Here is a 72089-nt window from a genome sequence, read left to right as displayed (position 1 = left end):
TGCAGGTATAATGTGATGCAAGGGTTTACAAAGTGGCGCAATGCAAGCATTGTGCCACGTTGTAAATATGGTGCAGCGTTTTTTGCCACACTATTGCCACACTAGCTGAACAAACAATTACGCTAATGTGGCTATAGTTGCACTAGGCCCTTCATAAATTAGGCCCTAGTGTCTAAATTTCACTATGTGAAACCATAAACTTGGGAATAATTGCAGCTTCTCCACTTAACCAAATTGTGCGATCCTAGGCACATGTATTATTTCACATTTCCTGCTTTTTGTTCATTTTCACAAAATACATGACTTCAGGATGTGCAGAAAACCGTCTTGTGTTTTCTTTATAAGCAATAATGTTCAAATATAATAGAAACCCAGGCCATACTGATATACTCTGGTGTACTAAGGTGAAACGGTTCTGCGTGTTAATAAAATACACTTTTTGAATTTTGAATAGGATTGATCATGCCTTTACACTTCTGTTGCAAATATGTCTTTGAGATGAAGGGTTTTCTAAAGTTAAGATGTGCAGGACACCCTAGTTACTTCCTTTATTTAAGTTAAATTCACCTTAAATTAATGCCTGCCTGTTCATTTAACATCTTTTTGGTGTCAGTGCTGAGTGGAGTAAACAGCAGCCAAGTGCTGCTGTTAACCAGGGGGCTGCATGTAAAGGTCAGGAGGGCCACATGAGGCCCCTGGGCCATACTATGAGTATTGCTGTCCTAAGGTGTTTCTCAATGGTCTCAGTGGTTAACCTCACAAGGTTAACCACTGATGAAATGACCAGGATGGAGGAAATATATTAAAAATTATATCTCTAACATAGAAGATGAAAATGAGGAGGAATTCTCAGCACTTTTAAGGGAAAAAAATCATTTTTCACACTTTAGGTCCCAAGGATTGAGAACTCACAATCAGATGGAAAAGAAAGCCAGCTTAAATAAGGAAAGGGATGTTTACAAAAATGCATTGGAAGACTTGGCAACTACGTTTCACCCTTAGCATGTGTAGCTATTGATTGCTACAATTTTTTTTTCAGAGGAAACAAAGCAAGAACGAACCTGTAGAACGTCTCACATTCAGAAAAACATGTGGGTGTATAGTTATTCCCTTCTTAAGGATGTCATTGCTTTAGTTAAAAATTCAGAGTTATACAAGAGATGATTCCAATTTGCAAATGCTAACTCTTCAGGAATTTGACAAGTATATGAGGTAGTCAAGAGGAACACATACCCTCAACAAAAATACACCATCTCTAGAATGGTTCGAAAGAAACCAAGGATGTTAAACCTAAAGCAAGGGAATGTTGTTGTTGTGAAAGCACAGAATACCTTGTATATGACTGTCGTGGGTTGTATTGCAAAAGAATGGGTAACCAGACTAGTTAGGGTTACGGTTGTTTTCTTTGTTTGCTTTTTTTTTAGTCATTTGTCACTTTACTGTCTTTAGTGTATTTCCTTGTCTGTGTATTCTTCTGAATGTAGTCACTAATTCTCTCCCTTCATCTATTTTCTTAGGTTCGACTACATACTCTGGTGTGCCTGCTGTATTGCTGCCAGCCCACCTCGGAAGAAGAGTGAGAGAAAACAAGGAACCTCGAACAGGTAGGTGTTTAATTGTTGGAGATATTGGGATGGATGATGGGGAGTGCTCGTGAGGGAAGAGTGGGGTCTCAAACCTATAGTTGTTTTTATTATTTTTTAAAACATGCGCTTTCACCTTGTCACTGACCTGTATAGTGTCTCAGCCATAATAACCCCAAAGTACCCCGGAGGGTATACAAACTCTTCCCTCTCTCCTTCACCACCCTCCATTGCCCTCTTTAGATGTGCCCTTCTTCCAAAAAGACCGTACCTTGTCCAGCCACACTTCTTCCAGGAACGTGTCTTGTTCGAATGGTCCTGACACCTCCTCCTTCTGCTCTACAGGCCATCTCTGGTTCCCCGTCCACGCACACATCTCGGCTTCGGCCACCCCGGGTCCTTTGTCTTCTTCGCCGCCTATCCCTGCCTCCCACATCTGGAGTCCCACGTCTCCTTTGCTGCGTCTCTCCTTCCAACGTCTCGGGTCCTGAGTCTATTTGGCCGCGTCTCTCTGCTTCCAAGGTTTCTTCCCCGTGTCTCATCCAGTCACCGTTTTCCTCTCATCCTGTCTCAGTCTGCTTGTCCTTTTCACCTCCTAGGCTCCGGAAGCAGTTCTCGCTTCTGTCATACATACTCTTCAATGTTCCAGTGAGGCACTGAGAAGAGTTGCGATGTACCAGGCCGGTTCGCGTCTGTATCTACTCTCCAACTCTTTTACATGACTCCCCTTTTCGGCATGGCCAATTGGGCCATAAGGGACCCAGTGTTCAAGACAGGTAGTCCGATGTGATTTGTTTCCTCCCAGGAGATGGATTGCCTAAAGGGAAAAGTGTTGCAATGTTAGAAACAAGCGTAAAATTCTGGAATTAGTGTCTTTGTGACATGAAAAACCATGTCAAAGGTGCGTGGTCAGTGAGTACAGTAAAGGATCATCCCAACAAATAATATTGAAGAGCTTTGATTGCCCATTTGATGCATAAACATTCCTTCTCTATGGTCAGGTAACTCTGTTCATGGGGTAACAGTTTACGACTTATATATACTACTGGGTGTAGTTCATTTTGGTTGTCCCGTTATAGTAGAACAGCTTCCAGTCCTAGACTAAAAGCGTCGGTCTGTAGTATAAAGGGTTTTAGAAAAATCCAGACAGCGTGGTACCAGATTGGCACAAAGAATGACCTTAAAAATGCTTAAACTCTTCATTTGTTGGGATGTTAGGGATAATATTTTTATTGGGGCTTTTGGCTGCAATAGATTTGTAAGAGGGGCCGCCTTATCAGAAAAGTGAGGGATGAACTTCTGGTAGTATCCAACTAAACCTAAAAAGGACCGAATCTGTCTTTTTGTGGTAGGGTACGGAAATTCCTAAATGGCCTTTACTTTATCCACTTGGGGTCTGATAGAACCTCATCTGATATTGTAACGCAAGTATTGTACGGACTCCTTGACCATCTGACACTTACTGGGGTTCACAGTCAGCCTGCTTCACTGAGGGTCACTAAAACCACCTCCAGGTGTATTAGATGGGAGGTCCATGAAATACTAAAAATGACAATATCTTTGAGATAAGCGGCGGCATGGGTTTTATGGTTCCTAAGAAGATTGTCCATCGATCTCTGGAATGAAGCGAGGGCTGCGTGTAACCCGAAAGGCATCACTTGAATAGATAAAGACCAGACGGGGTGGATTTTTTTGCAGTCTTCCAGGGACAAAGGTATCTGCCAATATCTCTTCATGAGATCTAAGGTGGTGAGGTACTTTGCCGATCCTAATTATTCAATCATTTCATCCACCCTAGGCATGGGATAGGTATCGAAGGTGGATATGGAATTTAGTTGACGAAAGTCTATACATAACTGGATAGAGCCATCCGGCTTTGGGACCAGTACAATGGGGGAACACCATGGACTTAAGAATGGTTCTATAATATCAGCTTCAAACATTTTGTTTACCACATCCTCTACTGCCTTTCGGTGAGCCTCTGGGATTCAATAGGGTTTTAAGTGAATATGTATTCTGGGTTCTATGTGAATACAATGGTGAGCGAGTTGGGTTCACCCTAGGATGTAGAAAAGACATCTCTATGGTGATCTATCAAGTGTAATACTTGTTTCCTTTGTTTCTCTGTAAGTTTTTATTTACATCGGGTAAGAGTACCTTTGCTTCTAGAATTGATGGGGGTAGTTGTATTTCAATGGAGTGACTGTTGGTTACTAGGGACACAAGAGAGGGTACATAAGGGGTTGTCCTGATTCCTTCCATTGTAGCAAATGGATGTGGTATATCTGTTCATTTTTCTGTACAAGGGGTACTGCTACTTTGTAAGTGATAGGGGACACTCTTTCTGTCACTATATAGGGTCCCTGCCATTTTGCAAGATGTTTATTATCTGAGGAGGGGAGTAGTATGAGTACTTTATTAACTATTCAGAGTTCTCGTAATTTACTGCTCTGGTCATAAAAGCGTTTTTGTCTCTCTTGGGTTCTTTCCATTTGACTTCGTACATCTGCCCATAAAGAATGTATACTCTCTTTAAGGTTATGGGCGTATTCTAGTAGGTTCTTGCCCTCATCTTCTTCCTCTTCCCACTATTCTGCAGCCATACCTAAGAGAGTTCTAGGTTGCCATCCGAAGACCAGTTCAAAATGACTGTACCCGCTGGAAGACTGAGCATGTGTGCGAATAGCAAAAAGGGCGAGAGGTAGTTTTCTGTCCCAATCACGACCTGCATCAGAATTAGTCTCCTTTTAAAGCGATTTAATTGTTCAGGTATATCTTTCTACAAGGCCATTTGTCTGGGGATGATATACAGATGATTTTAATTGTTTATTACCTAGCAGGCTACATATTTGTCTCATTAGTTTTGACATGAAGGGGGTACCTTGATCGGTCAGTAATTCCTTAGGAAATCCGACTCTCGAAAAGAATTCAATCATGGCTTATGTTTTTCAGCGGTATAGCCTCAGGATATCTAGTTGCATAATCAACGAGTACTATAATATATCGGTACCCCCGGGAAGAAGGAAGGAATGGACCTACCAGATCCTTACCTACCGTAGGAAATGGGATGTCAATAATTGGTAAGGGACACAATGGGGCTTTAAGGAGCTGGGAAGTGTTAGTAAGTTGACACCGAATGCAAGAGGCACCAAATCTTTGGATATCGGAATAGAGCCCTGGCCAATAAAAACGTCTCTGCCTTTTACCGGCCATAATGTCCCACCCCCCCATTTGGCTGTGTGCTAGGTGTAGGAGTTGGTATTACTAGTTGGGATTGGGAGTTATAAGAAAGTTTTATATTCTTGTACAGCAACCCCCTTTTGATCGTAAAGAATATTCCTACCTGGTCAGGGATCTCTCCGACGACCTGCACCCAGGCATTTTGGAGAGTGAAAATCTTCCCTCCGACATGTCTGAAAACTCCCAGGGGAATTTTCTCCAGTGGGTACTGTGGAATAGAAGGAAAGATCATGAAGTAGAGTAAAAGTAATGTATTTCTTCCTATTTTCCCTTTTCTCCCTACAACTTATTTCCCTCCTTTCCTTACTGTTCTCTAGCTCTTACCCATGAAATGGAGCCTTGGATAGGCAGCTTGAGGCACTCTTATGACTGACTGATTGCTTTATTTAACAGGAGTCAGAAGTCGTTATAATCTGTCCCATAAAAAGGTATTCGATTATGTCAGGTATACCTCCTATGTTAAGGAACTCCATATGTTCTCTCCACTCCACCCCTACCTGGGCTATGGGGTATTTTCTGGTTTCCTCATGCACAAAAGTCATGGCTGTTTTTTCATCCTTCCTCCACTGCTGAGGAAACACCCTCTCTGCCTTGATAACGGACTGTCGACCCTGTGAATCTATCAGGACCTGGGTGGGTTGCCCATTTATTTTCATTACGAGAACATATTTAGAGGCTCTACTGGTGGTACATAGCACTTTCCCTTCTGACAGTCCTACTTTCATTGGTTCGGACTCTGGGGTTACGGGGACAATTCAGAGTTATGTGTCCCCACTCCACGCAATTGAAACACTGTGGTTGTTATACTGGTTCTCTTCCCTGATGTCGTGGAAGCTTTGGGGTCTCTAGGAGTCCTCTCTGAGGTGTTTTCCGGGTGATGCTTCTTTCTCAGGGTGAAGGAGCAAGGGTTTCTCGTGGCAGATATCCTCTACTCTCGGTTGTCTGATGAAAGGCGCTAGCTAACTCAATAACATCCGGCACCATGATATTTGTATGTTGTTGAATCCAATGTCGGGTGGAGCTAGGGAGAGCCTCCAAATACTGTTCCAATAATATCTTGTTTATCAGCTCCTCCTGTGTGGATTCCTCAGGCTTTAACCACCGTAGGCCGAAGTCTTGGATTCTGAAAAACAGCACCCTTAAATTATCGTGACTGCCCCATTTCTCCCTTCGGAATTTCAATCGATAATGCTCACATCAAAACAAAGTCTTTCTAATATCATCAGTTTTATATCATCATAGGGAGTGGTCCCTCCTGGATTGGTGGTTTGATAGGCTGTCTGCATTTCTCCTGTTAGCAGAGGTGCTATATATTGACCCCACAGTTCCTTAGGCCAAGTAGCCAAAGAGGCTACCCTCTCAAAGTTAGTGAAGAAAAAATCTGGATCTTCCCCTGTCTTCTGTAGTACAGAGCTTGGTACGTTAGGGTGAACCTTGGAACTTACAATGGTCTCAGTTCACCTCTGAAGCACAGTTTTGTGAACCAATTGGTTATTAACTATTATGGTAGCCTGACATTTTAGGGCTTACTGTAATTGTTCTCTATCTCTTTGTGCCATATTCGCTTGGTCTTCTTGCACCAGCTTAAAGTGCATCTGTTCCTCTGCCAATTGGTGTATATTCTTGTCCATTGTAGTGTCTGATTCCATAGGGATGGCTGATAAGGGTTTCGGGGTGCTTCAAAATCCCACTTCTGGCACTACTTGTCATGGGTTGTATCACAAAAGAATGGGTAACCAGACTAGTTACGCTTACGGTTGTTTTCTTTATTTGTTTTTCTTTTAGTCATTTGTCACTTTACTGTCTTTATTGTATTTCCTTGTCTGTGTATTCTTCTGAATGTAGTAACTAATTCTCTCAGTTCGTCTATTCTCTTAGGTTCAACGCCATACTCTGGTGTTCCCACTGTACAGCCACCAGCCCACCTCAGAGGAAGGGTGAGAGAAAACAAGGATCCTGGATCAGGTAGGTATTTAATTGTTGGAGATCTCAGGAGGGGTAATGTGGAGTGCTCATGAGGGAAGAGTGAGGTCTCAAGCCATTAGTGGGTTTTCTTTTTTTTTTTTAAAACATGTGCTTACACCTTGTCTCTGACCTGCATATTGTCTCAGCCATAATAACCCAAAAGTGTCCCAGAGTGTATACAAACCCTTCTCTCTCCCATCACCACCCTCCCTTATCCTCTTTAGATGTGCCCTTTTTCCAAAAGGCCTGTACCTTTGCTCAGTCATGATTCTCCAGGAACGTGGTTTGGTTGGCTGGATCTGACACCTCCTCCTTCTGCTCTCCAGGCCGTCTCTTGTTCTCCCTCCTTGGTACACATACCAGCCTACAGCCACCTTGGGTCCTGTGGCTTCTTCGTCGCCTCTCCCTGCTTCCCACTTCTCAGGTCCATGTCTTCTTTGCCGCGTCTCTCTCCTTCCAACATCTCGGGTCCCATGTCTTCTTGTCCACGTCTTTCTGCTTTCAACGTTTTGGGTTCCGCATCTTCTTCCCCATGTCTCGTCCAGTCACCATCTTCCTCTTGCACTGTCTCAGTCTGCTTGCCCTTTTCACCTCCTGGGACCCGAAAACAGTTCTTGCTTCGGTCATATCTATTCTTCAATGCACTGAGAAGAGTTGTGATGTACGAGGCCGGTTCTTGTCTGTATCTCCTCTGCAACCCTGTTATACTGACAAAAAGTGCCCAGATGCAAAGCAGAAATGCTCCCATTGTGGAATTATGGGTCACTTTGATAGAGTGTGCAAAAAGAAATTGACTACAGTTAAGATCAGGTAATGTGAGAGGACTCAGAGCCAGAGCTTTCTACTCATGATGGGAAGCCAACTGTTGTGCTTTATTTGTGTTTATTATTAAGATAGTATCCCAAGAAGTTATCTCTGGCGAGGTGAGTGAACTAGCAGGATTTTCACACTGGATTGTTTTAAAAAATGTGCTGCCAGTTTCACATAAAGTGAGGAACATACATTTTTCCATCAGGGATGAAGTTGAAAAGGAACTCAACACATTGGAAGAGGACAAAATAATAGAACATATTTAGTCCTCAGAATGGATAACCCCATTGATGGTTGCAAGAAGTCAAACTGGTAAGATTAGGTTATGTATCGATTTTAGAGACATACAAAAAAAAACCATACAAATTGATACATTTTCTCTACCACGAAAAAGGATAATTACTAGCATTAACCAAAGAAGTAAAATGGTTTACTATGATTAATTTGAAGTCTGCATACCACTGGGTTTCACTCCATCCCAAAAGTAGACCACTGACTGCAATCATCACACCATTTGGTAGCTATCAATTTCTTAGAATGTGCTTAGGGTTTGCATCAGTTACAGCAGTATTTCAGCATCTCATGTACAAAATATTGACGGGAATTGAGAGCTTTACATTTTTCCAAGATTACATTTTGATCATGTGGAATACTAGGAAAAAGCATGACGCTAGAATCAGGAATGCGCTGGGATTCTTGAAGGAAGAGGTTTAACAGCTGAATTTTCAAAAAGAAAATTTGCTCGAGTCCTTAACCTACTCAGGACATGTGGTGTATGCCAACGACATTCTACCTACACCAGAACTTGAAGAAGCAATCACTAATTTGCTCTCTCTAGCTAATAAATAGGATAGCAGGTCTTTTTTAGGTTTGGCATCATTTTACACAAAATTTGTTCTAACTTTTGTGGAATGATCTTACAGAGGCAGACAACTTTTGAAAAAAAATGCCATGTGTGAATGGAACAGTGATTTACAATTAGATGTAGACACCGTCAAGTCAGACATTGTAGGAGGATGGCCTGGTTTGTTATGGGTACCCTACATACTTACACGTTAGATCACGACCAGTTATCCCTTATTAGTGAAATGTAGGCAGTGTTCAAGCAGCTTAGTCTGTCTAGAGGTAATTGTAGCAGAGCAGCTTAGGCTGAACTGGGAGACATGCAAAGCTCCTGCAATACCACTATAGTTACTCAGTACTTATACACAATAAAAGACAGTACTCAGTGTTACCAAAAATAAAGGTACTTTATTTTAGTGACACAAGGCTAAAAATATCTTAGAGGCAATACTCCTTCTGGAGGTAAGTATTATACACAATTTATACAATAGTGACCAAAATCAGATCAGTAAATAGTCATAGAATAGTGCAAACAGTAGAAAAGACAACAGAATGGAATAGACCTAGGGGCAACACTAAGAAAGTGGAATGCGAATCACAAATTCCCCCCTAGGCAAGTGTGGTGTGTAGAGGGGTGCTGGGAGTGTAAGAAAACACCAAAGGTAAGTAAAATACCCCATCCCAGAGCCCAGGAAAGTAGGAGTGCAAGTTTCCTCAGAAAACACTAAAAGTCGTGATAAGAGTTATTGCAAGAACCAAGCAAGACTGCAAGCAACAAATGATGGATTCCTGGACCTGAAGACCTGTGAAGAGAGGAGATCAAGTCCAGAAGTCGCAGAAGATTCCAGCAAGGTCAGGAGCTCCTGAAGACCTAGAAGATAGTGCAAAAGAGGATTCTCCGGTTAGAAGAAGTCTGCAGAAGAGCACCAAAGAAAATGGCTGCGGGTTCCTGTGTGGTGTAGGAGATGTCCCATGGTGATAAGTTGGATGCAGGCAGTTTGCATCGCTGTATGAGTCGTCCAACAAGCCTTGGTTCAAGCAAGGTCGCGTTTTGCTTCAAAATGGCACTGCCTAGACCCAGGAGGGACCTGGGGGCCTCAACTAGGACTGAGGAGGCAGAGGGGGCTCCCAACACTGGAGGGAGGCCACAGATGACCAGGCAGCACCCATGGGATTCCCAGGACATGGGGACAAAGCAGGTGCAAATTGCAGTTGGTGCAGCACAACAAATGAAGGTCCCACGCCACCAGAGAGCAAATCAGCAAGTTGTGCGTCGAAGAATGGAGAGCTGGGGACCTAGGCTACACTGTGCATGAAGGATTCTTGGAAAAAGTACACAGAAGCCCAAGGAGGTAGAGATGATGTGGCGCACAGGGGTATTTTTGCAAACTGGGAAGGCAAGGTCTTACCTCCTCCAGATTTGGACAGTAGGACCTTAGGACAGACAGGGTCAGATGTGTTCACCACCTGTTTTCCAGGGAGCAGGCTCGTGGCCAGGAAAGGAGTCCCAGAGAACTGGTCGTCATCTTGGAAGGTGCCTGCAGGAGCAGGGAAGTGACTCAATCATTCCGCAGGAGATTCCTTTGGTTCTTCTGGTGCAGGGTTAAGGCAGGGAGTCCTCAGAGCGTGCACACCTTGGAAACCGTTGCAGTTGCTGGCTGGAGCTGAAGTTGCAGGGTCACAGTAGAATTTCTGGATACTTTGTTGCAGTTACAGTTGTTTCTGGAGCAGTCTGCGGTTGATCCGACGGTCAGAAGCTGAAGCAGAGGATGCAGAGGATTCCTGAAGGAAACTTGCAAGCTGAATCTGAAGAGGAACCCAAGGGAGGGACCCTAAATAGACCTGAGATGGGGATTGGCTACCTACCCAGGTATGGACCTATCAGGAGGGTCTCTGACATCACATGCTGGCACTGGCCACTCAGAGGTCTCCAGAGTGCCCCCACTCCTTAGAAACTGAGATGGCTAACACAAGGGACAAACTGGAGGAGCTCTAGGCACCACCCCTGGGGTGGTGATTGACAGGGGAGTAGTCACTCCCCTTTCCTTTGTCCAGTTTTGCACCAGAGCAGGGACTGGGGGTCCCTGAACCGGTGTAGACTGGCTTCTGCAAGGAAGGCACCATTTGTGCCCTTCAAAGCATTTCCAGAGGCTCTGGGAGGCTACCCCTCCCAAGCCTGTAACACCACTTTCCAAAGGGTGAGGGTGTAACACCCTCCTCCCAAAGGAAATGCTTTGTTCTGCCTTCCTGGGACTGATCTGCTCAGACTCCATGAGGGCAGAACCCTGTCTGTGAGGTGGCAGCAGCTGTAGCTGCAGTGCAAGCCCCAGACAGCTGGTTTGGCAGTACTGGAGTTCCATGGTGGAGCCTCCAGGATGCATGGGATTGGCCCCCCAGTACCAAATTTGGAATGGAGGGACAATTCCATTTTCTTAGAAACCTTACATGGCCCTATTCGGAGTTACCATTGTGAAGCTACAGATAGGTATTGACCTATATGTAGTGCACACGTGTGATGGTATCCCCGCACTCACAAAGTCTGGGGAATTGGCAGTGGACAGTGTGAAGGCACCTTTGCTAATGCAAGGGTGCCCTCACACTTAGTAACTTTCCACTGAGTGTAGGAGGCTGGCCTGGTTTGTAGTGGGTACCTTGGGTACTTACACCTTATACAAGGTCCAGTTATACCTTGTTAGTGAAGTAGAAGTGTTCTAGCAGCTTAGGCTGAGAGAGGTAGCTATAGCAGAGCAGCTTAGGCTGAACTAGGAGACATACAAAGCTCATGCAATACCACTTACAGTTACACAGTACTTATATACAAGTAAAGATAATACTCAGTGTTACCAAAAATAAAGGTAGTTTATTTGGGTGACACAGTACCAAAACTATCTTAGAGACAATACTCCTTCTGGAGGTAAGTATTATACACAATATATACACTAGACACCAAAATTAGACAAGTAATTAGTCATAGAATGATGCAAACAATAGGAAATACTATAGAATGCAATGGAAGAAAATAGGTCTCGGGGCAACACAAACCATATACTAAGAAAGTGGAATGCGAATCACAAATTCCCCCCTAGACAAGTGTAGTGTGTACAGAATCGCCGGAGGAGTAAGAATACAGTAAAGGTAAGTAAATTACCCCACCCCAGAGCCCAGAAAAGCAGGAGTAAAGTGCCGCAAGATTCCTTAGGACACACTACACCTCATGATAGGGATTTTTTAGTAGCCATCCAAGTCTGCATAGAACAACTGCTGGATTCCTGGAACTGAAGACCTGCAAAGGAAGAGAACCAAGTCCTGAAGTCGAAAAAGTTCCAGGAAGGACAGGAGCCCCTGCCAACCCAGAAGAGGGTGCAAAAGAAGAGTCCCCGGTTAATCGAAGACTACAGGAATGCACGCTAGAAAGATGCCAGCGGGTTCCTGCATAATGCAAAGGATGTCTCACGATGTGAAGATCGTTGGAGACATGATTTAGTGTTGGAAGTCGCCAAAAAGCCTTGGCTACGACAAAAGTGCATTGCGCATCAAAATGGAGCTGGATGGACTCAGAAGGGACCTGGGGGGCTCAACTCTATGTGAGGAGGAAGAGGGGGCTCTCAGCACTTTAGCGAGACCTCAGAATGCCAGCCAGCACCCCCAGGAGTATCAGGATCCAGGGACAAAGGAGGTGGAAAATGCGGTTGATGCAGCACAACGAAAGAAGGTCCCATGCCGCCGGAGAACAACTCAGCGAGTTGAGCATCGCAGGATGGAGTGCTGGGGACCTGGGCCAGGCTGTGCATGAAGGAATTTTGCAAATAGTGCACAGAGGCCTCAAGAGGATAAAAAGACGCAATACACAGGGGTACCGCCGCTCTCTGGGCAGGCAAGGTCTTACCTCCTCTAAATTGTGTCAGCAGGACCTCAGTACAGTATATGTCAATGATGTCTACCCTCTGTGTCCTTAGGAGCACGCTCGTCGCTGTGAGAGGAGTCCAAGAGTACCAGCCGTCATCTTGGAAGGTGCCTGCTGGAGCAGGGGAGTGACTCCGTCACCCCAAGAGAGATTTCTTCAGTCCTTCTGGTGCAGGATGAAGACAGGGAGCCCTCAGAGCATGCACACCATGGAAACTGTTGCAGCTGCTGACTTGGAGCTGAGGTTGCAGAAGAAAAGTATCTCTTGAGGATGCTTTGTTGCAGTTGCAGCGTTTCTTGAGCAGGCTGCGTTTGATCTGTGGTCAGAGGATGCTGAAGTAGTTGCAGAGAATTCCTGAAGGAAATTTGCAAGCAGAATCTGATGAGAACCCACACGAGAGACCCTAAATAGCCCTCAGAGGGGGATTGGCTACCTTATCAGGTATGAACCTATCAGGAGGGGTCTCTGATGTCACCTGCTGGCACTGGCCACTCAGAGCCCTCCAGAGTGCCCCCACACCTTGCAAATCAAGATGGCTGAAGTCTGGGACACACTGGAGGAGTTCTGGGCACCACCCCTGGGGTGGTGATGGACAGAAGATTGGTAACTTCCCTTTCCGTTGTCCAGTTTCGCACCAGAGCAGGGGACAAGGAATCCCTGAACCGGTGTAGACTGGTTTATGCAAGGAGGGCACCATCTGTGCCCTTCAAAGCATTTCCAGAGGCTGTGGGAGGCTACCCCTCCCAGCCTGTAATACCTATTTCCAAAGGGAGAGGGCGTAACACACTGCTCTTGGAGGAAATGCTTTGTTCTGCCTTCCTCGGACTGGGCTGCCCAGACCCCAGGAGAGCAGAACCCTGTCTGTGAGGTGGCAGCAGCTGTAGCTGCAGTGCAAGCCTCAGAGAGCTGGTTTGGCAGTACTGGGGGTCCATGGTGGAGCCTCCAAGATGCATGGAATTGGCTTCCCAATAGCAGATTTGGAATGGGGGACAATCCCATTATCTTAGACATGTTACATGGCCATATTCTGTGTTACCATTGTGAAGCTACATATAGGTATTGACCTATATGTAGTGCACGCGTGTAATGGCATCCCTGCACTCACAAAGTCCGGGGAAATGGCCCTGAACTATGTGGGGGCACCTTTTCTAGTGCAAGGGTGCCCTCACACTTAGTAACTATGCACCTAACCTTTAGCAAGTAAAGGATAGACATATAGGTGACTTATACGTTATTTAAGTGCAGTAAAAATGGCTGTGAAATAGTGTGTGCTCTATTTCACACAGGCTGCAATGGCAGTCATGTTAAAGGGTTTGTCTGAACTCCCTATGGGTGGCAAAAGAAATGCTGTATCCCAAAAGGATCTCCTGGAACCCCAATGTCCTGGGTATCTAGGTTTCATATACTATGGACTTATAAGGGGGTCCAGTGTGCCAATTGAAATTGGTAAATGAAATTACTAGCCCACAGTGACAAACTTAAAAGCAGAGAGAGCATAAACACCGAGATTCTGATTAGCAGAGCCTCAGTGACACAGTTAAGCACTACACAGACACACACATTAGGCCATCAACTATGAGCACTGGGGTCCTGACAGGCAAAAACATACTGACAGACAGGTAAACATGGGGTTAACATGCCAAGGAAGATGGTACTTTCCTACACAACCCCTCACCCAAACGAGGGACAATAAGGCTAACCTTGCCCAGATGAGTCTTCATTGTCTAAGTTGAAATATCTGGAGAGTCCATCTGCATTGGAGTAGGTACTCTCAGGTGTATGCTCCACTGTATAGTCCATCCCCTGTAGGGAAAAGGACCACCTCAAAAATGTAGGGTTTTCACCTTTCATTTGTTTAAGCCATAATAGAGGTGTGTTGTCTGTCTGAACAATGAAGTGATTCCCAAACAAGTAGGATCTCAGCTTCTTCAATGCCCAGACCACTACAAAGGCCTCCCTCTCTATGGCAGACCAACAATTTTCTGTAGGGGTCAACCTCCTGCTAATAAAAGCAACAGGTTGATCCTGACCCTCTGAGTTAAGGTGTGATAGTATAGCCACTACACCTAATTCAGAAGCATCTGTTTGGACAGTTAATTTTTTAGAGTAGTTTGGGCTTTTTAAGACAGGTGCAGAGCACATTGCCTTCTTAAGCTCCTCAAAAGCTTTTTGACAGCTAGCCGTCCACAATACCTTTTTAGGCATTTTCTTGCTGGTGGGGTCATTAAGAGGGGCTGCAATGAGCCATAGTTCATAATCAACCTCCTGTAATACCCAGTTAGATCTAAGAAGGCTCTGACCTGGGTCTGAGTTGTAGGGGGAGCCCAGTCCATAATGGTCTGAATCTTCCCCTGAAGTGGTGCAATCTGTTCTACACCTACCAGGTGGCCCAGATAAACCACTTTCCCCTGCCCTGTATGGCACTTTGAAGCCTTGATAGGTAGGCCTGCCTTTTGCAGGGCCTCCAAAACTTTCCAGAGGTGGACCAGGTGATCATCCCTGGTGGAGCTAAAGACAACAATATCGTCCAAATATGCTGCACAAAAAGCTTCCAAACCTTGGAGGACTGTATTCACGACCCTCTGAAAAGTGCAGGTGCATTTTGCAAACCAAGGGAATCACTGTGAAGTGATAATGCCCTCCTATGGTAGAAAAAGCAGTTTTTGCTCTAGCATCTTATGGCATTTTGATCTGCCAATACCCTGCAGTCAAGTCAAAAGTGCTTAGATACTTGGCAAATGCCAGCGTATCTATTAGCCCATCTGCCCTGGGTATAGGGTGAGCATCTGTTTTGGTTACTGTATTGAGACCCCTATAGTCCACAAAAAATGCATTTCTCTCTTTCCTTCTCTGCTATGCGGATTAGGGACAAACACCACTTGGCTAGCCCAGGGGCTATGAGAAGGCTCAATAACTCCAAGGTCTAACATTTATAGGAAAGTACTATCTTGCCTGACATATTACCCCCATTTTTACATGTATGTAAGTTTGTTTTTGCCTGTCTCACTGGGATCCTGCTAGCCAGGACCTCATAGTTTGTGGCCTGAATGTGTGTACCTGGGTAGTGACTAACTGTGTCACTGAGGCTCTAGTAACCAGAGCCTCATTGCTTATGCTCTCTCTCCATATAAAATTCTCACAATAGGCTAGTGACCATTTTCACCAATTCTAATTGGCACACTTGAACACTCTTATAATTCCCTAGTATATGGTACCTAGGTACCCAGGGTATTGGGGTTCCAGGAGATCCTGTAGGATCATGCCTCTGAATGTTGGAATGTTGTGTGAGAGGAATCCTGGGGTGCTGGGATTCTGGAGTGTGAAAAAGGAGAGAGGAACTGTAAGAAGGAGGAGGAGGCTTGATTTAGTGCTGGGGGTTATATAGTTTGCTGTACTGTTTAATCCTGGAATAAAATATGGAGAAAGGGAACCGGACCTCCGGGTGATTGCTACATAAAATTACTCTTAACCCCCAACCCCTGGATATAACAAAATACTTCAAATACTTGAAGAAAGGAGAAGAGAAGATACATGGACTTAAGCAATAAATGAAGTCAGCAAGCCATCCTCCAAGTAAGTTTTATTTTTAGCACTTGGGTGTAGAAATTTGGAATTATTCAAGATATTCGTCGACAAGGACTTCCTTAATAGAATTTATACATTCGGATTGCGGTGTGTGTTAGGAGAATTTTTAACCTAAATCTGAAAAGAGCAGCTTTTTGTAATTGTTCAATTGTTATAGTGCGGAGACTTGAAAATAATCAACGGACCCGAACGAACAACACGCCTCGAGCTGCTTCTCTCGAGCGAAGCGTTCGACGTGAACGAACAACACGTCTCGAGCTGCTTCTCTCAAGTGAGATGCAGCAGCTTGATGCGCGTGTACTCTACACGCGCAACTAACAGCACGCATTGAGCAGCTGGGTGTGTGTACACACCAAGCGCATGAACAACGCGTCTACTTACCGAAGAAATGAACGGTGCAACACCTCTTCCGCTCCTGGGCATTGATTTTTCCCTTCATATGACTTCGCTGTAGAGTACAGGAGTTAAAGTGGAAACTAAGTAAGGACTACAACACAGAAAGAAAAAAAAGGAAAAGGAAAGGAGAAGAAAGACTATTGCTTACATACAAACACAGAAGGGAAATCTACACCAAGCATATATTTAATTGTTATTTTAGATTGTTATTTTGGATTGTTACTTTAATTTATTACTTTAATTTTTTATTTTAATATATTATTGTAGTTTGTTATTTTCTCTTTCTTACAGTATGGCTGAACAAAATATGGCTTCACCACCATGTTTCCTACCAATACCTGGTGAACCGACTATATCATGGAAACGATGGAGGAATATGTTTTCCACATACTTATTGGCAATTGCTGAAGATAGGTATACCCCTTTGAGGAAACAGGCAATATTACTTCATCATCTTGGTGCAGAAGGGAGAAGAATTTATGATGACCTTCCTGAAATACCAGTGGGTACGGGAGATGGTCATCCTATTAATGTATATGAAATGTCGTTATTAATGTTAGAGAAACATTTAACTCCAAAATTAAACATTGTATTTGAGTGTCATAAATTTTTCTCCCGTGTTCAAGGCCAGGATGAAGATATTATGTCATTTGTTGCAACCTTAAGAGGATTAGCTGTTACATGTGATTTTCGTGACTTATCTGATTCCTTGATTCGTGACCAGATTGTACGTTGCACAAATAACAAGAAAGTGAAAGAGAAACTATTATCAATGGATCCTACATTGGAGGAAAGCATACAAGTAGCAAGAAGTATGGAACATACAGCTACCTGGATGAAAGAAATAGAGAAGTCAAGTGGACAAATAAGAGAAATTGATGAGAAATCAACAATAGAAGTGAAAGAAGTAAAAATGAAAAAACAAGAATGGACTGTTGAAAATGCAGAAAGGAAAATGAGCGAGAAAAATAATTTTAATGTTATATGTTTTAGATGTGGATGTTTAGGTCACATTGCATCTAATCCTAAGTGTACTGCACGGAATTTGGTATGTAGATCCTGTGGAAGGAAGGGACATCTAGCTAAGGTTTGCAGGTCTAAAGGCAAAATATCTAACAGTGTGAAATCCATAGATGATTTGGATTACGACCAGCAAGAGATTGTATTACCTATCCATGAAAGTGTTGAAATCAACCAATTGGTTGTAAGACCTAAATGTATGGGAAAATGGAAGAATGAAAGCTCTTATAAATTAGAAAAACCACATTGTCATGTACTCATGGATTCGATAGTAGTGAAAGTATTGGTAGATTCAGGTAGTCTACTTACATTGATCTCAAGGAAAACTTTCGAGGTTACTCTAAAAGGAAAAATTGCTAATTTATTGAATACTGATGTAAAAGCAGTCGGTTATGGAGGAAGGAGGATAGAAATTATAGGTATGGTACGGATAGATATCGTGTTTGAAGGTAATGGAGTTCATGGTAAAGTTTATATTACGAATGGAGGGTCAGATCTTCTAGGGTGGAGACACCAAAAAGATTTGAATATCGTGCTCGATCCAAACGCTGCGACTCCGGTCATGGTTATGGATCAAGCAGCTGCTATAGATGAAGTGGTTCCTAGTGAACAGTGGACTGAAAATCTAATGTCTAGGATTTCAAAAGTTTTTACTGATAGACTTGGGAAGCTGAAGGGATTCACACATCGCATTGTCTTAAAAGGCAATGCGATTCCGATAGTACACAAGGTGAGACCAGTTCCATTTTTAATGCGAGAACCATTACGACATGAATTAGATAAGCTTCTTCAGCTGAAAATTATAGAGCCTATCGAATCTTCCGAATGGTTGGCACCAATAGTTCTTGCACCTAAGGATGGTAATAAAGTTAGATTATGTATTGATCTAAGAGATCTTAATAAGAACATTTGGGTAGATAGACACCTCTACCGAATATTAACGAAATGTTGAGTGTGATGAGCGGGAAATTAATTAAGTGTACTAGACATGTCTGCTGCATACCACCAAGTCAATTTACATCATGAATCTAGACCACTCACTTCCTTTGTGACACCTCTTGGAGCATATAGATATTGCAGGATGCCTTTCGGTTTGGCGTCAGCTTCTGCTGTTTTCCAGCGAATAATGCAAAACAAATCAGGAATTTAGAGAATGTCCTATGCTTCCAAGATGACATAATTGTGATAGGGAATTCGTATGAACATCATGATGAGTTACTAGTAACAGTGTTGAAAAGTATAGAAGATCATGGCTTGACGGTTAAGAAAGAGAAGTGCCAATTAAGAAAGAAGTCCGTGACTTATTTAGGACATGAGGTTTCAAGTGAAGGTATTAGACCAAAGAAGAGTGTAGTGGAAGCAATTAGAGATGCCCCGTGTCCTACCAATAAGGATCAGTTAAAGTCATTCTTAGGGTTAGCAGAGTATTGCTCGAAATTTGTATGCAATTTTGCAGAACTTGTAGAACCCATGAGGATTTTACTAAAAAAAGGAGTAATGTTTGAATGGAACGAGGATTGTATGAGGGCATTTGAACAGATTAAGGTATCCATTGCGGAGGCTCCAACTCTAGGTCACTTTGATATTACGAAGAAAACAATCCTTCTTACTGATGCCAGTAGTGTGGGATTAGGGGCAGTACTTATTCAAAGGAGGAACGGTGATGAAAGAATTGTTGGCTTTGCCTCACGCAGATTACAAGGGGCAGAACGTACTTATTCTGCCATAGAGAAAGAGGCATTGGCTTGCTGTTGGGGTATAAACCATTTCAGGTACTATTTGTGGGGGCTACCCTTCACACTGAGAACAGACCACAAACCCTTGTTGCAGATTTTTAAATGTGGTCGGGGGTTGAAAGGTGGCTTAACCCCCCGAATCTCCAGGTGGTTATTATCTGTTATTGAATTTAATTTCACAGTAGAATATGTGAAGGGTGAAAAAAATATTATTGCGGATTGCCTGTCACGATTGCCTATAGAGAGTAGTGGGAATGGGAATGATGAGATGTGTGACGTGCAGATAGAGGCATCTTTGGTTGATGGAGAACTTGCGATAAGTGAGGAAGAGTGGAACAAAGCTGTAAAAGATGACTTGGAATACGGTAAATTGAGGAATCTCGTGCTTGATCATAATTTTGTCGAGATGGAGGATGATCTGAGAAAAATTTTGGTGGTGAAGGATGAGCTGAGTATTCTGGGAGAAAAAATTTGGAGAAGGAACAGAGTAATTCCACTATTGAGATTGAGGAGAAGATTGGTAGCTATTGTCCACGAAGGACATTTGGGCAAAAGTGCAACTAAAAGGAGGTTACGGAAATTCTACTGGTGGCCTGGGATGGACAGTGATGTGGAAAGGGTGGTGGAAGAGTGTCAGGCTTGTAGGAACAGCGACAAGTCAAAAGCGGTGAGGGAACCTCCTTTAGGTCAAGTGCAATTTACAAAGGCACCGTGGGAGAAGCTTGCTTTTGATCTTGTAGGGCCAATAGAGAGGCTAGGAAAAGGTAGTCGCTTTGTAATGGTATTAGTGGATTATTATAGTAAATGGTTCCGCATTAGATGCACTGAACAAATTACGACGGACAAAGTAATTGAATTCCTTAGGGAATCGTTTCTGGAAGAAGGGGTTCCGAAAGTTTTGGTCACGGACAATGGTGTGCAATTAGTTTCAGCTGCCATGACCAAGTTTTTAAATGAATTGAGGATAAAACATGAAAGAGTTGCATTATTCCGGCCTCAGGCTAATGGCCTGGTAGAAAGGGTGAACAGAATCATTATGGAAAATATTCAATTGTCCTTGGCAAATGGATTGAATTGGCGACATGAGCTGTTCAAAATGTTGTGGGCGCATAGAATAACAACACATTCTGTGACGGGTGTGTCACCCTTTGTTGCCCTTCGAGGGAGAGAGCCAGGTACTAAGGAATTTCCTTGGAGGATTAGTGAGAAAAAACTGCTAAGTGTTGACCAGGAGAAGTTGCAAGCGAGGGTCATGCATTTCCAAAACACGAACAAGGTGGATTATGATAAAAGGAAAAGTGTTAAGTTTACTGAAGTGAAACGTGGGGATCTTGTGGCGGTCAAGAAGGTGGGAATTGTAAGAAAAGGTGGCAGCAAATTCTATGCACCACAAAAAGTAATTTCTGTAAAGAATTCAGTAGTGAAATTGGAAGATGGGAGAGAGTGGAGTACAGGCAACTTGTGCATAATTAAAAGAAGGCAGTAACTAAGATTACCAAGGAAACATATGGTTGCCCAAATGGATGAGGAAAGAAAAAAGAGGGGGAGAAAATTTCACGTGTTGTTGTTGATTAGGAATGTATTATATGCCAACTTATTTTATCTTCTCAATCAATTTCAGTTATTTGTTTATTTATTTTTGTTTTAGTTATGTATTGTAATTATAATTAAATTGTAACCAATGTGGTTCATAAGGGGGAAGATGTGTAGGATCATGCCTCTGAATGTTGGAATGTTGTGTGAGAGGAATCCTGGGGTGCTGGGATTCTGGAGTGTGGAAAAGGAGAGAGGAACTGTAAGAAGGAGGAGGAGGCTTGATTTACTGCTGGGGGTTATATAGTTTGCTGTACTGTTTAATCCTGGAATAAAATATGGAGAAACGGAACCGGACCTCCGGGTGATTGCTACAGATCCCTATGGGCTGCAGCATTTCTTTTGCCACCCATAGGGAGCTCAGAGAAATCATACACAGGACTGCCAATGCAGCCTGAGTGAAATAACGCACATGTTATCTCACAACCATTTTACACTGCACTTAAGTAACTTATAAGTCACCTATATGTCTAACCCTCACTTAGTGTAGGTTAGGTGCAAAGTTACTAAGTGTGAGGGCATCCTGGCACTAGCCAAGGGGCCCCCACATAGTTCAGGGCAATTTCCCTGGACTTTGTGAGTGCAGGGACACCATTACACGCGTGCATTACATATAGGTCAATACTTATATGTAGCTTCACAAGGGTAACTCTGAATATGGCCATGTAACATGTTTAAGATCATGGAATTGTCCCCCCATGCCAAATCTGTTATTGGGGTGTAATCCCATGCACCCCCGTGGCTCCATAATGGACCCCGGGTACAGCCAAACCAGCTCTCTGGGGTTTTCTCTGCAGCTACAGCTGCAGCCAACCCACAGACATGGTTCTGACCTCCTGGGGTCTGGGCAACCCAGTCCCAGGAAGGCAGAACAAAGCATTTCCTCTGAGAGGGGGTGTTACACCCTCTTCCTTTCTTTTTGCCATCCTTGTCACCCCCTGTATGAGCTTTTCTGCTCATCCTTGTTCTGACCCATTTGTCTGCCTTCTTTCCCAATTATTGGGGAGAGGTCAGATCTGAGTCCACAAGATACTGATGTAACAAGTCAGACACACAATTATTCAAGATATGCTCTCTCAGAATCAAGTTATATAGGCTTTCATAATCAGTCACCTTACTGCCATTTAACCAACCTTCTAGAGCCTTCACAGAACAGTTCACAAAGTCTGTCCAATCCTGTGATGACTCCTTTCTGGTCTCTCTGAACGTTATCCTGTATTGTTTAGTGGTTACGCCCAGACCATTTAAGAGTGCACTGTTGAGTATATGGTAGTTATCAACATCATCCTTCCTGACAAGGTGTCTGTCTCTCCCCTTGCCAGTGAAAGATAGCCACAGGATAGCAGCCCACTGATCTTGAGGGACCCTCTGAACTTTACAGGCCCTCTCAAGTGCAGCAAACCCCTTGCATATGTCATCTCCATTCTTGTAGGGACAACCTTATGCGGATTTCTTGAATCAAATGTAGGTTCCCTAACATTAAAATTCCTGAAACTGCTGCCACCATGGGGCACTAACCCTAACCCCTGCCTTTCCTTTTCCACAGCCAGGGATTCCCTGTCTAAGGCCAACTGCTGCTGCTGTAGCCTCAGTCTGGCCTCTTCTAACCTCAACTTTCTGAATTCCCTAGCTAGGGACTGGTCCTCAGGTTTAGAAGTGTGGGATGCCTCTGAAACAGAAGTAACATTGGAATTTACAGAGGCTGATCTTTCCCTAACTTGAGCCACCCTAGTGACCTGGCCTCTAGGTGTGAAGGGAATCCTACTAGTGTGTGAACCCTTCCCACTCCCAGTTACACTAGGGGGTTTGTTGACAGAAAGATCAGTGGAAGGACCCTCCCCAGGATTATCAGTGTGCTCCTCTGAGCCTGCCTGGTTGGAATCTTCCTCAACTTCCCCATCTGGCTGATCCTGACTAGTGCTGAGTCCCTGGTCATTCTTCAGGAGAAGATTTAAAAGGAATTCCTTGTTGGAGTTCTTCACAATCCCTAAACTCCTTTCAGTGCAGAGACCCCTCAAACTTTTAAAGTTAAGATTCTCATATGTTGTTTTCACAACTCAAGGGGTTGTCTCTACACCAGATATGTTGAAAGAAAAAGAGTTTAGGAAAGTGAGTAAAAAGTTAGTAGACTAGCAGGCCTAACTTTTTTAGAGAAAAGAAGAAAGTTTTCAGAAACTTTGTAAAACCTTTGCAAAGTTAAAATAACTTTTTAGAAAGTTAGAAATTACTTCTAGGTACAATTATGTATAGCTCTAAGTATTGGGGCAAGCTTTTCATGTGAAAGCACTAGTAACAAAGTGATAAAGCAATTGCAAGTACTTATCCCACCGCTGCCACACCAATGTAGGAGGCTGGCCTGGTTTGTAGTGGGTACCTTGGGTACTTACACCTTATACCAGGTCCAGTAATCCCTTATTAGTCAAATGTAGTAGTGTTCTAGCAGCTTAGGCTGATAGAGGTAGCTGTGGCAGAGCAGCTTAGGCTGAACTAGGGGACATTCAAATCTCCTGCAATACCACTTATAGCTACACAGTACTTATACACAAGTAAAGACAATACTCAGTGTTACCAAAAATAAAGGCAAAAATATCTTAGAGGCAATACTCCTTCTGGAGGTAAGTATTATACATAATTTATACAACAGACACTAAAATAAGGTATGTAATTAGACATAGGATAGCGCAAACAATAGGAAATGCTATAGGATGCAATGGGAGAAAATAGGTCTAGGGGCTACACAAACCATATACTAAGAAAGTGGAATGCGAATCCCGAATTCCCCCCAGACAAGTGTAGTGTGTTGAGAATCGCTGGGAGAGTAGGAAAACCACACAGGTCAGCAAAATACCCCACCCCTGAGCCCAGGAAAGTAGGAGTAAAGTACTGCAAGTTTCCTTAGGACACACTAAAATCGTGATTAGAGTTATTGCAAGAACCAAGCAAGACTGCAAACAACAAATGGTGGATTCCTGGACCTGAAGACCTGAAAAGGAAGGAGACCAAGTCCAGAAGACGAAAGAAGCTCCAGGAAGGAAAGGAGCCCCTGCTAACCTAGAACAGGGTGCAAAAGAAGAGTCCCTGGTTGGACGAAGACTGCTGAAATGCACCTAAGGAAGATGTCAGCGGGTTCCTGCATGATGCAATGGATGTCCCATGAAGAGATGCTGGATGCAGATGAGTTTCGGTGCTGGATTCATCAAACAAGTTTGGGTTCAAGCCTTGGTTCAAGCAAAGTTGCGTTTTGCATCAAAGTGGCCCTGCTTGGACCCATGAGGGACCTGGGGGATTCAAATTGCAAATTGCGGTTGGTGCAGCACTACAAAAGAGGGTCCCACGCCTCCCAAGGTCAACTCAGTGAGTTGAGCATCACAGACTAGACTGCTGGGGCCCTGGGATGGATTTTCCATGAAGGATTCTTGCAAATAGTGCACAGAGGCCTCAGGAGGTAAAGATGACGCAATGCACAGGGGTACTGTCGCTAACGGGGAAGGCAAGCTCTTACTGCCTCCAAATTTGGACAGCAGGACATCAGGACAGTCTGTGTCGAAGGGGTCCACCACCTGTGTTCCAAGGAGCATGCTCGCTGCCAGGAGAGAAGTCCAAGAGAACCGGTAGTTGACTTAGAAGGTGCCTGCAAGAGCAGGGAAGTGACTCTGTCACTCCACTGGAGATTTCTTCGGTCCTTCTGGTGCAGGGTGAAGACAGGGAGTCCCCAGAGGGTGCACACTGTGAATAATGTTGCAGTTGCTGGCTGGGGCTGAAGTTGCAGAGGAAAAGTAGCCCTTCTAGCATACTTTGTTGCTGTTACAGTGGTTTCTGGAGCAGTCTGCAGACGATCCGAGATCAGAGGATGAAGTAGTAGTTGCAGAGGATTCCTGCTGGAAACATGCAAGTAAAATCTGAAGACAATCCCGCAGGAGAGACCCTTAAAGGGGGACTGGCTACCTTATCAGGTATGGACCTATCACAAGGGGTCTCTGACGTCACCTGCTGACACTGGCCATTCAGAGGCCTCCAGAGTCTTCCCACACCTTGGAAAACAAGATGGCTAAAGTCTGGAACCCACTGGAGGAGCTCTGGGTACCACCCCTAGGGTGGTGATGGACAGGGGAGTGGTCACTCCCCTTTCCTTTGTCCAGTTTAGCGCCAGAGTAGGGACTGGGTGCGGGAAAGTACCATCTTGCATTGCATGTTACCCCCATTTTTACTTGTGTTTCAGTTTGTTTTTGCCTGTCTCAATGGGATCCTGCTAGCCAGTGTCACTGAGGCTCTGCTAATCCATCAGCCCCACCCTCTTCAACATTTACATGACCCCACTCGCCAGCATCCTCTGCCCACACAGAATCACCATCATATCCTACGCAGACGACACCCAGCTTGTCATCTCCCTCACCAGGAACCCCACCACCGCATAGACAAACCTCCACGCTGGACTCCTCGCCACCGCCAACTGGATGACAGCAGGCCATCTCAAACTTAACTCCAACAAAACCGAAATCATCATCTTCGGACCCAACAGGACAGTATGGGACGACTCCTGGTGGCCCACCGCCCTAGGAACACCCCCATCACCATCCACCCACAAACGCAACCTCTGCATCATCCTAAACTCCTCTCTCTCCATGACCCAGCAAATCAACTCTATAACTTCTTCATGTTTCAACACCCTCTGCATGCTGCGTAAGACCTTCAAATGGATCCCCATAGAAACCAGGAAAACCGTCACCCATGCACTCATCAGCAGCAGACTTGACTAGGGAAATGCCCTGTACGCTGGCACCACAGTCAGGCTCCAACAGAAACTCCAGAGGATCCAGAATGCAGCCGCCCGACTCATCTTCAACCTCCCAAGCCATGAACACATCTCCGCCCACCTCAGACTCCTTCACTGGCTACCCATCAGCAAAAGGATCTCCTTCAAAATCCTCATCCACAAACCCCTCCACAACACTGCATCAGTCTACCTCAACGAAGAAGTGAACTGCCACACACCCACTCGTCTCCTCCGTTCGGCTAACCTCGCACTAGCCACAGTCCCCCGCATCCGTCACACCACATCCAGAGGGAGATCCTTCTCCTACCTTGCCACCAAGATCTGGAACTCCCTCCCCTCCAAACTACGCAAGACCCAGGACCCCCTGACCTTCAGAAAACATCTCAAGATATGGCTTTTTGAACAGTAACTCATCACCTCTCCCGCTCCCCCCCAAGTGCCTTGAGACCTTTCCGGGTGAGTAGCGCACCTAATAAATTTGTTGATTGATTAATCAGAACCTTGGTGCCTATACTCTGTCTGTCTTTAAAATAGTCACTGCAGGCTAGTGACCATTTTATACCAATTCTGATTTGCACACTGGAACACCCTTATAATTCCCTAGTATATGGTACCTAGGTACCCATTGGTGTTCCAGGAGATCCCTAAGCGCTGCAGCATTTCTTTTGCCAACCATAGGGAGCTCAGACAATTCTTACACAGGACTGCCGCTGCAGCCTGAGTGAAATAACGTCCACGTTATTTCACAGCCATTTTACACTGCACTTAAGTAACTTACAAGTCACCTATATGTCTAACCCTCACTTAGTGAAGGTTAGGTGCAAAGTTACTAAGTGTGAGGGCACCCTGGCACTAGCCAAGGTGCCCCCACATAGTTCAGGGCAAGTTCCCCGGACTTTGTGAGTGCGGACACGCCATTACACACGTGCACTACATATAGGTCAATACCTGTATGTAGCTTCACAATGGTAACTCCGAACATGGCCATGTAACATGTCTAAGATGGTGGAATTGTCACCCATGCGAAATCTGATATTGGGGTGTCAATCCCATGCATCCCCGGGGCCCCAGCATGGACCCCGGGTACTGCCAAACTAGCTCTCTGGAGTTTTCACTGCAGCTACCGCTGCTGCCAACCCACAGACAGGCTTCTGCCCTCCTGGGGTCTGGGTAGCCCAGTCCCAGGAAGGCAGAACAAAGGATTTCCTCTGAGAGAGGGTGTTACACTCTCTCCCTTTGGAAATAGGTGTTAAGGGCCTGAGTCGAGTAGCCTCTCCTGGCCTCTGGGAATACTTTGAAGGGCACAGATGGTGCCCTCCTTGCATAAACCAGTCTACACCAATTCAGGGATCCCCCAGCCCCTGCTCGGGTGCGAAACTGGACAAAGGAAAGGGGAGTGACCACTCCCCTGTCCATCACCACCCCAGGGGTGGTGCCCAGAGCTCCTCCAGTGTGTCCCAGACCTCTGCCATCTTGAATGCAGAGGTGGGAGGGCACAATGGAGGCCTCTGAGTGGCCAGTGCCAGGAGGTGACGTCAGAGACCCCTCCGGATAGGCACTTACCTGGTTAGGTGGCCAATCCTCCTCTGAGGGCTATTTAGGGTCTCTCCTGTGGGTTTCTCTTCAGATAACGAATGCAAGAGCTCACCAGAGTTCCTCTGCATCTCCCTCTTCGACTTCTGCCAAGGATCGACCGCTGACTGCTCCAAGACGCCTGCAAAACTGCAACAAAGTAGCAAGAAGACTACCAGCAACACTGTAGCACCTTATCCTGCCGGCTTTCTCAACTGTTTCCTGGTGGTGCATGCTCTGAGGGCTGTCTGCCTTCACCCTGCACTGGAAGCCAAGAAGAAATCTCCCGTGGGTCAACGGAATCTTCCCCCTGCTAACGCAGGCACCAAACCTTTGCTTCACCGGTCCTCTGGGTCTCCTCTCATCTCGACGAGCATGGTCCCTGGAACACAGGAGCTGGATACAAGTGACCCCGACAGTCCAGTGGTACTTCTGTCCAAATTTGGTGGAGGTAAGTCCTTGCCTTCCCACACCAGATAGCAATCCTGTGTACTGCATGAACTGCAGCTGCTAGGGCTTCTGTGCATGTTTGCAAGGAATCCTTCATGCACAGCATAGCCCAAGTCCCCAGCACTCCGTCCTGCATTGCTCAACTCGCTGAGTTGACCATCAGCTTCGTGGGACCCTCCTTTGTAGTGTTGAGATGACAGTCATGCTCAGATTTATTGAATGCATGTTCAGGTGCTTCTGCGGGTGCTTCCTACTTTTGCATGGGCTCTCTGTGCTGCTGAGCGCCCCTTCAGTCTCCTCCAAGGGGCGACCTCCTGGTCTTTCCTGGGCCCAGGCAGCATCAATTTTCTTCAAACACGACCTTTGCAGCTAGCAAGGCTTGTTTGCAGTCTTTCTGCGTGGAAACAACTCTGCGTACTCCAGCACACCGTGGGACATCTTCTGTGCAATTGAGAAGTTCCTGGCATCTTCCGTTGTTGTAGAATCTTCAGCTTCTTCCACCCAGAGGCAGCCATTTTGCACCTTCATCCAGGGTTTAGTGGGCTCCTGTCCCCCTGGACACTTTCGTGACTCTTGGACATGGTCCTCTTCCTTTGCAGGTCCTCAGGTCCATGAATCCGTCTTCATGCTCTGCAGTCAGTTGTTGTCTTTGCAGAATCTCCTATCACAACTTTAGTGTGTTTCTGGGGAAGTAGGGTAACTTTACTCCTATGTTTCAGGGTCTTGGGATGGGGTATCTTGGACACCCATAGTGTTTTCTGATACTCCCAGCAACCCTCTCACATTACACTAGGCCTGGGGTCCCTAAGTGGTTCGCATTTCGCTTTCTTAGTATATGGTTTGTGTTTCCCCTAGGCCTATTGCATCCTATTGTATTCTACAGTGTTTGCACTACTTTTCTAACTGTTTACTTACCTGATTTTGGTTTGTGTGTATATTTTATGTATTTTACTTACCTCCTAAGGGAGTATATCCTCTGAGATATTTTTGGCACCTGTCACTAAAATTAAGTACCTTTATTTTTAGTAACTCTGAGTATTGTGATTCTTATCATATAGTGCTATATGATATAAGTGTTACAGTAGGAACTTTGCATGTCTCCTAGTTCAGCCTAAGCTGCTCTGCTATAGCTACCTCTATCAGCCTAAGCTGCTACAACACTACTAATCTACTAATAATGCATAACTGGACCTGGCACAAGGTGTAAGTACCATCAGGTACCCACTATAAGCCAGGCCAGCCTCCTACATTTGTGGTGCAGCGGTGGGATAAGTACTTGTAACTGATTTACCACTTTGTCATTGGTGCTTTTCATAAGAAAAACATATACCAAATACTTAAAAATATACACAGTTAACCTAAACAGTTTAACTTTCTTTATACAAACTTTCTAAAAGGTTTCAGAAAAGTTTTCAAAAGTTTTGAAAAGCTTGAAAAAGTTTTTCTCTTTTCTCTAAAAGTTTCTAAACTTTTGTCTCTCCGTCTTAAACCCTTTCTAACAATCATGTCTGCAGTATAACTTACTCCCACAGTTGTCCAGGCAACCTATGGTAGTTTAAACTTTAAAAGTTTGATGGGTCTCTGCATAGAAAGAGGTTTAAGCATTGGTAAGAACCTTACCAAAGATCTTCTCCTTAGCCTTCTCCTAGAAAGTGACCAGAACCAGTCTGGCCCATTCCAGGATCGGGAGGTAGAGGAGGGGGTACAAAGCAATACTCAGAGGAGTCCCCTGAGGATGATGGGGAGGGTTCATACAAAGACCTGCCAGCTAACAGGCCTCCGAGTGACACTGGTAGTGGGAGGGGGTCACACACTAGTAGGGCACCTTTCACTCCAAAAGGCCAGGTTAAAAGAGCCCAGCCAGTTAGAGACAGGTCTCACTCTGCCAATTTCAACATTTGTTCTGTGTCTCAGAATTCCCAAGCCGCCCACCCTGAGGATAACACTATGGAAAGGGAACTCAGAAAGATGAGGTTGGAAGAGGCCAGACTGAAGCTAAGAAGCAACAGTCGGCCTTAGACAGTGAATCTCTAGAAGTAGAGAGGGAAAGGCAGAGGTTGGGGTTAGTGCCCCATGGTGCCAGCAGCAGTGTTTTTGATAGCAATCCTATAAGAGAACAAGATTCCAGAAACCTGCATAGGATAGTCCCCCCTTACAAGGAGGGGGATGACATTAACAAGTGGTTTGCTGCACTTGAGAGGGCTTGTATGGTACAGTTGGTACTTCAAAGGCAGTAGGCTGTTATCCTGTTGCTATCTTTCACTGGTAAGGGTAGGGATAGGCTCCTCACTGTAGGAGGCTGGCCTGGCTTGTAGTGGGTACAACCTCTCCTTTTGGAAAGAGGTGTGAAGAGCCTGAAAGGAGAAGACCCTCCTGGCCTCTGGAAATGCTTTGAAGGGCACAGATGGTGCCCTCCTTGCATAAGCCAGTCTACACCAGTTCAGGGATCCCCCAAGCCCTGCTCTGATGCAAAATTGGACAAAGGAAAGGGGAGGGACTGTAAGAGGCTGGCCTGGCTTGTAGTGGTACTTACACCTTGTGCCAGGTCCAGTTATCCCTTATTAGTGTAGAAAAGGTGTTTCTAGCAGCTTAGGCTGATAGAAGGTAGCTATGGCAAAGCAGCTTAGGATGAACTAGGAGACATGTAAAGCTCCTACTATACCACTGGAGTCATATGCACAATATCATAAGAAAACACAATACACAGAAGTACTAAAAATAATTGTACTTTATTTTTATGACAATATGCCAAAGTATCTCAGTGAGTACCCTCAGTATAAGGATAAGTTTTATACACAAGATATATGTACACAAACCAAAATTATGTAGATAATAGCAAGAAAAGTAATGCAAGCAGTGTAAAATTACAGTAGATTGCAACAGGAGCACATAGGTATAGGGGCAACACAAACCATATACTCCAAAAGTGGAATGCGACCCACGAATGGACCCCAAACCTATGTGAGCTTGTAAAGGGTCGCTGGGACCGCAAGAAAACAGTGAGGGTTAGAAAAATAGCCCACCCCAAGACCGTGAAAGGTAGGTGTAAAGTGCACCTACTACCCCCAGAGAGCACAGAAGTCGTGATAGGGGGATTCTGCAGGAAGAACAAACACCAGCAATGCAACAACAGTGGATTTCAAGACCTGAGTCCCTTTAAGACAAGGGGACCAAGTCCAATAGTCGCGACAGTGTCGAGAGTGGGCAGGAGCCCAGCAAATGCCAGCTGAGGGTGCAAGGAAGCTGCCACCGGATAGAAGACGCTTAGAGTTCTGCAAGAAAGAAGAGGACTAGGAACTTCCTCTTTGGAGGATGGGTGTCCCACATCGCAATGAAGCTTGCAGAGGTATTCCCACGCAGAAAGACCGCAAACAAGCCTTGCTAGCTGCAAGGGTTGTCGTGGAGGTTTTTGGGTGCTGCTGTAGCCCAGGAGGGACCAGGATGTTGCCACTTGGAGGAGGAGACAGAGGGGGTGCCCAGCAACTCTGGAAGCCCTCACGGAAGCAAGCAGCACCCACAGAAGTACCTGAACAGGCACTTGGATAAAAGTGAACTGGAGTCCACCCGAAGTCACAAAAGGGAGTCCCATAACACCGGAGGACAACTCAGAAGGTTGTGCACTGCAGGAAGGAGTGTTGGGGACCCAGGCTTGGCTGTGCATGAAGGAAATCCTGGAAGAGTGCACAGGAGCCGAAGCAGCTGCAAATCACGCTGTGCCCAGCAATGCAGTCTAGCTTGGGGAGGCAAGGACTTACCTCCACCAAACTTGGAGTGAAGGATCACTGGACTGTGGGAGTCACTTGGACACAGTTGCTGAGTTCCAGGGACCACGCTCGTCCTGCTGAGAAGGGACCCAGAGGACCAGTGATGCAGTCTTTTGGTGCCTGTGGTTGCAGGGAGGAGATTCCGTCGACCCATGGGAGATTTCTTTAGAGCTCCTGGTGCAGGGAGGAGGCAGGCTATCCCCAGAGCATGCACCACCTGGAAACAGTCGAGAAAGCCGGCAGGATGAAGCGATACAAGGTTGCTAGTAGTCGTTTTGCTACTTTGTTGCGGTTTTGCAGGCATCCTGAGCAGTCAGCGGTCGATCCTTTGGCAGAAGGTGAAGAGGGAGATGCAGAGGAACTCTTGTGAGCTCTTGCATTCGTTATCTGGTGAGATCCCCAAAGCAGAGACCCTAAATAGCCAGAAAAGGAGGTTTGGCTACCTAGGAAGGAGGATTGGCTACCAAGAGAGGTAAGAGTCTATCAGAAGGAGCCGCTGACGTCACCTGCTGGCACCGGCCACTCAGAGCAGTCCAGTGTGCCACAGACACCTCTGTTTCCAAGATGGCAGAGGTCTGGGACACACTGGAGGAGCACTGGGCACCTCCCCTGGGAGGTGCAGGTCAGGGGAGTAGTCACTCCCCTTTCCTTTGTCCAGTTTCGTGCCAGAGCAGGGCTGGGGGATCCCTGAACTGGTGTAGACTGGCTTATGCAGAGATGGGAACCATCTGTGCCCATCAAAGCATTTCCAGAGGCTGGGGAGGCTACTCCTCCCCAGCCTTCACACCTATTTCCAAAGGGAGAGAGTGTTACACCCTCTCTCAGAGGAAGTCCTATGTTCTGCCTTCCTGGGCCAGGGCTGCCTGGACCCCAGGAGGGCAGAAACCTGTCTGAGGGGTAGGCAGCAGCTGCAGTGGAGACCCCGGAAAGGCAGTTTGTCAGTACCCGGGTTCTGTGCTAGAGACCCGGGGGATCATGGAATTGTCCCCTCAATACCAGAATGGCATTGGGGTGACAATTCCATGATCGATCTTAGACATGTTACATGGCCATGTTCGGAGTTACCATTGTGACGCTGTACATAGGTAGTGACCTATGTACAGTGCACGCGTGTAATGGTGCCCCCACACTCACAAAGTCTGGGGAATTTGCCCTGAACGATGTGGGGGCACCTTGGCTAGTGCCTGGGTGCCCACACACTAAGTAACTTTGCACCCAACCTTCACCAGGTGAAGGTTAGACATATAGGTGACTTATAAGTTACTTAAGTGCAGTGGTAAATGGCTGTGAAATAATGTGGACGTTATTTCACGCAGGCTGCAGTGGCAGGCCTGTGTAAGAATTCTCTGAGCTCCCTATGGGTGGCAAAAGAAATGCTGCAGCCCATAGGGATCTCCTGGAACCCCAATACCCTGGGTACCTCAGTATCATATACTAGGGAATTATATGGGTGTACCAGTATGCCAATGTGAATTGGTAAATTTAGTCACTAGCCTGATAGTGCCAAATTTGAAAAGCAGAGAGAGCATAACCACTGAGGTTCTGGTTAGCAGAGCCTCAGTGAGACAGTTAGGCATCACACAGGGAACACATACAGGGCACATACTTATGAGCACTGGGGCCCTGCCTGGCAGGGCCCCAGTGACACACAGACTAAAACAACATATATACAGTGAAATATGCGGGTAACATGCCAGGCAAGATGGTACTTTCCTATACTTACTGTCAGAGAAAGTGATGCTAATAATTACAAAGTTTCGAAGGATGCACTCTTGGATGGATTTGGCTTAACCACTGAACAATATAGGATACAATTCAGAGATACCAGAAAGGAGTCCTCTCAAGACTGGACAGACTTTGTAGACTGTTCAGTGAGGGCCTTGGAGGGTTGGTTACATGGCAGCAAGGTGACTGACTATAAAAGCCTGTATAATCTAATCCTGAGAGAGCATATTTTGAACAATTGTGTGTCTGATGTGTTGCACTAGTACTTGGTAGACTCAGATCTGACCTCTCCCCAAGAATTGGGAAAGAAGGCAGACAAATGGGTCAGAACAAGAGTGAACAGAAAGGTTCAGACAGGGGGTGACAAGGATGGCAAGAAGAAGGATGGTAAGTCTTCTGATAAGGGTGGGGACAAAGATAAAAAACATTCAGTCTTCATCAGGCCCACAAAATTCCTCTGGGGGTGGTGGGTCCAAATCCTCTTCCCACAATCAAAAGAAGCCATGGTGTTATTTATGTAAAAGTAAAGGCCATTAGGCAAATTATTCTACTTGTCCAAAGAAAAACACCAAGGCTCTAACTACCAGAACCCCAGCTGCAACCTCTAGTGCCCCTAGTAATAGCAGTGGGGTGGGAAGTCTACCACAAATAGCCAATCTGAGGGTGTAGATGGGGCACCATTGATAGTGTAGTTGGGGTTGGTCTTGTTAGGGAGCCCACATAGGCTGTTTTAGTCTCTGATGGTGGTATTGACTTTGCCACCTTGGTTGCTTGTCCCCTTAATATTGGTAAGTACAAGCAACTTTCCCTGATAAATGGTGTTGAGGTTGAGGCCTACAGGGACACAGGTGTCAGTGTCACTATGGTGATTGAGAAACTTTTCCACCCTGATCAACACCTACTTGGTCAGCCGTACCAAGTGACTGATGCTCATAACAGCACTCTTAGCCACCCCATGGCTGTTGTGAATCTCAACTGGGGGGATTACTGGTCCAAAGAAAATTGTGATAGCCACTGATTTAGCTGTAGATTGCTTACTAGACAATGATTTGGAGACATTAGCTTGGGCTGAGGCTCATGCAGCAATGCTGGGCATTCCTGGGCATATCTTTGCTTTGACAAGGGCTCAGGCCAAAACGCAAAGAGGACAGGGAAACTTGGATCCTGGAACAATGAACAAAGTGCTCCCAAAAGCTAGGGGTAGAAATGGTAAAGCCTTGCCCACTATCCCTCCCTCTCCAGAAGATTCTCCTTTTGAGGAGGAGGAATCCTGTCCCTGTGCAGAACCTACACCAGATGAGCTGGCAGCATACACTGCTGAGCGTTTTTGGTGCAGTGGGGCCTACAAGGGAAGAGCTGAGTGTGGCACAGCAGACCTGTCCCACACTAGAAGGTTTGAGACAGCAAGCTGTCAAACAGCAGAATGGGGATGTCACTGATAGCCATAAGGTGTATTGGGAAGACAACCTCCTTTATACTGAGTCAACTGACCCTAAACCTGCATCTGCCAGGAGACTGGTTATCCCTTTGCAATATAGGGAGTTTCTTCTAACCTTGGCATGTCACATTCCTTTGGATGGGCATTTGGGCCAGAGTAAAACTTGGGACAGGCTTGTTCCATTGTTTCACTGGCCTCATATGTCAGAGGACACTAAAGAGTTTTGTCGCTCTTGTGCGACCTGCCAAGCCAGTGGCAAGACTGGTGGCACACCTAAGGCCCCCTTAATTCCACTTCCTGTGGTTGGGGTGCCCTTTGGAAGGGTAGGGGTTGACATAGTTGCCCCCCTTGACCCTCCAACAGCTTCAGAGGTTTATCCTGGTGGTAGTGGACCATGCCACTAGGTATCCTGAAACAATTCCCTTAAGGACCACTACAGCTCCTGCAGTGGCTAAGGCCCTCCTGGGAATCTTTTCCAGAGTGGGCTTCCCTAAGGAAGTGGTGTCAGACAGAGGTAGTAACTTCATGTCTGCATACCTCAAAGCTATGTGGAAGGAGTATGGTGTAACTTATAAGTTCACTACTCCTTATCATCCACAGACAAATGGTCTGGTTGAGAGGTTTAATAAAAATCTCAAAGGTATGATTATGGGACTCCCTGAAAAACTCAAAAGGAGATGGGATTATCTGTTGCCATGCCTCCTTTTTGCTTAGAGGGAGGTACCCCAAACAGGAGTGGGCTTTAGCCCCTTTGAACTCCTCTTTGGGCACCCTGTGAGAGGTCCCCGTGCACTTGTGAAGGAGGGTTGGGAACAACCTTTAAAAGCTCCCAAGCAAGACATTGTGGACTATGTACTTGCCGTAAGATCCAGAATTGCTGAGTACTTGAAAAAGGCCAGTAAAAACCTTCAGGCCAGACAAGAGCTGCAAAAGCAATAGCATGACCAGAAGGCTGTCCTGACCCAGTACCACCCAGGACAGAAGGTGTGGGTATTGGAGCCTGTGGTCCCAAGAGCACTCCAGGACAAATGGAGTGGACCCCATCTCATTTTTTAGTAAAAGGGTGAGGTTACCTACTTGCTAGACCTGGGCACTGCCAGGAGTCCCCTTAGGGTGATCCATGTCAATCGCCTAAAACCCTAATATGACAGGGCTGACTTACTCCTGCTCATGGCAACGGATGAGGGACAGGAAGAAGAGAGTGACCCTCTTCCTGATCTCTTCTCCACCACTGAAGCAGATGGTTTAGTGGAGGGAATGGTGCTTGCAGATGGCCTTACTGCTGAGCAGAAGGACAACTGTGTAAATCTCCTAGGACAATTTTCTGACCTCTTCTCACTGATACCAGGTACCACTACCTGGTGTGAGCACACAATCAACACTGGAGACAGTTTACCTGTCAAAAGTAAGATTTATAGGCAGCCTGACCATGTCAGGGGTTGCATTAAACAAGAGGTACAGAAAATGCTGGACTTAGGAGTGATGGAGCCTTCAGAAAGTCCATGGGCTAGCCCAGTGGTGCTTGTCCCAAAACCTCACAGTAAAGATGGTAAAAGAGAAATGAGGTTTTGTGTTGGCTACAGAGGTCTCAATCAAGTAACTAAGACTCATGCTCACCCTATACCCAGGGCAGATGAGCTAATAGATATACTGGCTTCTGCCAAGTATCTAAGCACTTTTGATTTAACTGCAGGGTATTGGCAGATTAAATTATCAGAAGATGCTAAACCTAAAACTGCATTTTCCACCATTGGAGGGCACTATCAGTTCACAGTGATGTCCTTTGGTTTGAAGAATGCACCTGCCACTTTTCAGAGGTTGGTGAACAGAGTCCTGCAAGGTTTGGAGGCTTTCAGTGCAGCATGTCTTGATGACATTGCTGTCTTTAGCTCAACCTGGGATGATTACCTGGTCCACCTATGGAAAGTTTTAGAGGCCCTGCAAAAGGCAGGCCTCACTATCAAGGCCTCAAAGTGTCAGATAGTGCAGGGGAAAGTGGTTTATCTAGGCCACCTGGTTGGTGGAGAACAGATTGCACCACTACAGGGGAAAATCCAAACTATCATGGATTGGGTTCCCCCCACAACTCAGACCAAGGTGAGAGCCTTTTTAGGCCTCACAGGGTACTATAGGAGATTCATCAAGAATTATGGCTCCATAACAGCCCCACTTAATGATCTCACTAGCAAGAAAATGCCTAAGAAGGTATTATGGACAGCAAGCTGTCAGAAAGCTTTTGAGGAGCTCGAACAGGCCATGTGTTCTGCACCTGTCCTAAAAAGCCCAAGAAATTAATTGTTCAAACTGATGCATCTGAATTAGGAGTAGGGGCAGTACTATCACAACTGAATTCTGAGGGCCAGGATCAACCAGTTACTTTTATCAGCAGAAGGTTGACCCCTAGAGAAAAGTGTTGGTCTGCCATAGAGAGGGAGGCCTTTGCTGTGGTCTGGGCAGTGAAAAAGTTGAGACCATACCTGTTTGGTACTCACTTTATTGTTCAGACAGGCCACAAACCTCTACTTTGACTAAAACAAATGAAAGGTGAAAACCCTAAATTGTTGAGGTGGTCCTTATCCCTACAGGGAATGGACTATACAGTGGAACATAGACCTGGGAGTAACCACTCCAATGCAGATGGACTCTCCAGATATTTCTACTTAGACAATGAAGACTCATCTGGACAAGGCTAGTCTTATTGTCCTTCGTTTGGGGGGGGGGGGTTGTGTAGGAAAGTTCCATCTTGCCTGGCATGTTACCCCCATTTTTCACTGTGTGTATGTTTGTTTTTGCCCTTGTGTCACTGAGCTCCTGCATGGCAGGATCCCAGTGCTCATAATGTATGCCCTGTATGTGTTCCCTGTGTAGTGCCTAACTGTATCACTGAGGCTCTGCTATCCAGAATCTCAGTGGTTATGCTCTCTCTGCTTTCTAAAATTGTCACTGCAGGCTAGTGACTAATTTTACCAATTCTCACTGGCACACTGGTACACCCATATAATTCCCTTGTATATGGTACTTAGGTACCCAGGGTATTAGGGTTCCAGGAGATCCCTATGGGCTGCAGCATTTCTTTTGCCACGCATAGGGAGGTCAGGCAATTCTTACACAGGCCTGCCACTGCAGCCTGAGTGAAATAACGTCCACGTTATTTCACAGCCATTTTTCACTGCACATAAGTAATTTATAAGTCACCTATGTGTCTAACCCTCACTTGGTGAAGGTTAGGTTCCAAGTTACTTAGTGTGTGGGCACCCTGGCACTAGCCAAGGTACCCCCACATCGTTCAGGGCAAATTCCCCAAACTTTGTGAGTGCGGGGACACCATTACACGCGTGCACTATACATTGGTCACTACCTATGTATAGCATCACAATGGTAACTCCGAACTAGGCCATGTAGCATGTCTAAGATCATGGAATTGTCACCCTAACACCATTCTGGTATTGGGGGACAATTCCATGATCCCCGGGTCTCTAGCACAGAACCCTGGTACTGCCAAACTGCCTTTCCGGGGTCTCCACTGCAGCTGCTGCTGGTGCCAACCCCTCAGACAGGTTTCTGCCCTCCCGGGGTCTGGGCAGCCCCAGCCCAGGAAGGCAGAACAAAGGACTTCCTCTGAGAGAGGGTGTAACACCCTCTCCCTTTGGAAATAGGTGTGAAGGCTGGGGAGGAATAGCCTCCTCCAGCCTCTGGAAATGCTTTGATGGGCACAGATGGTGCCCATCTCTGCATAAGCCAGTCTACACCAGTTCAGGGATCCCCCAGCCCTGCTCTGGCGCTAAACTGGACAAAAGAAAGGGGAGTGACCACTCCCCTGACCTGCACCTCCCAGGGGAGGTGCCCAGAGCTCCTCCAGTGTGTCCCAGACCTCTGCCATCTTGGAAGCCAGTGCCAGCAGGTGATGTCAGAGGCTCCTTCTGATAGGCTCTTACCTCTCTTGGTAGCCAATCCTCCTTCCTAGGTAGCCAAACCCCCTTTTCTGGCTATTTAGGGTCTCTGCTTTGGGGATCTCACCAGATAACGAATGCAAGAGCTCATCAGAGTTCCTCTGCATCTCTCTCTTCACCTTCTGCCAAAGGATCAACCGCTGACTGCTCAGGACGCCTGCAAAACCGCAACAAAGTAGCAAGACGACTACTAGCAACATTGTATCGCTTCATCCTGCCGGCTTTCTCGACTGTTTCCAGGTGGTGCATGCTCTGGGGGTAGCCTGCCTCCTCTCTGCACCAGGAGGTCTGAAGAAATCTCCTGTGGGTCTACGGAATCTTCCCCCTGCAACCGCAGGCAACAAAAAACTGCATTACTGGTCCTCTGGGTCCCCTCTCAGCACGAAGAGCGTGGTCCCTGGAACTCAGCAACTATGTCCAAGTGACTCTTCAGTCCAAGTTTGGTGGAGGTAAGTCCTTGCCTCCCCACACTAGACTGCATTGCTGGGTACCGCGTGATTTGCAGCTGCTCCGGCTCCTGTGCACTCTTCCAGGATTTCCTTCGTGCACAGCCAAGCCTGGGTCCCAACACTCTAACCTGCAGTGCACAACCTTCTGAGTTGTCCTCCGGCGTCGTGGGACTCCCTTTTGTGACTTTGGGTGGGCTCCGGTTCACTTTTCTTCTAAGTGCCTGTTCAGGTACTTCTCCGGGTGCTGCCTGCTTCTGTGAGGGCTCCCTGATTTACTGGGCACCCCCTCTGTCTGCTCATCCAAGTGGCGACATCCTGGTCCCTCCTGGGCCACAGCAACATCCAAAAACCCTAACCGCGACCCTTGTAGCTAGCAAGGCTTGTTTGCGCTCTTTCTGCGAGGGAACACCTCTGCAAGCTTCTTCACGACATGGGACATCCATCCTCCAAAGGGGAAGCACCTAGTCCTCTTTGTTCTTGCAGAACACCAAGCTTCTTCTAACAGGTGGCAGCTTCCTTGCACCCTCAGCTGGCATTTCTTGGGCTCCTGCCCACTTTCGACACTGTTGCGACTCTTGGACTTGGTCCCCTTGTTTTACAGGTACTCAGGTCTGGAAATCCACTGTTGTTGCATTGCTAGTGTTTGTTCTCCTTGCAGAATCCCCCTATCACGAGTTCTGTGCTCTCTGGGGGTTGTAGGTGCACTTTACGCCTACCTTTCAGGGTCTTGGGGTGGGCTTTTTTTCTAACCCTCACTGTTTACTTACAGTCCCAGCGACCCTCTACAAGCTCACATAGGTTTGGGGTCCATTCGTGGTTCGCATTCCACTTTTGGAGTATATGGTTTGTGTTGCCCCTATATCTCTGTGCTCCTATTGCAATCTATTGTAATTTTACACTGCTTGCATTACTTTTCTTGCTATAACCCGCATAATTTTGGTTTGTGTACATATATCTTGTGTATATTTATCATCCTCATACAAAGGGTACTCACTGAGATACTTTTGGCATATTGTCATAAAAATAAAGTACCTTTAGTATATCTGTGTATTGTGTTTTCTTATGATATATGTCCATATGACACCAGTGGTGTAGTAGGAGCTATATATGTCTCCTAGTTCAGCCTAAGCTGCTTTGCCATAGCTACCTTCTATCAGCCGTAGCTGCTAGAAACACCTCTTCTACACTAATAGGGGATAACTGGACCTGGCACAAGGTGTAAGTACCTCTGGTACCCACTACAAGCCAGGCCAGCCTCCTACAGTCACTCCCCTTTCCTTTGTCCAATTTTGCATCAGAGCAGGGCTGGGGGGATCCCTGAACTGGTGTAGACTGGCTTATGCAAGGAGGGCACCATCTGTTCCCTTTAAAGCATTTCCAGAGGCCAGGAGGGTCTTCTCCTCTCAGGCCCTTCACACCTCTTTCCAAAAGGAGAGGTTGTAACACCCTCTCTCAGAGGAAATCCTTTGTTCTGCCTTCCTGGGACTGGGATGCCCAGGCCCCAGGGGGGCAGAAACCTGTCTGAGGGTTGGCAACAGCGGTAGCTGCAGAGAAAACCCCAGAGAGTTAATTTGGCAGTACCCGGGTACTATGCTGGAGGCCCGGGGATGCATGGAATTGTCCCCCCAATACCAGAATGGTATTGGGATGAAAATTCCATGATCCTAGACATGTTACATGGCCATGTTCGGAGTTACCATGGTGACGCTACATATAGGTATTGACCTATATGTAGTGCACGTGTGTAATGGTGTCTCCACACTCACAAAGACCAGGGAGATTGCCCTGAACAATGTGGGGGCACCTTGGCTAGTGCCAGAGTGCCCTCACACTAAGTAACTTTCCACCTAACCTTCACTAAGTGAGGGTTAGACATAGAGGTGAGTTATAAGTTACTTAAGTGCAGTGTAAAATGGCTGTGAAATAACGTGGACGTTATTTCACTCAGGCTGCAGTGGCAGTCCTGTGTAAGAATTGTCTGAGCTCTCTATGGGTGGCAAAAGAAATGCTGCAGCCAATAGGGATCTCCTGAAACACCAATACCCTGGGTACCTAGGTACCATATACTAGGGAAGTATAAGGGTGTTCCAGTGTGCCAATGAGAATTGGTAAAATTAGTCACTAGCCTGCAGTGACAATTTTAAAAGCAGAGAGAGCATAAACACTGAGGTTCTGGTTAGCAGAGCCTCAGTGATACAGTTAGGCACCACACATGGAACAAATATAGGCCACAAACTTATGAGCACTGGGGTCCTGGCTAGCAGGATCTCAGTGAGACAGTAAAAACACCCAGACATATACTCACAAACAGGCCAAAAGTGGGGGTAACAAGGCTAGAAAGAGGCTACCTTCCTACACAACCCCCCCCAAACAAAGGGCAATAAGGCTAACCTTGGCCAGTTGAGTCTTTATTGTCTAAGTGGTGATAAGTGGAGAGTAGCTCTGCAATAGATTGGTTACTCCCTTTATCATCCACTATACTTCCCTGTGGGGATGTGAACCACCATGTTTGAAGTTCTTTAGCTAGCCAACAATGTGAAGTTAAATTCTCAGAGTTCCTATTAGTATGTTTACGTTTAGAGCAGTGGGAATTGTCCAGTGGGACTATATCAAGTGCTGAGAATGCCAGACAGGGATGCTGTCTCAGTAAAGCCATAGCTGGGCAAAAACTTTGTCCATATGGCTGTAAGAGAGAACAGGATGGCTGTTTCTCTTGAGTTGGAGCAGGGCAGGGATGCTGTTCTATGAGTTCCACACTAGGGCAGGGCTGCTGTCCTGAGTGTGGTAAGGCAGTGCAGGGTTGCTGCACTAAAGTTTCTCTGGGAGGGCTGGAGGGATGCTCCATGTTAACTAAAATGGTGCACTTTTTCTCACCAATGTTAGTTATCCGACGGAGAGGTACTTCTATTTCAGAGAGTACAGCTGTGTTAGCTGATGAATCCCTTGGTACAGGTGTCGCCCCAGGAGAGGTTTCTCCCACCACAGGAATGGTATCCTGAATGGCATGGTGGGTAGGGGATACTTTGATGCCCTTTTAACCTGTTGTTGGAGAAGGATCCTGAGTGTTCAGGCTTTTTTCTCTCCTTTGCTTTTTCATTTCAGCTAAAATGAGAGGAAGCAATTCCTCAGGGATACCCAGCATGGCTGCATGGGTATTAAAGTCTACATCAGCCCAACCTGAGGCCTCTAGGTCGTTACCTAAGAGACAGTCTACAGGTAAGCTAGGTGATACTACCACCTGCTTAGGGCCAGTAACTCCACCCCACGTAAACTGAATCAGATAAGGGAAGGAACTTAGTTGAGTTATGTGCATCAATAATCTTGTACTGTTGTCCAATGATGTGTTGAGAAGGAGACACTAGGTTTTCAGTCACCAAAGTGATACTGGCACCTGTGTCCCTGTAGGCCTGAGCCTCAACACTATTTATTGAAACTGTCTACCTTTACTTATCCATTGTAAGGGGACAAGTAGCCAGTGTGGCAAGGCCACTGCCATCAGGTGTGACATAAACTGTCTTGGGACTGACTACCCCAGTTTCTATGATGGACCCAAAAGTGAACCCAACTACACCCTTATTTTGACTGTTGCCAGCAGTCCAACCACTGTTACCACTACTGCTAGGGGCACTAGAGTTTGGTGTATTAGTGGTGGTGGGCTCAGGAGGGTTACCTGAGCAGGACTTATCCCCTGGACTATGGCCTTTATTTTTACACACATGGCACCAAGGCTTTTTAATGTGTGTGGGTTGTGAAGAAGAGGAAGAAGATGATTTATCCCCACCCCCTGAACAGTGTTTAGGATTTGAAGAAGGATCTTTAGTTTTACCTTTATCCCCCTGCTTATCCTAAGATTTCTCACCATCTTTCTTCTTGCCATCCTTGTCACCTCCTGTATGAACTTTTCTGTTCACTCTTGTTCTGACCCATTTGTCTGCCGTCTTTCCCAATTCTTGGGGAGAGGTCAGATCTGAGTCTACCAAGTACTGGTGCAACAAATCAGACAGACAATTGTTCAAAATATGCACTCTCAGGATTAGATTATAGAGGCTTTCATAGTCAGTCACCTTACTGCCATGTAACCAACCCTCCAAGGCCTTCACTGAGCAGTCTACAAAGTCTGTCTAGTCTTGAGAGGACTCTTTTCTGATGTCTCTGAACTTAATCCTGTATTGTTCAGTGGTTAAGCAAAATCCATCCAAGAGTGCATCCTTCATAACTTTGTAGTTATTAGCATCACTTTCTCTGACAGTAAGGAGCCTATCCCTACCCTTACCAGTGAAAGATAGCCACAAGATAGCAGCCCACTGCCTTTGAGGGACAAACTGTACCATTGAGGCCCTCTCAAGTGCAGCAAACCACTTGTTAATGTCATCCCCCTACTTGTAAGTGGGGAATATCTTATGCAGGTTTCTGGAATCTTGCTCTCTAACAGGATTATTATCAAAAACACTGCTGCTGCCACCATGGGGAACTATCCCAACCTCTGCCTTTCCCTTTCCACATCCAGAGATTCCCTGTCTAAGGCCAGCTGCTGCTGTTTAAGCTTCAGCCTGGCCTCTTCCAACCTCAGCTTTCTGAGTTCCCTTTCCGTTAAGTTATCCTCAGGGTGGGAGGCTTGGGAATTGTTAGACACAGAAGTTATGTGGGAATTGGCAGAGTTGGACCTGTCCCTAACTGACTGGACTCTAGTAACCTGGCCTTTAGGAGTGAAGGGTGCCCTACTAATGTGTGACCCCCTCCCACTACCAGTGTCACTAGGTGGCCTGCTAGCTGACAGGTCCTTGGAAGAACCCTCCCCAGCAACCTCAGGGGACTCCTCTGAGTCTGACTGGGTACGCCCTTCCTCACCCTCTTGATCCTGAGATGGGCCAGACTGCTTCTGGTCATTTTCTAGGAGAAAGCTGAGGAGAAGATCTTTTGCAGGATTCTTACCAATTGCAAAACCTCTTTTAATGCAGAGACTCCTCAAACTTTTAAAGTTTAGATTCCCATATGTTGCCTCGACAACTGTGGGAGTCAGTTCTACTGCAGACATGACAGAAAAGGTTTAGGACAGAGAGAGAAAAAAGTTTTGGGAACATTTTTAAATAACAGAGAAAAACTGTTTCAAACTTTTGAAAACTTTTAAAAGTTTTCAGAAACTTTTCAGAAACTTTTTAGAACGTTTTAGAGAAGGAAAGTTAAACTGTTTAGGTTACTGTGTATATTCTGAAGTATTTGGTACATGTTTTTCTTATGAAAAGCACCAATGACAAAGTGGTAAAGCAGTAATAAGTACCTATCCCACCGCTGAATCACCAATGTAGGAGTCTGGCCTGGCTTGTAGTGGGTTCCTTGTGGTACTTACACCTTGTGCCAGGTCCAGTTATCCCTTATTAGTAGATTAGAGGTGTTCTAGCAGCTTAGGCTGATAGAGGTAGCTATAGCAGAGCAGCTTAGGCTGGACTCGGAGACATGCAAAGCTCCTACTATACCACTTATTTCACTTAGCACTATATCATAAGAAAACACAATACTCAGAGTTACTTAAAATAAAGGTACTTTATTTTAGTGACAATATGCCAAAAGTATCTCAGAGGATATACTCCCTTAGGAGGTAAGTAATATACATAAAATATACACACAAAACAAGCTCAGGTAAGTAAACAATTAGAAAAGTAGTCCAAACACTGTAGAACACAATAGAATTCAATAGGAGACAATAGGCTTAGGGGCAACACAAACCATATACTCCAAAAGTGGAATGTGAACCACAAATGGACCCCAGGCCTAGAGTAGTGTGTATAGGGTCACTGGGAGTGTAAGAAAACACTAAGAGTGCCCAAGATACCCCACCCCAAGACCCTGAAAAGTAGGAGTAAAGATACCCTACTACCCCAGAAAGACAGTAAAGTCAAGATGGGGGATTCTGCAAATACAACATTTGACTGCAAAGCACTGAAGACGGATTCCTGGACCTGAGAACCTGCAAGGGAAGGGGACCAAGTCCAAGAGTCACGCAAGTGTCCAGGGGGGCAGGAGCCCACTAAACCCCGGATGAAGGTGCAAAAGGGCTGCCTCCGGGTGGAAGAAGCCAAAGATTATGCAACAACTGAAAGTGCCAGGAACTTCTCCTTTGATCAGAAATGTCCCACGGCGTGCTGGTGGATGCAGAGTTCTTTTCACGCAGAAAGACCGCAAACAAGCCTTGCTAGCTGCAAGAGTCACTGGTGAGGATTTTGGGTGCTGCCAGGGCACAGGAAGGACCAGGAAGTCGCCCCTTGGAGGAGGAGGTAGAGGGTGCACTCAGCAACAGAGAGCCCACGCAGAAGCAGGCAGCACCCGCAGAAGCACCTGAACAGGCATTCAGAAGATCTGAGCACGGCGGTTGTCTCAGCACAACAAAAGAGGGTCCCACGGAGTCGGAGTCCAACTCAGAGGGTTGGGCAATGCAGGACGGAGTGCTGGGGACCTGAACTATGCTGTGCACAAAGGAAGTCTTGCAAAAGTACACAGAAGCCCTAGCAGCTGCAGTTCACACAGTACACAGGATTACTGTCTGGTGTGGGGAAGCAAGGACTTACCTCCACCAAATTTGGACAGAAGGGCCACTGGACTGTCAGGGACACTTGGATCCAGCTCCTGTGTTCCAGGGACCATGCTCGTCAAGATTAGGGGGGACCCAGAGGACCTGTGATGCAGAAGTTTGGTGCCTGCGTTAGCAGGGGGAAGATTCTGTCGACCCACGGGAGACTTCTTCTTGGCTTCCAGTGCAGGGTGAAGGCAGACAGCCCTCAGAGCATGCACCACCAGGAATCAGTTGAGAAAGCCGGCAGGATGAGGCACTACAATGTTGCTGGTAGTCAACTGTAGGAGGCTGGACTGGCTTGTAGTGAGTACCAAGGGGTACTTGCACCTTGCACCAGGCCCAGTTATCCCTTATTAGTGTATAGGGTGTCTAGCAGCTTAGGCTGATAGATAATGGTAGCTTAGCAGAGCAGCTTAGGCTGAACTAGGAGACGTGTGAAGCTACTACAGTACCACTTAGTGTCATATGCACAATATCATAAGAAAACACAATACACAGTTATACTAAAAATAAAGGTACTTTATTTTTATGACAATATGCCAAAGTATCTTAGAGTGTACCCTCAGTGAGAGGATAGGAAATATACACAAGATATATATACACAATACCAAAAATATGCAGTATAGTCTTAGAAAACAGTGCAAACAATGTATAGTTACAATAGGATGCAAAGGGGACACATAGGGATAGGGGCAACACAAACCATATACTCCAAAAGTGGAATGCGAACCACGAATGGACCCCAAACCTATGTGACCTTGTAGAGGGTCGCTGGGACTATTAGAAAATAGTGAGGGTTAGAAAAATAGCCCACCCCAAGACCCTGAAAAGTGAGTGCAAAGTGCACTAAAGTTCCCCCAAGGACATAGAAGTCGTGATAGAGGAATAATGCAGGAAAGACACAAACCAACAATGCAACAACGATGGATTTCCAATCTTGGGTACCTGTGGAACAAGGGGACCAAGTCCAAAAGTCACAAGCAAGTCGGAGATGGGCAGATGCCCAGGAAATGCCAGCTGTGGGTGCAAAGAAGCTGCTACTGGACAGAAGAAGCTGAGGTTTCTGCAGGAACGAAAAGGGCTAGAGACTTCCCCTTTGGTGGACGGATTCCACTTGCCATGGAGAGTCGTGCAAAAGTGTTTTCCCGCCGAAAGAACGCCAACAAGCCTTGCTAGCTGCAAATTGTGTGGTTAGCGTTTTTGGATGCTGCTGTAGCCCAGGAGGGACCAGGAGGTAGAGGGGACGTCGAGCAAGACAAGGACCCCTCTTAGCAGCAGGTAGCACCCAGAGAAGTGCCAGAAACAGGCACTACAAGGATGCGTGAAATGGTGCTCACCCGAAGTTGCACAAAGGAGTCCCACGTCGCCGGAGACCAACTTAGAAAGTCGTGCAATGCAGGTTAGAGTGCCGTGGACCCAGGCTTGGCTGTGCACATAGGATTTCCGCCGGAAGTGCACAGGGGCCGGAGTAGCTGCAAAAGTCGCGGTTCCCAACAATGCAGTCTAGCGAGGTGAGGCAAGGACTTACCTCCACCAAACTTGGACTGAAGAGTCACTGGACTGTGAGAGTCACTTGGACAGAGTTGCTGGATTCGAGGGACCTCGCTCGTCGTGCTGAGAGGAGACCCAAGGGACCGGTAATGCAGCTTTTTGGTGCCTGCGGTTGCAGGGGGAAGATTCCGTCGACCCACTGGAGATTTCTTCGGAGCTTCTAGTGCAGAGAGGAGGCAGACTACCCCCACAGCATGCACCACCAGGAAAACAGTCGAGAAGGCGGCAGGATCAGCGTTACAGAGTTGCAGTAGTCGTCTTTGCTACAATGTTGCAGGTTTGCAGGCTTCCAGCGCGGTCAGCAGTCGATTCCTTGGCAGAAGGTGAAGAGAGAGATGCAGAGGAACTCGGATGAGCTCTTGCATTCGTTATCTGAAGTTTCCCCAGAGACAGAGACCCTAAATAGCCAGAAAAGAGGGTTTGGCTACCTAGGAGAGAGGATAGGCTACTAACACCTGAAGGAGCCTATCAGAAGGAGTCTCTGACGTCACCTGGTGGCACTGGCCACTCAGAGCAGTCCAGTGTGCCAGCAGCACCTCTGTTTCCAAGATGGCAGAGGTCTGGAGCACACTGGAGGAGCTCTGGACACCTCCCAGGGGAGGTGCATGTCAGGGGAGTGTTCACTCCCCTTTCCTTTGTCCAGTTTCGCGCCAGAGCAGGGCTAAGGGGTCCCCTGAACCGGTGTAGACTGGCTTATGCAGAATTGGGCACATCTGTGCCCAAGAAAGCATTTCCAGAGGCTGGGGGAGGCTACTCCTCCCCTGCCTTCACACCATTTTCCAAAGGGAGAGGGTGTAACACCCTCTCTCAGAGGAAGTCCTTTGTTCTGCCATCCTGGGCCAGGCCTGGCTGGACCCCAGGAGGGCAGATGCCTGTCTGAGGGGTTGGCAGCAGCAGCAGCTGCAGTGAAACCCCAGGAAGGGCAGTTTGGCAGTACCAGGGTCTGTGCTACAGACCACTGGGATCATGGGATTGTGCCAACTATGCCAGGATGGCATAGAGGGGGCAATTCCATGATCATAGACATGTTACATGGCCATATTCGGAGTTACCATTGTGAAGCTACATATAGGTAGTGACCTATATGTAGTGCACACGTGTAATGGTGTCCCCGCACTCACAAAGTCAGGGAAATTGGCCCTGAACAATGTGGGGGCACCTTGGCTAGTGCCAGGGTGCCCTCACACTAAGTAACTTTGCACCTAACTTTTACCAGGTTAAGGTTAGACATATAGGTGACTTATAAGTTACTTAAGTGCAGTGTAAAATGGCTGTGAAATAACGTGGACGTTATTTCACTCAGGCTGCAGTGGCAGGCCTGTGTAAGAATTGTCAGAGCTCCCTATGGGTGGCAAAAGAAATGCTGCAGCCCATAGGGATCTCCTGGAACCCTTATACCCTGGGTACCTCAGTACCATATACTAGGGAATTATAAGGGTGTTCCAGTATGCCAATGTGAATTGGTAAAATTGGTCACTAGCCTGTTAGTGACAATTTGTACAGAGAGAGCATAACCACTGAGGTTCTGGTTAGCAGAGCCTCAGTGAGACAGTTAGGCACCACACAGGGAACACATACATATAAGCCACAAACTTATGAGCACTGGGGTCCTGACTAGCAGGGTCCCAGTGACACATAACAAACATACTGAAAACATATGGTTTTCACTATGAGCACTGGGCCCTGGCTAGCAGGATCCTAGTGAGACAGTGAAAACACCCTGACATACACTCACAAACAGGCCAAAAGTGGGGGTAACAAGGCTAGAAAGAGGCTACTTTCTCACACAACCCCCCCCCCAAACGAAGGACAATAATGCTAACCTTGGCCAGTTGAGACTTTATTGTCTAAGTGGTGATAAGTAGAGAGTAGCTCTGCAATAGACTGGTTACTCCCTTTATCATCCACTATATGGTTACTTCCTTGTGGGGATGTAAACCACCCTGTTTGAAGTTTTTTAGCTGAGCAACAATGTGAAGATGTATTTTCAGAGTTTCTATCAGTAAGTTTTAGTTTAGAGCAGTGGGAATTGTCCACTGAACCTATTTGTAATGATGGAAATGCCAGACAGGGATGCTGTCTCCGAAAAGCCATAGCTGGGCAAAAACTTTGTCCATATGGCTGGAAGAGAGAACAGGGATGCTGTTTCTCTTGAGTTGGAGCAGGGCAGGGATGCTGTCCTATGAGCTCCACACTAGGGCAGGGATGCTGGCCTAAGTGTTGTGAGGCAGTGCAGGTTTTCTGCACTAAAGTTTCTCTGGGAGGGTTGGAGGGATGCTCCATGTTAACTAAAATGGTGTTCTTTTTCTCACCAATGTTAGTTATCCCACAGAGAGGTACTTCTACCTCAGGGAGTACAGTTTTGTCAACTGATGATTCCCTTGGAACAGGTGCCACCCCAGGAGAGGTTTCTCCCACCACAGGAATGGTATCCTGAATGGTAGGGTGGTTAGGGGATACTTTGATACCCTTTTTACCTGTTGATGGAGAGGGATCCTGAGTTTTCAGGCCTTCTCTCCTTTGCTTTTTCATTTCAGTAGAAATGAGAGGGAACAATTTCTCTGGGATGCCCAGCATGGCTGCATGGGCATAAAACTCTACATCAGCCCAACCTGAGGCCTCTAGGTCATTACCTAAGAGACAGTCTACAGGTAAGCCAGGTGATACCACCACCTGCTTAGGGCCAGTAACTCCACCCCAACTAAACTGAATTATAGCTAAGGGAAGAAACTTAGTGGAGTTATGGACATCAATAATCTTATACTGTTGTCCAATGATGTGTTGATCAGGGTGCACTAGGTTTTCAGTCACCAAAGTGATACTGGCACCTGTGTCCCTGTAGGCCAAGGCCTCAACACCATTTATTGAAACTGTCTGCCTGTACTTATCCATTGTAAGGGGACAAGCAGCCAGTGTGGCAAGGCCAATGCCACTAGGTGTGACATAAACTGTCTTGGGACTGACTATCCCAGTTTCTACTATGGACCCGTAAGTGAACCCAACTACACCCTTAACTTGACTGTTGCCAGCAGTCCCACCACTAGTACCACTACTGCTAGGGGCACTAGAGCTTGATGTATTAGTGGTGGTAGGCTCAGGGGGTTTACCTGGACAGGACTTATCCCCTGGCCTATGGCCTCTATTTTTACACACAAAGCACCAAGGCTTTTTAATTTGTGTAGGTTGAGAAGAAGAGGAAGAATTTGTTTTATCCCCACCCCCTGAAGAGTGCTTAAGATTTGAAGTGGGATCTTTGGTTTTACCCTTGTCCCCATGCTTATCTTGAGATTTTTCACCATCTTTCTTCTTAGTGTTCTCTTTGTCACCCCCTGTATGAACTTTTCTGTTCACCCTTGTTCTGACCCATTTGTCTGCCTTCTTTCCCAATTCTTGGGGAGAGGTCAGATCTGAGTCCACTAAGTACTGGTGCAACAAATCAGACACACAATTATTAAGAATATGCTCTCTCAGGATCAAGTTATACAGGCTGTCATAATCAGGAACTTTACTGCCATGTAACCACCCCTCCAAGGCCTTCACTGAATGGTCAATGAAATCAACCCAGTCTTGTGAAGACTCCTTTTTGGTCTCTCTGAACTTTATCCTGTACTGTTCAGTGGTTAAGCCATAACCATCCAGGAGTGCATTCTTAAGAACTTTGTAATCATTAGCTTAATTTTCTTTCACAGTAAGGAGCCTATCCCTACCTTTTCCACTAAATGATAGCCATAGGATAGCAGCCCACTGCCTTTGAGGGACATCCTGTACAACACAGGCCCTCTCAAGTGCAGCAAACCACTTGTTAATGTCATCCCCCTCCTTATAAGGGGGAACTATCTTATGCAGATTCCTGGAATCATGCTCTTTTGCAGGATGACTATGGGGAATACTGCTGCTGCCACCATGGGTTTCTAAACCCAGTTTCTGTCTCTCCTTCTCTACTTCTAAAGTCTGTCTATCCAAATCCAGCTGTTGCTTCTTGAGCTTCAGTCTGGTTTGTTCCACTCTCAATCTATTGAGCTCCCTTTCTAACAATCTGTCATCAGGGTGGGTGGGAGGGACATGTCTAGAAACAGAAGTATGGTGAGAATGGACAGAAGGAGACCTGTCCCTTACAGAGGGCACCCTAACAGCTTGGCTGACAGTGTAATGTGAGAGCACATCATCTGTATGATGTAACTCCACCTCAGTACCAACTATGCTAGACTGTCTTGTAATGGGAAGGCTAGGGAGTTTCTTTCCTGAATCTTTTCCTGGGGGAGTCCCTGGATCAGATTAGGAACCATTAGCTACTTTTTCTACAGATGGGGCACTTCTAGCCTTATCCTGTTCTCTAAGCATGTTAAGTAACAGTTCCAAGGAAGGATTCTTCCCTAAACTCAAACCTCTCTCTACACAGAGACTCCTTGCTCCTTTCCAGCTAAGGTGGTCATATGCAAGTTTGGACAGATCAACATTTTGACCTGTGCCAGACATTTTTAGAGAGAGTTAAAGTGATAGAAAAAGAGAAAAAAAAAAATTTTGTCAGAGCTTTTAGAAAGACAGAGAAAAAACTTTTTAGAACTTTTTAGAAAGTTTAGAAGTACTTTTTAGCACTTAGAAAAGAGTGAAAAGAGGAAATGCAAAACTTTTTGGCTATGTGTATATACACTGAACTTGTTTTGTATATTTTTCTCTTATGAAAAGTACAATGACAAGAGTGGTAAGTAGTCTCAAAGCACTTATCCCACCGCTGCCACCAATGTAGGAGGCTGGACTGGCTTGTGGTGAGTACCAAGGGGTACTTGCACCTTGCACCAGGCCCAGTTATCCCTTATTAGTGTATAGGGTGTCTAGCAGCTTAGGCTGATACATAATGGTAGCTTAGCAGAGCAGCTTAGGCTAAACTAGGGGACGTGTGAAGCTACTACAGTACCACTTAGTGTCATATGCACAATATCATAAGAAAACACAATACACAGTTATACTAAAAATAAAGGTACTTTATTTTTATGACAATATGCCAAAGTATCTTAGAGTGTACCCTCAGTGAGAGGATAGGAAATATACACAAGATATATATACACAATACCAAAAATATGCAGTATAATCTTAGAAAACAGTGCAAACAATGTATAGTTACAATAGGATGCAATGGGGAAACATAGGGATAGGGGCAACACAAACCATATACTCCAAAAGTGGAATGCGAACCACGAATGGACCCCAAACCTATGTGACCTTGTAGAGGGTCGCTGGGACTATTAGAAAATAGTGAGGGTTAGAAAAATAGCCCACCCCAAGACCCTGAAAAGTGAGTGCAAAGTGCACTAAAGTTCCCCCAAGGACATAGAAGTCGTGATAGAGGAATAATGCAGGAAAGACACAAACCAACAATGCAACAACGATGGATTTCCAATCTTGGGTACCTGTGGAACAAGGGGACCAAGTCCAAAAGTCACAAGCAAGTCGGAGATGGGCAGATGCCCAGGAAATGCCAGCTGTGGGTGCAAAGAAGCTTCTACTGGACAGAAGAAGCTGATGTTTCTGCAGGAACGAAAAGGGCTAGAGACTTCCCCTTTGGTGGACGGATCCCTCTCGCCGTGGAGAGTCGTACAAAAGTATTTTCCCGCCGAAAGAACGCCAACAAGCCTTGCTAGCTGCAAATCGTGGGGTTAGCGTTTTTGGATGCTAGTGTGGCCCAGGAGGGACCAGGAGGTCGCAAATTGGACCAGAAGGTAGAGGGGACGTCGAGCAAGACAAGGAGCCCTCTTAGCAGCAGGTAGCACCCGGAAAAGTGCCAGAAACAGGCACTACAAGGATGCATGAAACAGTGCTCACCCGAAGTTGCACAAAGGAGTCCCACGTCGCCGGAGACCAACTTAGAAAGTCGTGCAATGCAGGTTAGAGTGCCGTGGACCAAGGCTTGGCTGTGCACAAAGGATTTCCACCGCAAGTGCACAGGGGCCGGAGTAGCTGCAAAAGTCGCGGTTCCCAGCAATGCAGTCTAGCGAGGTGATGCAAGGACTTACCTCCACCAAACTTGGACTGAAGAGTCACTGGACTGTGGGAGTCACTTGGACAGAGTTGCTGGATTCGAGGGACCTCGCTCGTCGTGCTGAGAAGAGACCCAAGGGACCGGTAATGCAGCTTTTTGGTGCCTGCGGTTGCAGGGGGAAGATTCCGTCGACCCACGGGAGATTTCTTCGGAGCTTCTAGTGCAGAGAGGAGGCAGACTACCCCCACAGCATGCACCACCAGGAAAACAGTCGAGAAGGCGGCAGGATCAGCGTTACAGAGTTGCAGTAGTCGTCTTTGCTACTATGTTGCAGGTTTGCAGGCTTCCAGCGCGGCCAGCAGTCGATTCCTTGGCAGAAGGTGAAGAGAGAGATGCAGAGGAACTCGGCTGAGCTTTCGCATTCGTTATCTAAAGTTTCCCCAGAGACAGAGACCCTAAATAGCCAGAAAAGAGGGTTTGGCTACCTAGGAGAGAGGATAGGCTACTAACACCTGAAGGAGCCTATCAGAAGGAGTCTCTGACGTCACCTGGTGGCACTGGCCACTCAGAGCAGTCCAGTGTGCCAGCAGCACCTCTGTTTCCAAGATGGCAGAGGTCTGGAGCACACTGGAGGACCTCTGGACACCTCCCAGGGGAGGTGCAGGTCAGGGGAGTGGTCACTCCCCTTTCCTGTGTCCAGTTTCGCGCCAGAGCAGGGCTAAGGGGTCCCCTGAACCGGTGTAGACTGGCTTATGCAGAATTGAGCACATCTGTGCCCAAGAAAGCATTTCCAGAGGCTGGGGGAGGCTACTCCTCCCCTGCCTTCACACCATTTTCCAAAGGGAGAGGGTGTTACACCCTCTCTCAGAGGAAGTCCTTTGTTCTACCATCCTGGGCCAGGCCTGGCTGGACCCCAGGAGGGCAGATGCCTGTCTGAGGGGTTGGCAGCAGCAGCAGCTGCAGTGAAACCCCAGGAAGGGCAGTTTGGCAGTACCAGGGTCTGTGCTACAGACCACTGGGATCATGGGATTGTGCCAACTATGCCAGGATGGCATAGAGGGGGCAATTCCATGATCATAGACATGTTACATGGCCATATTCGGAGTTACCATTGTGAAGCTACATATAGGTAGTGACCTATATGTAGTGCACGCGTGTAATGGTGTCCCCGCACTCACAAAGTCAGGGAAATTGGCCCTGAACAATGTGGGGGCACCTTGGCTAGTGCCAGGGTGCCCTCACACTAAGTAACTTTGCACCTAACTTTTACCAGGTTAAGGTTAGACATATAGGTGACTTATAAGTTACTTAAGTGCAGCGTAAAATGGCTGTGAAATAACGTGGACGTTATTTCACTCAGGCTGCAGTGGCAGGCCTGTGTAAGAATTGTCAGAGCTCCCTATGGGTGGCAAAAGAAATGCTGCAGCCCATAGGGATCTCCTGGAACCCCCATACCCTGGGTACCTCAGTACCATATACTAGGGAATTATAAGGGTGTTCCAGTATGCCAATGTGAATTGGTAAAATTGGTCACTAGCCTGTTAGTGACAATTTGTACAGAGAGAGCATAACCACTGAGGTTCTGGTTAGCAGAGCCTCAGTGAGACAGTTAGGCACCACACAGGGAACACATACATATAGGCCACAAACTTATGAGCACTGGGGTCCTGACTAGCAGGGTCCCAGTGACACATAACAAACATACTGAAAACATATGGTTTTCACTATGAGCACTGGGCCCTGGCTAGCAGGATCCCAGTGAGACAGTGAAAACACCCTGACATACACTCACAAACAGGCCAAAAGTGGGGGTAACAAGGCTAGAAAGAGGCTACTTTCTCACATCAACTTTGTTACGGTTTTGCAGGCACCCCGGAGCAGTCAGCGGTCCATCCTTGGCAGAAGTCGAAGAGAGAAGTGCAGAGGAACTCTGGTGAGATCTTGCATTCGTTATCTGGTGAGAAACCTACAGGAGAGACCCTAACTAGCCCTCAGAGACGGATTGGCTTCAGAGAAAGATAAGCACCTATCAGGAGGGGTCTCTGATGTCAACTGCTGGCACTGGCCACTCAGAGGTGTCCATTGTGCCTTCACACCTCTGCATCCAAGATGGCAGAGGTCCGGGACACACTGGAGGAGCTCTAGGCACCTCCCCTTGGGAGGTGCTGGTCAGAGGAGTGGTCAATCCCCTTTCCTTTGTCCAGTTTTGCACCAGAGCAGGGCTGGGGTGTTCCCTGAACCGTTGTAGACTGGCTTATGCAAGGAGGGCACCATCTGTGCCCTTCAAAGCATTTCCAGAGGCCAGGAGAGGCTGCTCCTCTCAGGCCCTTCACACCTATTTCCAAAGGGGGAGGGTGTAACACCCTCTCTCAGAGAAAATCCTTTGTTCTGCCTTCCTGGGGCTCGGCTGCCCAGGCCCCAGGGGGGCAGAAACCTGTCTGAGGGTTGGCAACAGCGGTAGCTGCAGAGAAAACCCCAGAGAGTTAGTTTGGCAATACCCGGGCTCTATGCTGGAGCCCCGGGGATGCATGGAATTGTCCCCCTAATACCAGAATGGTATTGGGGTGACAATTCCATGATCCTAGACATGTTACATGGCCATGTTCGGAGTTACCACGGTGACGCTACATATAGGTATTGACCTATATGTAGTGCACGTGTGTAATGGTGTCTCGCACTCACAAAGTCTGGGGAAATTGCCCTGAACAATGTGGGGGCACCTTGGCTAGTGACAGGGAGCCCTCACACTAAGTAACTTTGCACCTCACCTTCACTAAGTGAGGGTTAGACATATAGGTGACTTATAAGTTACTTAAGTGCAGTGTAAAATGACCCTCCTTGCATAAGCCAGTCTACACAGGTTCAGGGACCCCTTCTCCCCTGCTCTGGCACGAAACTGGACAAAAGAAAACGGGAGTGACCACTCCCCTGTCCATCACCACTCTAGGGGTGGTGCCCAAAGCTCCTACAGTGTGTCCCAGACTTCAGCTATCTTGCTTTGCAAGGTATGGGGACACTCTGGAGATCTCTGAGTGGCCAGTGCCAGCAGGTAATGTCAGAGACCCCTCCTGATAGGTTCTTACCTGATAAGGTAGCCAATCCTGCTCTCAGATCTATTTAGGTTCTCTCCTGTGGGTTCTCTTCAGATTGTGCTTGCAAGTTTCCTTCAGGAATCCTCTGCAACTTCTACTTCATCCTCTGACCTCAGATCAACTACAGCCTGCTCCAGGAACTGCTGTAACAGCAACAAAGTATCCACAAGGGATACTTTTTCTTTGCAACTTTAGCTCCAGCCAGCAACTGCAACAGTTTCCATGGTGTCCATTCTCTGGGAACTCCCTATCTTCATCCTCCACCAGAAGGACCGAAGAAATCTCCAGTGGAGTGACGTAGTCACTCCCCTGCTCTCGCAGGCACCTTCCAAGATGACGACTGGTGCCCTTGGACTCCTCTCACAGCGACGAGTCTGCTCCTAAGAACACAGAGGTTGGACTCCTTTGACATAGACTGTCCTGAGGTCCTGCTGACGCAATTTGTAGGAGGTAAGACCATGCCTTCCCTTAGAGCAATGGTACCCCTGTGTACTGCGTCTTCTTCACCTCCTGAGGCCTCTGTGCAGTATTTGCAAAATTCGTTCATGCACACCCTAGCCCAGGTCCCCCGCACTCCATTCTGCAACACTCAACTCGCTGAGTAGTTCTCCGGCAGCGAGGGACCTTCCTTTGTTGTGCTGCACCAACCGCATTTTGCATCTCCTTTTTCCCCGTGTCCTAGGACTCCCGTGGGTGCTGTCTGGCATCCTGACGGCTCCCTAAAGTGCTGAGACCCCCCTCTTTCTTCTCACACAGATTGAGGCCCACTGGTCCCTCCTGGGTCCAGCCAGTGCCATTTTGATACAAAATGCATATTTGTCGCAACCAAGGCATGTTTATGACTTCCAAAACGAAATCATGTCTGCATCCATCTTCACGTTGTGGGACATCTTCTGCATCTGCAGATGCTTCTGAACTGGGAGTTGGGCCAGTGCTTTCACAACTAAACTCAGAGGGCCAGGATTAACCTTTTGTTTTTATCAGTAGGAGGTTGAGCCCTAGAGAAAAGCGTTGGTCAGCCATAGAGGGTGAGGCCTTTGCTGTGGCCTAGGCCCTGAAAAAGTTGAGACCATACTTATTTGGGACTCACTTCATAGTTCAGACAGACCACAAAGCTCTCTTATGCCTAAAACAGATTAAAGGTGAAAACCCTAAATTGTTGAGGTTGTCTATTTCCCCACAGGACTTTACAGTGGAACATAGACCTGGGAGTAACCACTCCAATGCAGATGGACTCTCTAGATATTTCCACTTAGACAATGAAGTCTCATCTGGGCAAGGATAGCCTTATTGTCCGTCATTTGGGGGGGGATGTGTAGGAAAGTACCATCTTCCTTACCATGTTACCCCCAATTGCTGCCTGTTTGTCAGTGTGTTTTTACTGTCTCACTGGGATCCTGCTAGTCAGTACCCCAGTGCTCATAGTTTGTGGCTTACATGTGTTGTCAGTATGCTTGACTGTGTCGCTGGAGTTCTGCTAACCAGAACTCCAGTACTTATGCTCTCTCTGTTTACCAAATTTGTCACTATAGTTTAGTGACTTCATATTTCAATTCCGATTGGCACACTAGATCCCCCTTATAAGTCCCTAGTATATAGTACCGAGGTACCAAGGGCATTGGGGTTCCAGGAGATCCTTATGGGCTGCAGCATTAATTTTGCTACCAATAAGGAGATCATACAAACACTCCTTCAGGACAACCACTGCAGCCTTAGTGAAAGAGTGCACACACTATTTCACAGCCATATTCCACTGGAACAGGTAACTTATAAGTCATCTATATGTCTAACCTTTAGCTATCGAAGGTTAGGTGCAAAGTTACTGGGTGTTAGGGCACCCTTGCACTATCAAAGGTGACCCCACATTGTCCAGGACCAACTTACCGGACTTCGCGAGTGCGGGGACACCATTATACGCGTGCACTGCATATAGGTCAATACGTATATTGCTTCACACTGGTAGCTCCGAATATGGCCATGTGAGGTGTCTAAGAATGTGAAATTGAACCCCCAATCCAAATCTGGTATGGGGGGGAAATTCCATGCATCCTGGGGCTCCAGCATGGACCCCCAGTACTGCCAAACCAGCTCTCTGAAGCTTGCACTGCAGCTACAGCCACCTCATAGACAGGGTTCTGCCCTCCTGGGGTCTGAGCAGCTCAGTCCCAAGAAGGCAGAACAAAGCATTTCATTTGGGAGGAGGGTGTCACCCTCTCCCTTTGGAAATAGGTGTAAGGGGCTGGGGAGGGGTAGCCTTCCCCAGCCTCTGAAAATTCTTTGAAGGGCACAGATGGTGCCCTCCTTGCATAAGCCAGGCTACACTGGTTCAGGGACCGCAGCCCCTGCTCTGGGGTGAAACCGGACAAAGGAAAGGGGAGTGACCACTCTCCTGTCCATCACCACCCCAGGGGTGGTGCCCAGAGCTCCTCCAGTGTGACCCAGACTTCAGCCATCTTGTTTTCCAAGGTGTGGGGACACTCTGGAGGCCTCTGAGTGGCCAGTGCCAGCAGGTGACATCAGAGACCCCTTCTGATAGGTCCATACCTGAGAAGGTAGCAAATCCCCCTCTCAGGGCTATTTAGGGTCTCTCCTGTGCATTTCTCTTCAGATTCTGCTTGCAAGTTTCCAGCAGGAATCCTCTGCAACTACTACTTCATCCTCTGACCTCGGATCGACCGCAGACTGCTCCAGGAACTGCTGTAATATCAACAAATATCTAGAAGGGCTACTTTTCCTCTGCAACTTCAGCTCCGGTCAGTAACTGCAACAGTTTCCACTGACTGCATGCTCTGGGTACTCCCTGTCTTCACCCTGCACCAGAAGTATGGAAGACATCTCCTGTGGAGTGACGGAGTCACTTCTCTGCTCTTGCAGGCCCCTTCAAAGTCAAAGACAAGTTCTCTTGGACTCCTCTCCGGTGACAAGCATGCTTCTTGGAACACAGGTGGTAGACCCCCTCGACACAGACTGTCCCAAGGTCATGCGGTCCAAATTCGGAGGGGGTAAGAGCTTGCCTTCCCTGATTGGGACAATACCTCTGTGCACCACGTAATCTTCACCTCCTGAGGTCTCTGTGCACTATTTGCAAGAATCCTTCATGCTCAGCCTGGCCCAGGTCCCCAGCACTCTATCCTGTGACACTCAACCCGCTGAGTTGTCCTCCGGCGGCGTGGGACCTTCTTTTGTAGTGCTACACCAACCCCAATTTGCACCTTCTTTGTCCCCATGTCCTGGGACCTCTGTGGGTGCTGCCTGGTCATCTGTGGGTTCCCTCTAGTGTTGGGATCCCCCTCTGCCTCCTCACTCTGAGTTGAAGCCCCCAGGTCCCTCCTGGGTCTAGGCAGAGCCACTTTGATGCAAAATGCAACTTTGCTTGAACCAAGGCTTGTATGACAAATCCAGCGCCGAAACTCATCTGCATCCAACATCTCTTCATGGGACATCGATTGCATCATGCAGAAACCTGCTGCCATCTTCCTTTGGTGCATTTCTGCAGTCTTTGTCCAACCGGGGACTCTTCTTTTGCACCCTCTTCTAGGTTGGCAGGGGCTCCTGTCCTTCCTGGAACTTCTTCCGACTTCTAGACTTGGTTTCCTCTCTTTGCACGTCTTCAGGTCCAGAAATCCACCAGTTGTTGTTTGCATTCTTGCTTGGGTCTTGCAATAACTCTAATCACGACTTGTAGTGTGTCCTTAGGAAACTTGCAGTACTTTACTCCTACTTTCCTGGGTTCTGGGTTGGAATATTTTACTTACCTTTGTGGTATGCTTACTCTTCCAGCGATTCTCTACACACTACACTTGTCTAGGGGGGAATTAGTGATTTTCATTCCACTTTCTTAGTATATGGTTTGTGTTGCCCCTAGACCTATTTTCTCCCATTGCATGTTATAGCATTTACTATTGTTTTCACTATCCTATGTGTAATTACTTACCTTATTTTGGTGTCTACTGTATATATTGTATATAATACTTACCTCCAGAAGGAGTATTGCCTCTAAGATATTTTTGGCCTTGTGTCACCCAAATAAACTACCTTTATTTTTGGTAACACTGAGTATTGTCTTTACTTGTGTATAAGCACTGTGCAACTATAAGTGGTATTGCAGGAGCTTTGCATATCACCTAGGTCAGCCTAAGCTGCTCTGCTATAGCTACCTCTATCTGCCTAAGCTGCTAAAACACTACAACGTTTCACAAATAAGGGATAACTGGACCTGGTATGAGGTGTAAGTACCCAAGGTACCCACTACAAACCGGGCCAGCCTCCTACAGTCCTCTGCAGCTCCTTGTGCTTCTGTGCACTTCTTGCAAAAGTCCTTCGTGCACAGGGTAGCCCAGGTCCCCAGCACTCTATCCTGTGACGCTCAGCTCCCTGAGTTGTGGGTCCCCTTTTGCAGTGCTGCAATGACTGCACTTTGCAACTACTTTGTCCCCGTGTCCTGGGACTCCCGTGGATGCTGCCTGGTCTTCTGAGGGCTCTCTGAAGTGCTGATAGCCCCCTCTGTCTCCTAAGTTCAAGTTGAGACTCCCAGGTCCCTTCTGGGTCTGGGCTGCTCCTCTTTGATGCAAAACTCGTTCTTATGTGAACCAAGGCTTGTTGGCAGAATCCAGTGATGCAAACAGCCTGCTTCTAACGCCTCGACGTGAGACATCTCTTGCACCAAGAAGGAACCCGCAGCTATCTTCTTTTTTGCATTTCTGTACTTTTCTTTCAACAGGAGAATCCACTTTTGCACATTCTTCCAGGTGGACAGGGCCTCCTGTTCTTCCTGGACTCTTCATTGACTTCTGGACTTGGTCTCCTTTCTCCAGAGGTCTTCAGGTCCAGGTATTCATCATTGGTTTCTTGCAGTCTTGCTCGATTCTTGCAGAATCCTTCACCACGACTTTTAGTGTGTTCTGAGGAATGTTGCTGTACTTTACTCCTGTTTTCCTGGGCTCTGGGGTGGGGTACTTTACTTACCTTTGGTGTTTTCTAACACTCCCAGCGTCCCTCTACACACTACACTTGCCTAGGGGGGAATCCAACTTTCGTATTCTACTATTTTAGTATATGGTTTGTGTTGCCCCTAGGCCCTTTGCAATCTATGGTGTTTTTCACTGTTTGCACTATTCTATGACTGGTTACTTACCTGATTTTGGTTAATAGTGTATATATTGTGCATAATACTTACCTCCAGTAGAAGTATTGCCTCTGAGATATTTTTGACCTTGTGACACTAAAATGAAGGCTGAAGAGGGGTGATATCCCAAAACCGGTGCCAGGATACTTGTTTCTGGTCCAGGGAGGAACTGGTCTGACAGTTCGGGCTGGACTGTGCCCATGGGGAACAGGGTCAAGACTGATTTGCATATGGCTGGGTCCAAACTGAAATGGCATGGTAAGTAAAGAAACTGATGAATTAAACCCAGATCTGTGACTGGGGGTGAATGTTTGATTTGTTCTGCATTCCGTCCATCAACTGTTCTTTTTGCATCTTATGGGCTAGCTGGCACTGCAGGGGAAGCCTTAAGGTTTTCCCTCGCAGTACCAATGCTTGAGAAAGCACGGAGCTGCTTTGACAGCAGCTCGGTGTTTGCTGAAGCAATTCAACCCTATCCCCTGCTCTTGTGAAACTTTGGATTTTGACAGCAGGACCTGCTTTAAAGGTCCCGCTGTGAAAACCCAAAGTGTTTGCTGTGGCTTGGCTTGGCTGCAGCATTGCAGCAAAGTCACAACAAACAGCTATGTCCTGGGGTTGGGCACACCAGGACATAGCAGGAACCGGCCCTCAGGGGTAGATTTCCCCAGGGCTATCTGTGGCTCCAAGAGGGGGGCCAAGCGCCCCCCCCCCCTTCGATGAGGACTTAGCCCAGGAATGTGGTGATCCCCGGGTTGTGGGGAGCCACAATGCCCCCTGCATTAATTATCAGATCACCCTGGGGAGGTGGTGGTCCCCTGGGCAGTGGGAGGGTGGCAGGAGGCCTCCCTTTTGCACACTAAAACAGCCCTGGGGAGGTGGTGATCCACAGAGGGGGCTCACAGGCCCCCCCACCTACAAAATAATAAGCCCCCGGGGAGATGGCAGTTCCCAGGGCACCGGGAGGGGGCCAGGAGCCACCCTGCTTTTTCCAAAAAAGCCCCCCGGATCTTGGCCCACCCAGGGGCACTAGACTAACATTTTTTTTTTATTTTAAGAGAGGAATTGCAGTTCCACAGCGTCTCTGCTCCTACAATTTAAAAAATGCTTTTTAGCCACCACCAGAGCTAAGGGGTCAGGGTGTTTGTACCCTGGCTGCTTTTTTTTTTTTTTTTTTTTTTTTTTACTTTTGTTTTTGGACTCGACTGCAGCAGAGTCCCAAGATGGCTGACAACACTTCAGCGATTTCTGTTGTTAAAGTGTTATCAGCAGATCAGATCTCTGCGCGAGATCGGCAGGTGTCACGAATCCTTCTCGTCTCTAGATATACACATTTGTTTCCCCCTTCATTTCTCAATTTCTCAAAAACCTCTGAGCAGAATTACACCAATACAAAAAAAACACTCTTTCTGGACCAGGACCTACATTCCTGCCAAATTTAGGCCCTCATTATGACATTGGCGGTAAGTGCTGTTTACCCCCCTGCTGACTGCACCAACATACCGCGACCCCGGTGGTATTCCGCTACGGGTTTTATTACCCACACATAGAAATCTGACACTATACAGACACACAGACAAGTCCACCAGCCCAAAGGTCAGTGATAAACTGGCGGTACCAAAACCCACAACTCTATGCCAACAGAAATACAACCACCGCATCATGACCCACGAATCACCGCAGCGGTCGTTTAACCGCAGTAAACCATTGGCGGTACAGACTGCCACGCTCAAAATACACACACACTAACAAAACAACAGCACATTGGACAATTCAAACTACACATACCTGACACACATACACACACCACACCCACAACACTATAAAACACACACACACACACTACCCACAACCCTTTATGACAGAGAGAGAGAGACACCAAGACCTCCGACAGAACCAGAGCCACAGAACACCATCATCCATACACCATCCACGCACCTCACAGCACACACCCCAACACATCAACCCACACACCCTCACACACACCACTCACACTACACCCATGGCACCACAAAGACACCCCAGATTTTCTGAGGAGGAGCTAAGGGTCATGGTGTAGGAAATCATCCGGGTAGAGCCACAGCTATTCAGGCGTCCATTGGTAGGAAGATGGAGCTATGGTGGAGAGTCGTGGACAGGGTCAACGCAGTAGGACAGCACCCCACAACAAGGGATGACATCAGGAAGAGATGGAACGACCTACGGGGGAAGGTGCGTTCCGTGGCTGCAAGACACCAGATAGCTGTACAGAGGACTGGCGGTGGACCCCCACCTCCTCCCCCACAACTAACAACATGGAAGGAGCAAGTCTCGGTGGTCATGCATCCTAACGGCCTGGCAGCAGTAGCAGGTGGACTGGACTCTGGTAAGTCAAATCTCTATTACTATCACGCATTCTACCTGCATGCCATCACAAATTCCTACCTCTACCCTCACCCCCATAACTCCACCACCTCACATATACCCTACCATCACAACCCTCCCATCCCAATACCAATCCCTGCATGCAACACCAATGCATGGACCCCATCACAGACCTGCCTGGACACCCATCACCACAGCATGCAAACTAGTGACAATCACTTAGCCAACCAAATCACAACTCACACAAGCCAAAGCAGACTTGCTAATAACAACCATAGAGGAAAACATACCCATGCACAAGATGACACACGCAGAAACAATAACATTGCATTTACATCCCCACAGGACCCCCACACAACGTCACCGGAGAGGAGGTGCCAGCAACATCCAGTCTACCCCCAGAACAGGCCCACAGTGATGACAGTAGCTCTGCACGCCTGGATCAGGATTACCAACCTGGCCCATCAGGGACCTCTGGACAGTTGGTGACCCAGCCACATTCCCAAACCACCACAGAGCCTCCCCCCTCAGGAAATACCACCAAAACACCCACCCAGCGGGCCCATCCCTCTCTCACCAGGACACGTCAATCAGCAGTGTGCCCATCACAAAAGGGACCCCAGGACACCCCACAAACACAGGACGATCAGTGGCAGTGGGCACACGGTTCAGGGGACAGAGGCACTGGACAACAGGGAGACACCCTCCATTTGGAAATAGGTGTGAAGGGCCTGGGAGGAGTAGCTTCTCCTGGCCTCTGGAAATGCTTTGTAGGGCACAGATGGTGCCCTCCTTGCATAAGCCAGTCTACACCGGTTCAGGGATCCCCCCAGTCCTGCTCTGGTGCGAAACTGGACAAAGGACCACTCCCCTGACCAATACCTCCCAGGGGAGGCGCCCAGAGCTCCTCCAGTGTGTCCCAGACCTCTGCTAACTGGATCCAGAGGTGTGAGGGCACAATGGACAGCTCTGGGTGGCCAGTGCCAGGAGGTGACGTCAGAGACCCCTCCTGATAGGTGCTTACCTTTCTCTGTAGCCAATCCTCCTCTGAGGGCTATTTAGGGTCTCTCCTGTGGGTATCTCACCAGATAACGAATGCAAGAGCTCACCAGAGTTTCTCTGCACTTCCCTCTTCGACTTCTGCCAAGGATCGACCGCTGACTACTCCAGGATGCCTGCAAAACAACAAAAAAGTAGCAAGAAGTCTACCAGCAACATTGTAGCGCCTCATCCTGCCGGCTTTCTCGACTTTTTCCTGGTGGTGCATGCTCTGAAAGCTGTCTGCCTTCACCCTACACTGGAAACCAGGAGGAAATCTCCCATGGGTTGACAGAATCTTCCCCCTGCAAACACAGGCACCAAACCTCTGCATCACCAGTCCTCTGGGTAACCTCTCATCCTGTCGAGTGTGGTCCCTGGAACACAGGAGCTGGGTCCAAGTGTCCCCCACAGTCCAGTGGGCCTTCTGTCCAAATTTGGTGGAGATAAGTCCTTGCCTCCCTATGCCAGACAGTAATCCTGTGTACTGCGTGAACTGCAGCTGCTAGGACTTCTGTGCACTTTTGCAAGACTTCCTTCGTGCACAGCCTAGTCCAGGTCCCAGCACTCTGTCCTGCATTGCCCAACTCACTGAGTTGGACTCTGACTTTGCGGGACTCTCTTTTGTTGTGCTGAGTCAACTGTTGGGCTCAGATCTTCTGAATGCCTGTTCAGGTTCTTCTGTGGGTGTTGCCTGCTTCTGCGTGGGCTTTCTGTGTTGCTGAGCGCCCCCTCTGTCTCCTCCTCCAAGGGGCGACCTGCTGGTACTTCCTGGGCCCTGGCAGCACCCAAAATCCTTAACTGCGACTCTTGCAGCTAGCAAGGCTTGTTTGCGGTCTTTCTGCGTGGAAACAACTCTGCATCCTCCAGCACGCTGTGGGGCATCTTCCGTTGTTGCAGAATCTTTGGCTTCTTCCACCCAGAGGCAGCCCTTTTGCACCTTCATCCGTGGTTTAGTGGGCTCCTGCCCCCCCTGAACACTTGCGTGACTCTTGGACTTGGTCCTCTTCCTTTAGAGGTCCTCAGCACCTTTATTTTTAGTAACTCTGAGTACTGTGTTTCCTTATGATATAGTGCTAAGTGATATAAGTGGTATAGTAGGAGCTTTGCATGTCTCCTAGCTCAGCCTAAGCTGCTCTGCTATAGCTACCTCTATCAGCCTAAGCTGCTAGAACACCTCTAATCTACTAATAAATGATAACTGGACCTGGCACAAGGTGTAAGTACCACAAGGTACCCACTAGAAGCCAGGCCACCCTCCTACACCAAGCTGCAGGAGACCCAGCGGCTGCAGGAGGGACAGTACCTGGGAATCAGGGAGAACCTGAGGGACATCCACACCACCCTGGTCACCATTGCACGGGTGCTGACAGACATGGCCAACACCATGAGGGACAGTGGCACACCAATGGGCCCCTGACACTAGCCACACCGAAAAACAGCCCTCCACCTCCGCCGACGTTAGTGGACAGGAGCCGTGCCACAGGATTAACAGTCCACCAGCACCCCACCCCCGCAGAAGGAGAACCACCAAGCAAAAGGTCCGTATGATTCAGGCAGAAGCCAGAGAACATTGCTAAGACCCCAACCAGGAAATAGGACTCCCCTGATTTTCACCCTTGTGCCCCACTCTGTCACCCTGTCCACCTTTAACTGGCATTGCTCCACTTCCTATGCCCCCTTGGACAATGCATCTGTGATACCAATTGACTGGACTCTATCCTGGACATTTCTCCACCATCACACCAGCCCATTGCACATCCCCATGTACTTCTCAGCATTGAAATAAACACCCTTGGAACTAATACAAGTATGGAGTTTGTCAATTGATTGAAATATGTATTAGTTTAACAAGCGGTAAACATTGCAATTCAAATGTACTGTTATATTTACATAGGTATGACCTGTAGTGGGTAGCAGTAAACACACCAGGAGCCAGAGTGCGGCACAGATATCTGAAAATAGAGATGCCAAAGGTACAGTAAGTAGCCATAGAAATAGGGAAATCAGGCTGCCATGTTCAATGTCCAACAGAAAACTGCAATGGAAGGTGAAGTTACAGTGTCTTACCTGTGTGTCACTGGAAGTACTGTTGAATTATTGTAGTTCTTTTGTCCACATCCTCTTCCTCTGCCTCCTCTTCGTCACTGTCAACAGGCTCCACCGCTGCCACACGACCATCCCCAGGCTCATCCTCCTGTGGAAAAGGCTCCTGGTGTCTCAAGGCCAGGTTGTGCAACATGCAACAATGATCTGGCACATCTTCTTGGGTGAGTAGTACTGGGATCCACCTGTCAGATGGAGGCACCAGAATCTGGCCTTCAGTAGGCCAAAAGTGCCCTCAATGATCCTCCTTGTTCGCCCATGTGCTTCATTGTAATGTTCCTCTGCCCTTATCCTAGCATTCCTCACTGTGGTCAGTAGCCATGAGAGGTTGGGGTAACCAGAGTCACCTGTCAATATCGAGGGATACCTGTTAGCCACACACTCACTGTAGGAAAGTACCATCTTGCCTGGCATGTTACCCCCATTTTTCACTGTATATATGTTGTTTTAGTTGTATGTGTCACTGGGACCCTGGTAACCCAGGGCCCCAGTGCTCATAAGTGTGCCTGAATGTGTTACCTGTGTAGTGACTAACTGTCTCACTGAGGCTCTGCTAACCAGAACCTCAGTGGTTATGCTCTCTCATTTCTTTCCAAATTGTCACTGACAGGCTAGTGACCAATTTTACCAATTCACATTGGCATACTGGAACACCCTTATAATTCCCTAGTATATGGTACTGAGGTACCCAGGGTATAAGGGTTCCAGGAGATCCCTATGGGCTGCAGCATTTCTTTTGCCACCCATAGGGAGCTCTGACAATTCTTACACAGGCCTGCCACTGCAGCCTGAGTGAAATAACGTCCACGTTATTTCACAGCCATTTTACACTGCACTTAAGTAACTTATAAGTCACCTATATGTCTAACCTTAACCTGGTAAAAGTTAGGTGCAAAGTTACTTAGTGTGAGGGCACCCTGGCACTAGCCAAGGTGCCCCCACATTGTTCAGGGCCAATTTCCCTGACTTTGTGAGTGCGGGGACACCATTACACGTGTGCACTACATATAGGTCACTACCTATATGTAGCTTCACAATGGTAACTCCGAATATGGCCATGTAACATGTCTATGATCATGGAATTGCCCGCTCTATGCCATCCTGGCATAGTTGGCACAATCCCATGATCCCAGTGGTCTGTAGCACAGACCCTGGTACTGCCAAACTGCCCTTCCTGGAGTTTCACTGCAGCTGCTGCTGCTGCCAACCCCTCAGACAGGCATCTGCCCTCCTGGGGTCCAGCCAGGCCTGGCCCAGGATGGCAGAACAAAGGACTTCCTCTGAGAGAGGGTGTTACACCCTCTCCCTTTGGAAAATGGTGTGAAGGCAGGGGAGGAGTAGCCTCCCCCAGCCTCTGGAAATGCTTTCTTGGGCACAGATGTGCCCAATTCTGCATAAGCCAGTCTACACCGGTTCAGGGGACCCCTTAGCCCTGCTCTGGCGCGAAACTGGACAAAGGAAAGGGGAGTGAACACTCCCCTGACATGCACCTCCCCTGGGAGGTGTCCAGAGCTCCTCCAGTGTGCTCCAGACCTCTGCCATCTTGGAAACAGAGGTGCTGCTGGCACACTGGACTGCTCTGAGTGGCCAGTGCCACCAGGTGACGTCAGAGACTCCTGCTGATAGGCTCCTTCAGGTGTTAGTAGCCTATCCTCTCTCCTAGGTAGCCAAACCCTCTTTTCTGGCTATTTAGGGTCTCTGTCTCTGGGGAAACTTTAGATAACGAATGCAAGAGCTCATCCGAGTTCCTCTGCATCTCCCTCTTCACCTTCTGATAAGGAATCGACTGCTGACCGCGCTGGAAGCCTGCAAACCTGCAACATAGTAGCAAAGACGACTACTGCAACTCTGTAACGCTGATCCTGCCGCCTTCTCGACTGTTTTCCTGCTTGTGCATGCTGTGGGGGTAGCCTGCCTCCTCTCTGCACCAGAAGCTCCAAGGAAATCTCCAGTGGGTCGACGGAATCTTCCCCCTGCAACCGCAGGCACCAAAAAGCTGCATCACCGGTCCCTTGGGTCTCCTCTCAGCACGACGAGCGAGGTCCCTCGAATCCAGCAACTCTGTCCAAGTGACCCCCACAGTCCAGTGACTCTTCAGCCCAAGTTTGGTGGAGGTAAGTCCTTGCCTCACCTCGCTGGGCTGCATTGCTGGGAACCGCGACTTTGCAGCTACTCCGGCCCCTGTGCACTTCCGGCGGAAATCCTTTGTGCACAGCCAAGCCTGGGTCCATGGCACTCTAACCTGCATTGCACGACTTTCTAAGTTGGTCTCCGGCGACGTGGGACTCCTTTGTGCAACTTCGGTGAGCACTGTTTCACGCATCTTTGTAGTGCCTGTTTCTGGCACTTCTCTGGGTGCTACCTGCTTCACTGAGGGCTCTTTGTCTTGCTCGACGTCCCCTCTCTTTTCAGGTCCAAGTTGCGACCTCCTGGTCCCTCCTGGGCCCCAGCAGCGTCCAAAAACGCCAAACACACGATTTGCAGCTAGCAAGACTTATTGGCATTCTGACGGCGGGAAAACACTTCTGCACGACTCTCCACGGCGAGAGAGATCCGTCCACCAAAGGAGAAGTCTCTAGCCCTTTTCGTTTCTGCAGAAACCTCAGCTTCTTCTGTCCAGTAGAAGCTTCTTTGCACCCGCAGCTGGCATTTCCTGGGCATCTGCCCATCTCCGACTTGCTTGTGACTTTTGGACTTGGTCCCCTTGTTCCACAGGTACCCGAGATTGGAAATCCACAGTTGTTGCATTGCTGGTTTGTGTCTTTCCTGCATTATTCCTCTAACACGACTTCTTTGTCCTTAGGGGAACTTTAGTGCACTTTGCACTCACTTTTCAGGGTCTTGGGGAGAGTTATTTTTCTAATTCTCACTATTTTCTAATAGTCCCAGCGACCCTTTACAAGGTCACATAGGTTTGGGGTCCATTCGTGGTTCGCATTCCACTTTTGGAGTATATGGTTTGTGTTGCCCCTATCCCTATGTTTCCCCATTGCATCCTATTGTAACTATACATTGTTTGCACTGTTTTCTAAGACTATACTGCATATTTTTTGCTATTGTGTATATATATCTTGTGTATATTTCCTATCCTCTCACTGAGGGTACACTCTAAAATACTTTGGCATATTGTCATAAAAATAAAGTACCTTTATTTTTAGTATAACTGTGTATTGTGTTTTCTTATGATATTGTGCATATGACACTAGGTGGTACTGTAGTAGCTTCACACGTCTCCTAGTTCAGCCTAAGCTGCTCTGCTAAGCTACCATTATCTATCAGCCTAAGCTGCTAGACACCCTATACACTAATAAGGAATAACTGGGCCTGGTGCAAGGTGCAAGTACCCCTTGGTACTCACTACAAGCCAGTCCAGCCTCCTACATTGGTTGTGCAGTGGTGGGATAAGTGCTTGAGACTGCTTACCACTCTTGTCATTGTACTTTTCATAAGAGAAAAATATACAAAACAAGGTCAGTGTGTATACACATAGCCAAAAAGTTTTGCATTTCCTCTTTTCACTCTTTTCTAAGTGCTGAAAAGTACTTCTAAACTTTCAAAAAGTTCTTAAAAGTTTAAAAAGTTTTTTTCTGTCTTTCCAAAAAGTTCTGAAAACTTTTTTCTCTTTTTCTATCACTTTAACTCTCTCTAAAAAATGTCTGGCACAGGCCAAAGTGTTGATCTGTCCAAACTTGCATATGACAACCTTAGCTGGAAAAGAGCAAGGAGTCTCTGTATAGAGAGAGGTTTGAGTGTAGGGAAGAATCCTTCCTTGGAACTGTTACTTAACATGCTTAGAGAACAGGATAAGGCCATAGGTGCCCCATCTGTTGAAAAAGTACCTAATAGTTCTCAATCTGATTCAGGGACTCCCCCAGGAAAAGATTCAGGAAAGAAACTTCCTAGCCTGCCCATTACTAGACAATCTAGCATAGATGGTAATGATGATGAGCCACACCATATAAATAGTGTTGTCTCACACCATAGCAAAAGCATTTATTCTCACCATACTGGTAGTAATGTTTCTGTAAACCAAGCTGTTAGGGTGGCTTCTGTAAGGGACAGGTCTCCTTCTGTTCATTCCCATCATAGCTCTGTTTCTAGAAATGTCCCTCCCACCAACCCTGATGACAGAATGTTAGAGAGGGAACTCAATAAGTTGAGGGTGGAACAAACCAGACTGAAGCTTAAAAAGCAACAGCTGGATTTGGATAGACAGTCTTTTGAACTAGAGAAGGAAAGACAGAAGTTGGGTTTAGATACCCATGGTGGCAGCAGCAGTATTCCCCATAGTCATCCTGCAAAAGAGCATGATTCCAGGAATCTGCACAAGATAGTTCCCCCTTATAAGGAGGGGGATGACATTAACAAGTGGTTTGCTGCACTTGAGAGGGCCTGTGTTGTACAGGATGTCCCTCAAAGGCAGTGGGCTGCTATCCTATGGCTATCATTTAGTGGAAAAGGTAGGGATAGGCTCCTTACTGTGAAAGAAAATTATGCTAATAATTTCCAAGTTCGTAAGAATGCACTCCTGGATGGTTATGGCTTAACCACTGAACAGTACAGGATAAAGTTCAGAGAGACCAAAAAGGAGTCTTCACAAGACTGGGTTGATTTCATTGACCATTCAGTGAAGGCCTTGGAGGGGTGGTTACATGGCAGTAAAGTTACTGATTATGACAGCCTGTATAACTTGATCCTGAGAGAGCATATTCTTAATAATTGTGTGTCTGAGTTGTTGCACCAGTACTTGGTGGACTCTGATCTGACCTCTCCCCAAGAATTGGGAAAGAAGGCAGACAAATGGGTCAGAACAAGAGTGAACAGAAAAGTTCATACAGGGGGTGACAAAGATGGCAACAAAAAGAAGGATGGTAAGTCTTCTGACAAGGGTGGGGACAAATCTAAAAATTAGTCTTCATCAGGCCCACAAAAACACTCTGGTGGGGGTGGTGGGTCCAAATCCTCATTTAATCAGAACAAGGAAAAGAAACCATGGTGCTATTTATGTAAAATAAAAGGCCATTGGACAACAGATCCCAGTTGTCCAAAGAAAGGCACCACAGCTCCTACCACTACAACCCCTACTGCTACACCTAGTGTCCCTACTAATAGCAGTAGTGGTGGGAGCAAACCTACTAATAGCCAATCCAAGGGAGTAGCTGGGCTCACTTTTGGTAATTTAGTTGGGGTTGGTCTGATTAGGGAGACCACAGAGGCTACTTTAGTCTCTGAAGGGGCTATTGATTTAGCCACTTTGGTTGCTTGCCCCCATAACTTGGAGAAGTACAAGCAACTAACCCTAATAAATGGTGTTGAGGTCCAGGCCTACAGGGACACAGGTGCCAGTGTCACAATGGTGATTGAGAAACTGGTGCACCCTGAACAACACATACTTGGACACCAGTACCAAGTAACCGATGCTCACAACATAACACAAAGCCACCCCATGGCTGTTGTAAATCTCAACTGGGGGG

Source organism: Pleurodeles waltl, chromosome 11 (assembly GCF_031143425.1).
Source record: "Pleurodeles waltl isolate 20211129_DDA chromosome 11, aPleWal1.hap1.20221129, whole genome shotgun sequence".
Classification (NCBI taxonomy): Eukaryota; Metazoa; Chordata; class Amphibia; order Caudata; family Salamandridae; genus Pleurodeles; species Pleurodeles waltl.
The sequence above is the reverse complement of the archived record's forward strand: the minus strand, read 5'-3'. Positions refer to the sequence as shown.